We start from the raw sequence: 71,188 nt of genomic DNA, 5'->3' as shown, positions 1-71,188 counted from the left end.
GTGCAGAAACTCATAAGCTAATCCATCATCATACATAAGTCACAAAGGCACCGTGGACCTTGGAATTTTGTGAAGTGTGGCAAAACCTAAAACAGTCAACGTTTTCTGCTCAAAGGAAAACACATGTAAAAGAGATAAATACAAAGTGCAGAGGATTAGAAAAGCTAGCATTTTATTATATATTTATAGAAACTTACATTTAGTTAAGAAAATATAGATGCAGAGTGCCCAAAATTCCCACAAAAGTGGGTTAAAAGAAGGAAATATTGCAAACTGAAATTTAATAGTAGTGCTAATTTTTAAGCCGTACTTAAGCAAAGTTTAACCAAGTAGGTCAAAACATAAAAACTAACTCAGAAATGCCAGCAGCTTCTTCAACCCAAGGAAGATTGAGCTTCAGTTTGCCCTTATCAGACCACTCAAAAGCCACCTCTCCACCATTCAGACAACATTTCTTTGGACACCCACTTGAGTAGGCCAAGAAACTGCTTCCACCTTTGACCTTCACCTTTGCACTAACTTCCCCCTCAATTGTGTACTCCAATTCCTGGATGCTTCCTCCACTGTTGAACATGTTTGTAAGTCCCACCGGAGCGAATTTGTTGCCCGGGCTGAGGGTTTGGACTGGCACAATGGTGAAAATCTCAAAGGAAGACGGCTGGATAGTGATTCGAATAGCAGCAGATTTTGGAGTCAAAACGCGGAGTTCATCATCCTGGTTGAGATGGACAATGTACTCTTCAGCCTTTCCCATATGAGCTAGTTCTAAGTTTTGATCCCATTCAATATCAGAAACATGCACTGAACAAAGGATTGGCTTGTAGCAATCTGGAAAGCCTTTGATCCTTTGCTCCTTGGGGTCCCAACCTGCTCCTTGGCAGTTGAATCCTCCAATCACACCACCAAACTGCGAATAAGTAGAAAAGCGAGCGCGCTTTAAAGATTGAATCGAGACAAACTAGAAAGCAAAGATTAACCCACTTAACTAACATTGAGTTGCACATTATATATTAGTACACCTAAAGAACCGTCTGTTGATATGCCATTGATATTGTGTCATAGCATTGTAGCCAACAAAACATACTGACATAATATTCATACATTATCGACAAATCTAGAGAAATTATGCATTTTATACCTTGTTGAAGTTCCAAATTTTGAGAGCAGTTTTGCCGTCAAACAAAGGATTTTTGAAGAGGCAGTCTCTGGTTGGAAGGGCACAATGCAGGCAATTGGGAACGGTTCCATCTGGATGAACAAGCTTCTTGATGAGATCGAAATCATGACTACCAACAAAGTCGCTTAAATACACCGGACCTCCACAGATAGCCCTAGACCCGGCATGATATTTGGCACAAAGATGGTCTGATTGGAACATATCCCAATCCGGCACGATCATCTGCCCCATCCACATACTGTTGTAGGAGCAGTGGATCATATGAACACCTTGTAGCCAGTAAACTCCCATTGGATCTCCACTCGGGTCCTGGAACCAAAAATCATCACCTGCAACACAAGAATACAGTATGACAGGGTTGATATATGTCCGCAATCTCATTAAGAATAGATCGATTTGTTTAGACTTCCTAACCAGCTCTTCCCATGGAAATTTGCCTTGTCCCGAGGAAGAAGAAGTCGTTGCATTGCTGCATGCTAGAAATAAGTCCACTCCCATTGAAGTTCTTCGCAAGAGAATCACTCAGCCCCTTGTAATAAGCCTTCGCAAGCTCCACGCGACCTCCATGTTCCTCAGACACATATTCAAGAATCTACAAAAATTCATTGTAAATAAAATTAAGCACGCGCGCGTTGCACAATTCATACTACTATCAAAATGAGCAAATGTAGAGTAGCAATATTATCAAAAATTTCAGGGTACTAAACTTACATGAATAACATCCACTTTGACTCCTGTGACGCCAACTTCAGACAGGTACGAATGCATCGAGTCATATAAAAGAGAAGCATGATCGGGATGAACAAGCCCCATTCCCCCTTCAAGCACTTTATCCACCGCGAGATCATTCATAGTTCCGTCAAGTCCGGGAGGGAGAATGCAGGGAGTGATCTTAGCATTGAGATGGGTTGCACCAGGCTTAACACCACACCAGGCCCCACAAAGAGCATGCCACACATATATATCATCCAAACCCTTAAACTTGCTTCTCAAGTCACTTGTGAAAGCCTTCAGTCCATAGCTTCCAACCCTGCAAGTACATCCCCGGCAGCTTCCATTACTAGCACCAGTTTCTTGTCCACCAAGTAACTCACTCAACTCTTGCTGCAACTTTTGAATTTTTGTTTCGAAGACAGATAGGTCAGTGACCCCAGACCGAACGGCCTTGTCGCGGGTCTTCTCAGCTTGCTCAATTTCTATTGCTTTGGCTATCAACATCTTTGGCCTTTTGTGATCGAACGAAGGCGCATTAGGACTTAACATGGAACCACCTTTGTAGTTCTTGAATTTCTTGCACTCGTCAAACCTGTGAAGCCTAGCAAGCATCTGACTTCCACAAAGGACTAGATTTTTCGCATCCTCATTCAGGTCTTCATTTTCATCAAAACTGATGCTTTGCCAGCCATCATCAACGATGAGAAAGCGAGGAGACACACCGGCTTCAGTGAACTCATTTATACCGTGCCAAATTCCAGCAGGTTCAACCGTTAAGTAGAAGGCATCCCAAGTGCACCAACCGAATTTGTCAACCAGATTCGGAACTGTTTTCTCTTCCAACAGCCTGAAGGTATTAAGATGAACTCTAATAGCACTAAAGGCCTCTTTCATCAAGTTGTAAGGATTGTCAGAAGCATGAACATATGCAATAGCATCGAAATTCGATGCTTTCACTTGCGTAGACCCGCTCTCGGCACAGATCACGACATGTCCATCATTCCCGGGTTGAAGAGCAGACCTAAAAGATCCATCAATAATCGGTATGATGATCACATAGGATTTTATTTCAGGGACGTCAAAAAGCACCCATTGTGTTTCCTTCTGCAAATTCGAACCGGAGTTTCCAACCCACATGGTAGACCACCATGTCTTGAACCGAAAAATGCTGAGAAAATCCCTGTCACTGGATCTTCCCAAGGAATTCTTCAACCTATCCGAAGGCACATCCGCTTTGAACCCCAGGAACCCTCCCTTGTGTGACAAGGCACCAACACGGTTGAGCAGGGGAAGTGGAACATCGTCACAAGGCTGGCAGATTGAATTAAAGGGACTGAAAGTGACATTGTTTGGAACTTCATCAAGCAGTGGAACACCTCTAACACTAAGCTTTCCATTCGACAAGTCGAAATATTCTTCTATGATTTCAGGCAGAGAAACATCGTTGATCGGATTAACAGGAAGATTAGGAGGCGCCATTAGCAGAGGAAAATAGAGCAAAAACAGAGCGAAAAGAAACAGAGGAAAACAGAGGATTACAAGTTGTAAACTCAAAGCTAATAGAAAGAAAAGCTTGGTTTGAAGGTGGAGGATAAGAAAACTGGACAGTATTATATAGGGCGTAACCAGAATTTCTAATAAGAGGGTCAACCAAAAAATAAAAAGGGTTTAATAAGTAGATCTTACAAATTAATTTAGAAATATCATAAATTCGATATTTATAGCCTAATTGGATTATCATTCCATAATCATATAATATAGTACTAAAGCTAAGTATAACTATTTTCTAATATAGTAATGAAAAGATGAACAAAAAAATAAGAGTATCAAATGCTGATTTTTAAATTTACTAAAAAATCAAACAAATTCAAGACACACGTGTGAATAAATTAAAAAACTTGAGGCAAGGAATGAAGTGACATGCGCCTTTAAGCTCAAGTGTCTTAGTCTCTTGACTCTTTACGTACATATGATATTAGATTATGTTTTATGCAACCAATATTATTGTACAAATACAAAAAAAATTTGATATAACATGTGAAAAGACATATTCTCAAAATGACAAGAAGGATGAAGTGACCCTTGGAGGGTCGCTGGATTTGAAGCCATTTCTTGGGTATCAAGCTAAATCGAAACCGAAAAATTGAAAACGAGAACATAATTAAGTTTTGATTACAATCTCCATACTATGATTGGAAGGTATAATCTTTGGTATGGAAATTTAGAAGTCGTAATCTTTGATATAAAAGAGAAGATTAAAAGGTTTTAAGAGTTGGATTCGAGATTGGAAGAACCAAGAAGGCAAGAAAATGAATTGTTTGATTTGATCGAAAGAAGATTGTTTGCAATTTTTTATGCACCGAATGAAATGGGAGGCAAAATTAAACTGGAAAATTTAATAAAGGGTGTAGACATCGAAATTTCAGTAAAAACAAATGTTCACCAATGCATTAAAGTTTTGACGTGTCAAGGCATACATGGCATACGCCACGTGTTGTACAAATTGTACACATGGCGTGTGACTCAACAAAATAGGAAGAAATACCCTTGAAGGATTAAACAAGTTTTTCTTCTCATTTTGGGCAATGACAAGGCAAGTACATTTCAATCCATTGAGGATCAAAACAAGTTTTTCTTCTCATGTTGGGCAATGACAAGGCAAGCACACTTCAATCCATTACGGATCAAAACAAGTTCTTCTCATTTTGGGCAATGACAAAGCATACACATTTCAAGTTTAAAATGGTGTTAAGTGGGAAATTAGGCCATAAGTTAGACCACTTCAAGTTTAAAATGGTATTAAGTGGGAAATTAGGCCATAAGTTACACCACTTCAATTTCAATATTGCATTAAGTGGGAAAATTAGGCAATGGTGCTTGGAAAGGAAAAAAATATTTTGTGGTGGTGATTCATTCTCAAAGCTTATAAATAGGCTTCTCCATCAAGGTATCAATCATCAAGGAATTCACAAATACATTTCTCTACTCCAAAATTAGAAGAGAATTCCCCAAATCCTTGAAGCTTTGAAACTCTAAAGCTTTCAAGCAAATTCCGAAGGATCAAGAAAGCTCTCTTCGTTCTTCGTTAAATCCTCTTTCAAGATCAAGCCACGACGGCCCTTGAAGAAAGTGTTCATCCGTTCATCCTAAGCATAAGCCCCCAACGGCCCTTTGGATCAACAACCTCAACAAATCCACACATCCAATCGTTCTTCAAGATTAAGCCCAAAAGCCCTTGAAGATCCGCTCATCCATCAACCTTCAAGATCAAGCCCAAAAGCCCTTGAAGAAATCCACACAACCATTATTCAAGATCAAGCCCCGACGGCCCTTGAAGAAAGTGTTCATCATTCATCCTAAGATCAAGCCCCAACGGCCCCTTGGATCAACAGCACAAACAAATCCACACATCCAATCGTTCTTCAAGACTAAGTCCAAAAGCCCTTGAAGATCCGCTCATCCATCCTCCTTCAAGATCAAGCCCAAAAGCCCTTGAAGAAATCCACACAACCATTATTCAAGATCAAGCCCCGACGGCCCTTGAAGAAAGTGTTCATCCGTTCATCAACTGTTCATCCTTAGATCAAGCCCCGACGGCCCTTTGGATCAACAACTCATCCACAAATCTACATCTTACGGAGATCGAATCAGAGGACCAAATTAGAGAGATCGTAACCCCAAAATCATAAACACAAAAATATTATTTTGTACACGTTATTCTGGTTTCTTGTTTCAAGGAATCTTTCGTGTTCACAAATTTGGCACGCCCGGTGGGATAATCTCTACCTCTCATCTCTGTCTCCGTTCAAGATATTCAAGCACAGTCCATGGCTTCAAACAAAGAACAAGTCGTGACTATCGGCACTACCTCCATTGAAAAACAGCTGGTTCAGATGAAGGAAACAGTTGCAAGGCTGATAAAGACTGTAGAGGAGAAAAACTTGCAAACCGCCGGACTCATCAACCGTCTAGAGGCACAGCATGGTGTCAAAGTGAAACCAAGCTCTCTTCCAACTAAGAAGACCGAAGAAGGCTTTGACCCAAATGCCTACGAACTCATGTCAAAGGCTAGGCATGACTTTGCTTCTTCTTCAAATCTTGGAAAGAAGGTTTCAAACACCGTCAACGACAAAGATCGTGACCTCACCGAGACTCAAAAGAAGTTGAAGGAGCATGATTACGGAGTTGACAACAACAAAGCTGGACTTGGCTTCACACCAAATGCACTCGTGAAGATTTCAAGCAAAGCGAAAAACGCTAGCGCTCAACACATCAGCGTGAGCATTGAACAAAATCAAGAGGAGCCTAAACCTCCTATTCGAGTGTCAGTCTTCGATAGGCTGAATCATTCAAAACCCAGAATTTCGGCACTTGATCGTATTGGTGGGCAAGACCGAACTTCCGTCTTCAAGAGGCTTAACGTGCCAACATCCCAAAGCTCTGTTTTTGAAAGGTTGTTAAAGCCTAAGAAACAAAGCAACACAGCTATCTCTCCTCTACGACGATCAGCTTCGGAAAGATTTGAAGATAATGAGAAGCCTTTTGGAAAGAGGAAGACAACACCAAAGGAAGAAAAGCTCGATGGGTTAGCAGAAAAAGGCGACGTTCGAAGCTTGATTCCTTCAAGGATGAAGCGCCAAGCAATCCTAGAGGTCGACACAAAAGGACCACTGAAGGTAAAGAGGCGCATCATCGTCCACACTGGCAAATCTTCATGCCAACAAACCCAAGAGAACGGCACTGAAGATGAAATCCCTAAGAAAGATGTCATTTCTGGCTCTTTCGACTCAAAGTCTTCACCTCGACTGTTGGGGGCATGTTCCAAGTCAAGTGAAATTGAAGGATGGACTCATGTCACTCCGAAGAAACTGCACGAGAAACATATGTCTTCTCCACAAGTGCACCAATCAGAAAGGAGGGAAAGCAGCTTTCGCCAACCTCCAAAGCAATGTGAAAATGTTGAAGATAAGAAAATTTCAACACAAAGATCGTTTATGCGGGATCTTTTCTTCCTCGAAGACTTATTCAAATTCTCGATCAAGGCTCCTTGCTATGAAGATTGTGAGGAATGCCTTTCGAAGATCGCTTCGAAGAAATTGGAGAGGCAGCAACCATCTTGTCCACAAGTTTATCAGTCGAAAATGGGGCAAAACAGCTCTTGTCAACCTCCAGAACAATGTGAAAGTGTTGGAGACAATGAAATTTCGACACAAAGATCGTCCATCCCCATCACAATGTGCGACCTCTTCCCAGAAGACTTCTTCAATTACTCGGTCAAGGCTCCTTCCTATGAAGATTGCGAGGAACGCCTCTCCCAGATCACTTGACAAATCAACAACAACAACCAAAAGCTCCTCGTTCGTACGAGCCTAAAAGGCGATAACCAAAAGCTCCTTGTCTGCACGAGTTGAAACTGCAAACGACACCATAAGCTCCTCGTTCGCACGAGCCTAAAAGGTGACAACAAACGCTCCTTGCCTGCACGAGCTGAAACTGCAAACGGCACCAAAACGCTCCTTGCCTGCACGAGCTGAAACTGCAAACGGCATCAAACGCTCCTTGCCTGCACGAGCTGAAACTGCAAACGGCACCAAACGCTCCTTGCCTGCACGAGCTGAAACTGCAAACGGCACCAAAACGCTCCTTGCCTGCACGAGCTGAAACTGCAAACGGCACCAAAACGCTCCTTGCCTGCACGAGCTGAAACTGCAAACGGCACCAAACGCTCCTTGCCTGCACGAGCTGAAACTGCAAACGGCACCAAACGCTCCTTGCCTGCACGAGCTGAAACTGCGAACAGCACCAAACACTACTTGCCTGACGAGGAGGTGTTCTACATCGACATCTTCCCAACATGGACGATGTTCTTCGACGGATCCACACGAGCAAACGGAGCGGGGGGCAGGAGTAGTATTCATGTCGCCACAAAGGCAAATACTACCTTACTCCTTCCAACTGAATGAGCTATGCTCCAACAATGTTGCTGAGTACCAAGCATTGATCATCGGGCTCCAAATGGCGATCAACATGGAAATCACAGCTCTTGAGGTATATGGCGATTCCAAGCTCATAATCAATCAACTCTTAACTGAATATGAGGTGAGGAAAGATGATCTCGTCCCATACTTCCGGCTAGCGACCCAACTGCTACAAAAGTTCGAAGCTGTGACACTAGAACATGTGCCAAGAAAGGAAAATCAAATGGCAGACGCTCTCGCCAATCTAGCCTCGAGTATGACACTAGGAAAAGATGAAGTTGCAGACGTGCCAGTTTGCCAAAGATGGGTGATTCCGCTCGTTAATGAAATGTCACTAGATGATACAAATGTCATCTCAGTACTTCCAGTCGATGCTGAAGAGTGGAGACAGCCGCTGATCGACTACTTAGAGCACGGAAAGCTTCTAGATGATCTCAGACACCGTTCCGAAATACGTCGACGAGCACCTCGCTTCCTTTACTACAAAGGAACACTCTATCGACGCTCTTTTGAAGGAGTGCTCCTGAGATGCCTAGGTGAGGAAGAAGTTAATCTAGCCATGGAAGAAACACATTCAGGTGTGTGTGGGGCACATCAGTCTGGACCAAAGCTACATTTCCAGCTTAAAAGAATGGGTTACTACTGGCCGAGCATGGTGAAGGATTGCCTGGAACACGCCAAAAGGTGCCAAGCCTGCCAATTCCACGCCAACTTCATACATCAACCGCCTGAACCATTACACCCTACAGTTGCTTCATGGCCGTTCGACGCATGGGGATTGGACGTTGTAGGACCAATTACGCCAAAGTCATCTGCAGGGGAAGCTTACATCCTAACTGTAACAGATTACTTCTCCAAGTGGGCTGAAGCCATCCCTTTAAGGGAAGTAAAAAAGGAAACTGTTGTTCGTTTCATCAAGGAGCATATCATCCACCGATATGGGGTGCCTCGCTACATTATCACTGACAACGAAAAGCAGTTCTCCAACCGACTCGTGGACGAGCTTTGCGACAAATACAAGTTCAAGCAGCACAAGTCTTCCATGTATCATGCTCCGGCCAACGGCCTCGCGGAAGCATTCAACAAGACGATGTGCAACCTCCTGAAAAAGGTAATCGGCCGAACAAAGAGAGATTGGCATGAAAGAATAAGTGAAGCACTTTGGGCATATAGGACTACACATAGGACTCTTACCCAAGCTACACCTTATTCTCTCGTATATGGCGTAGAAGCTGTTCTACCGCTCGAAAGTCAAATTCCCTCACTAAGGATGGCTATACAAGAAGGCTTGACTGATGAAGAAAATGCAAAGTTGCGCCTTCAGGAGTTGGAAGCACTGGATGAGAAAATGCTCGAAGCTCAACAACACTTGGAATGCTACCAAGCACGGTTATCCAAGGCATTCAACAAGAAAGTCCGCCCAAGGTCTTTCCAAGCCGGAGATCTCGTGCTAGCATCGCGTATGCCTATCATTACAACTCATAAGACAAAAAGCAAGTTCACATCAAAGTGGGATGGACCCTACGTAATACAAGAGATCTACACCAATGGCGCTTACTTAATCATGGCAGAAGACGGGTTGAAGATCAGCCCCATCAACGGCAGATTTTTGAAACGCTACTACCCCTAAAGCAAACGCACCAAGCTCCTGGCCCGCAAGAGCATAAACTGTGTACGGCAAAATCATCAAAAAAAAAAAAAAAAAAAAAGAGAAAAAAAAAACCATCACTCATTTGAACTACGTCATGACTTGATCCCTCCTCAACCAAGGGTACGTAGGCAACTTGAAACTTCAAAACTTCAAGTACAGTCACATCATCAAAATAAAATAAAAAAATAAAAAAATAAAAAAAAAAATAAAAAAAGGGAAATAACACATCTTGGTGATGTATATGTTTTATCTGTATTTAGCACAATACACTAAATAAAATAAAGCATGTTCATTGATCTCCGAGAAATTACAAGTGCGTACAAAACAAAACAAAAAAAAAAAAAAAAAAAAAAAAAAAAAAAAAAAAAAAAAAAAAAAGAGATGGAGCTTTCATAAAGGTTGTTCACGTGAAGCCCCACTACTTGGGAAAACTACAGAAGCGGGAGGCATCAAAGAAGAGGCCTCAATACTTGGTGGAACGCTAGATGAGCCAGGAAAAAGGTGCCTCTGGAAGAAAGCAGCAAGTCTTTGACGGTCACTTTGAATTCGACCACTGGATTCTTGCAGCTCATCAAGCTTCCTCTTCATGCCCGTCGAATAGTTATTTGCAAGCACATGCAAACTTCTATTCTCGTGCTTAAGCTGTTTGATCTCTTGCTTAAGAGTTTCCACCTCCGCCATCAATGATTCCACTTGGCGGGATCGAGCAAGTAGGCGTTGGCCCATGTTGGACACAGAGCCTGCGCACTGAACACTGAGAGTTAGGGACTCTTGAACGGCCAACTCATCGGACCGTTCTGAAAGCAGCCTACTATCTTTTGGAGTGAGGAAGTTCCTAGCTACTATCGTAGCTGTTGTTGCGTCCTTCATCACAGAATCTTCACCTGTCAAAGGGCCATTAGAAGATAAGAAAGAAGGGCACCATACATTTACCTGACGCGGCGCACTCGGATCACTGCTGAGACTCAAATCTAAGCAAATGTTAGACGGGTTAGCCATTGTCAAAAGGTTAAAAGAGAAAGGTGGATGGAGTAAAATCAGAAAGGGCCGAAGACGATTTTCACAAACGGGCGATCTTCAAAGTGTGCATGTTGGAGGTAATCGATACCTCTATAAAAAGCCAAGGCGACACGACCACCGATTCAAAAAATCGGATTTTCCTGCGTGAAGTTCGGCGACGCTTTCGCGGCTTTTCAGATAACGCGTTCAACTTTGTCAAAAGATCTCTGACAAAGTTGAAAACACGTGAAGGTTATCATCCCAACTACGCGCCTTTGCCAACAAGCGTGGTGACAGAGCCGCACCCGTGACTACTTTTTCGAAGAGGCGCTCGCTCAGAAATCGAAGAAACGCTTGTTAAAAAATCGAAGAGACGTTTGTCGACAAGGGTAAAAGAACATAACCACCACTTGCTATTGGGAAATCCCTATATATGTCGACCTTCATCTTTTATGGCAAGGCAGACCTGAAAAAAAAAAATGCCCAACTCTTCCTCACCTCTGAGGGCGCACTCCCAGCAAAGCCTTTCGAAATACTCAATTTTTTCTTCTTCCCCAAAGAAGATACCAGATGCCTGGAGTACAGATGACCCAGGAGGAAACGGTAGATTGAAGTATGTGGAGACAAGCACAACAAATACATGTGCTGATCCATTCGCCGCTTCTTCAAAAGCAAAGGTATCTCATATCATCAAGGTCGAAAGCAAAGGTATCTCATATCATGCTTTTTCCTTGTCTTTTCCTTTGTCCTTGTTCTTACTCGCATGGCAAAGTGAAAGAAGCAATCAGCCGGCACTTGGAGTCAGTCTTCCGATCTGGAACCGACTGCCTGGAATCTATTCCCTGGTTGCTTACCTAGCGTTGCTCTCGAGTAGTCATCTTCAACGGTTGATACACTTCCAGATAAGGGACCACTTCTGCAAAGGGGAGCAAGTAAGGCAAGTGAAAATGATACATTAAAGCATGTGGAGACAAGCAACAACTGCATATGCTGAGCTATCCTCTAACCCTCTTCAATACGAATTGGAGAGATTGAACAAAGAAACAGAAAAAAAGAGTAAAGCTCAGACCTTCGGGGGAGACCAAAATTTCCTGCTGCCCAGTTCAAGAGTAGCACAAAGGAAAATCAACGAGCGGAGGAGACCAGAAGAATCCTCCAGCCCAGTTCAAGATCAAGCCTCAATGGCCCTTGAAGAAATCACAAGTCCGATTCAAAATCAAGTGTTCACCACCCTTGAATCAAATTCAACTCCAGATAAAAGGAGTAAGTTCAGACCTTCGGGGGAGACCAAAAGAATCCTCCAGCCTAGTTCAAGACTAAGCCTGTGGAAAATCAACGATTGGAGGAAACCAGAAAATCTTCTAGTCGAACTCAAGATCAAGCCTCAATGGCCCTTGAAGAAATTTCCAGCCCAGTTCAAGACTAAGCCTGTGGAAAATCAATGATTGAAGGAAACCAGAAAATCTTCCAGTCGAACTCAAGATCAAGCCTCAATGGCTCTTGAAGAAATTTCCAGCCCAATTCAAGATCAAGCCTCGACGGCCCTTGGGTTGACATCTACAGTAAGGGACTTCAAAACGCATCTTCTACACGTGACAAACACATGTCTACGACGCGCCTTGAAGTGGGGGCATTTGTAGACATCGAAATTTCAGTAAAAACAAATGTTCACCAATGCATTAAAGTTTTGACGTGTCAAGGCATACATGGCATACGCCACGTGTTGTACAAATTGTACACATGGCGTGTGACTCAACAAAATAGGAAGAAATACCCTTGAAGGATTAAACAAGTTTTTCTTCTCATTTTGGGCAATGACAAGGCAAGTACATTTCAATCCATTGAGGATCAAAACAAGTTTTTCTTCTCATGTTGGGCAATGACAAGGCAAGCACACTTCAATCCATTACGGATCAAAACAAGTTCTTCTCATTTTGGGCAATGACAAAGCATACACATTTCAAGTTTAAAATGGTGTTAAGTGGGAAATTAGGCCATAAGTTAGACCACTTCAAGTTTAAAATGGTATTAAGTGGGAAATTAGGCCATAAGTTACACCACTTCAATTTCAATATTGCATTAAGTGGGAAAATTAGGCAATGGTGCTTGGAAAGGAAAAAAATATTTTGTGGTGGTGATTCATTCTCAAAGCCTATAAATAGGCTTCTCCATCAAGGTATCAATCATCAAGGAATTCACAAATACATTTCTCTACTCCAAAATTAGAAGAGAATTCCCCAAATCCTTGAAGCTTTGAAACTCTAAAGCTTTCAAGCAAATTTCGAAGGATCAAGAAAGCTCTCTTCGTTCTTCGTTAAATCCTCTTTCAAGATCAAGCCACGACGGCCCTTGAAGAAAGTGTTCATCCGTTCATCCTAAGCATAAGCCCCCAACGGCCCTTTGGATCAACAACCTCAACAAATCCACACATCCAATCGTTCTTCAAGATTAAGCCCAAAAGCCCTTGAAGATCCGCTCATCCATCAACCTTCAAGATCAAGCCCAAAAGCCCTTGAAGAAATCCACACAACCATTATTCAAGATCAAGCCCCGACGGCCCTTGAAGAAAGTGTTCATCATTCATCCTAAGATCAAGCCCCAACGGCCCCTTGGATCAACAGCACAAACAAATCCACACATCCAATCGTTCTTCAAGACTAAGTCCAAAAGCCCTTGAAGATCCGCTCATCCATCCTCCTTCAAGATCAAGCCCAAAAGCCCTTGAAGAAATCCACACAACCATTATTCAAGATCAAGCCCCGACGGCCCTTGAAGAAAGTGTTCATCCGTTCATCAACTGTTCATCCTTAGATCAAGCCCCGACGGCCCTTTGGATCAACAACTCATCCACAAATCTACATCTTACGGAGATCGAATCAGAGGACCAAATTAGAGAGATCGTAACCCCAAAATCATAAACACAAAAATATTATTTTGTACACGTTATTCTGGTTTCTTGTTTCAAGGAATCTTTCGTGTTCACAAAGGGTTTTATGAAAAATTAGAATCAAGGACATTGACAATTTGATCGGTTATGATTGTATTTTTTTGTTCCTCTGTTTTGGTGCATGAGGAACTTAATCACTTAGGTGTCAAACGAACAAACCGGCTAGCTCTTTGCTGCCGGTTGATGCGGTTGTGATTGCCACCAGGTTTAAGATCGTCTTTAGTAGTTTGTGTTTTTAAACCATTTTCACGTCTCAATTTTTACAGTTAATTTTTACTTTTATTTTTCAGACTACTCATTAATCTCGGACTACTAAAAAAAATTATTGTTTTTGGGAACATCTTTTTTACGGTTTTTCTTTCTCTCAATTTAGCAATTCGATTAAACAAATCAAAAGATAAAAAATGAGAGCGTGTAGAGTGACAATGCGAGTTCAAATATCAAATTACGTTTAGATGATTCTTCTTATGACCTGTTAGTTTAGCGTCATTTACTCTTTTTTTTACATTTGACTCACACAAATGTAAAGACACTATATATTTGTAGTGTGCTTGATACTAAATTGTGATGACGACAATATTTAATTGAGGCCCATCATAGAGAAATAGCTTTGTAAATTACAATATCCTATCGTTAAACATATATGAAGTTTCATATTTGATTCAAGCAAGCATAGGGATAGAAACTCCAAAAAATAAAATATGCAATTCCCAGTATTTCTGAAATATTTTTATTCCCTCGTGTGAAGTCAGTTTTATGTACATGAACAAAACGCATTACAATTCAGCGGTATACATCTTCTGATGTCTTTATTTCCAACAATGCTCTCCAACAAACATGAAATATTGCAAAGAATTTAATTTAAAAAAATAATAATCTATATGTATATATATTTATATATCTTCAGCTGCTCGTCCAGCTTCCATCCAAATTTTTACCCCGCTTCTGTTCTCAGCTGAGTCCCCATGCCTGCAAACCAGCAGAGAGGTTTTTACTGTTAGTTTTCACCGTAGAACCTTGCAAAATTTGAATTCTCTCACAGTAATTATAAACTTACTGTGTACGTATACAAGTGTTCAAGGTTCGATCACGCAAAAAACGATATACGTATGTACATGCATGCACGTGAACAAGTTTGTAGACATGCATACGTGTGTATACGTGCAATAGGATTTCTGTTTGAAGACTAAATAAGGAGGAAAGGATTATTTACCCGAATTCGGCCATCAGAAGTTCCAGTGACCAAAACGTCCTCATTGGCATCAAGAGCCAAGCAAAGGACCTTGCAATTGGTACCAGTTTGTAGGGTGTCTATTCTGTTCTGCTTATTCCTATCCCATATTTCCACGCTTCCTCCTTTACCTCCCAAATAAATCAGTTCCGAGCTTATGGCCATCGCCCGCACTTCCAATGTGGTCGGAAGTGATCCAACCAGGTTGGAGTTTGCAGCATTCCATATCTTCACATGGAAATATAAATCGAACAGTTCAGTCAAATGGAAACAAATGGGTTTTATGGAAATTCCATTTTTTTTATTATTTTGTTATTTTCTTGAGAGTTTCTTCAAGAAACCAGGCGTGGTAATTATGTTCTGAGGGTACCTTAACAGCTGCCCCATCCGCGGAAGAACTGGCTGTATAGATAAGTCCACTGTGAACTTGAATGGCGTGGATAGGGTTTGATTTCGTGAGTAGTTTCCGAGTGCCATTTTGAATGGTACTGAGTGTTCCCGTGGCCAAATCAATCTCCTGGAAGTTTCACAAGTTTGGTTATCAGTACGGTGGGAGAAATAATTATAGCTAGATTTAAACTACTATAACTTCAGAAAGATCGTACCTGAATACCATTGTCATTGCATCCACAATATAATTTTCCATGTACTAGAGCGAAGCACCTCACATGTTTACTTGAATTTAACAATTTGGTTCCTCCATTCCACGAATGAACCTGGTACCGAGTAGCACACGTTAGTTACAAGGGCATGCTACTTTTGCCTTGTTGGTTAAATTAATTTCGTCGGCAACCTAAAAGCAAAAGGAACTAAAATGATGGATCAATTATGACCATCTCTTTAAGTACCTTGACACCGGTACTTTGTGGAATGAAGCAAGCGAGGCTATTCGTGACGGCTAAACTATGAATTTGATCCTTCATGTCGTGTACTTGTACACAGTACATTGCTTCATTGCTAATAGACCATACCCTTGTAGTTCTATCGAGCGAGCCACTGTATAAAACTTCCCCCGATTGCAAAATTGCCAAGCTAGTAACTGCCTTTGTGTGTTCTCGAGTTTCTTGGATTAGATGAAGAACGCTACCTTTACCCGTCCATACCTTCAAAATTTGAAAGTAGATTGCCATCAAAAGAAATTCACATGGGATAAACATTGTTCTGAAAAATATGAAACCATATATAAGAATGTGTGAGACCAAGAATTTAGTTACCTTTATAGTTCCATCCGAGTGGCCCGAAAATATTTTGTCCTTGAAGCAAATGACTGAAAGAACCTCTCCATTCTCGCTGCAATCTACTTGAACTAATTCTTTATGATCCCACAGTTCCTGTTGTCAAACATGAACATAAAATTCTGTCATGGCCCTTCTTCTTCCTGGAACAAGGTACAGTATACAAGATTGCAATGAACTTACGGCGCTAGAGTCTTGCCCCTCAGAAAATAGTTTTAGCAATTGAAATGCCAAGGGAGTCGATCTCTTAAGCTCTCTCAGGCCTTTTACGATATCCTTTATGGAAGAAGTTACCTCTTGCATCCCCTCTGAAATTCACAACGTCAAGAATACATAATTTGTCCAAGATTTAAAGTTATTATAGTAAAAAATGCCTATGAACTGAAATCCAAGGGTGACCCGTTCTTACCAGGATCTTGGCTGAAGCTGGTCAACGCAAGCATAGAGAGGGCTTTGTCATCGGTGTCCTTGGCAGACTTGAATATCGACATGTAACGTTTGAGCAAGCAGACGCGGGCTGCTCCACGTATTCCTGTGTCTGGAAGAACATTGAGCATGTGTACGAGCCATGTGGCTATCACAAAGCACGCTGAACATAATTCCGCATATCTGCTCTTCAAGCCTTCGGCTAAAGCCTCAAAAAGTAGACCAAACTCATGGCTTGCTAAAACAAATGCCATTTTTCTTTCCCAATTATTAGCCGCCTTCTCTTCCTCCTTTTGTTGTCAACCAGAAAAGGAAATTGATAAGGAAATCGATTGCGGAAAGAAGATCAAGTAGCCTAAACGAAGCAAAAGAAAATAAGGAAATGTTAAAGCCAAGTAATGCAGTGCAAATCTCACAAGAGTTTCGTCATCTCCAGAAAAATTGCTAAGTTGATCCATTCGCACATGATTTTTGTAACTTTTGTCAAGGCCAGCACGCTTGAGAAGGAAAGCCCTGGTGAGAGGCTTTCCGGATGTGGTGAACCTCCCTTGCAGCGACATAATTGTCTCAGCAGCAGCAATTTGGGCAGTAGGGAAGTCCGCATTTCTGAGACATGAGATGAGCGTGTCTATTGCCTCTTCGCGGTATATGCTCATCTTTCTCGGCTCTGCCTACAAGACAAACCCAGTAATCATTAACTGACTATCTAGTACAACTGATTCACCAATGTTTGTAGTTAAATGCAACATGACTACTTCATGCAATTAACAATCGTACAATTTGATTGAATCGATTAAATATTTCGCGAAGATCTATAATAGATGAACGATTAGAGAGAGTTTCAAACCAGAAGATCGAGTTGAAGTAGTAGACCGGCCACAATAGGACACTGATCTGGAGGGGTAGTCTGCAGATAAATAAGAAGGGTGTGCATTGTGCTGAGAGAGCCTTCATCCTTTATGATATGCAGGATTTGTTCATTAAATGTCCTTCTGTCTAACACAAAGATTTAAATTTGTCACACTAGCTCAAGTTGTACAATCATCGAAAAATTGGATACAACACAAGCGAACTTGAGAATTGAGATGTATATACCTGTTTAATTTAACTAACTCGGAGAAAAAGTGAACTATCTCAAACTTTTCTCCATCACTTACGCTGACAAAGCTATCCAAAACAGGAGCCAGCTCAGCTTTATCGGCTATTGTGTTCCTGCACTTTCCATCCTGCTGCATACATCTCAACATGATCCTAACTGCTGCAATCCTCTCTTCGGTCGATTCAGATTCCAAACTTCTAATAATTGTTTCAAGCGCTTTTTCAGAAACCACTGTGTTAACAATCGAAGAGGCAATACCCTCTTCACTGCCACCAAGAATCAGCCCAAGTAAAACCACTGCAGCTGTTCTCGGCTTTAGACACATGTTAAGCAAATCATCGTCTTTCCTTTTGATAACCAGTAAGAGAGACTCCACCATTCCCATCTCAATTAGGTTCAGGATCGAATGCCTCAACAGATATATCAACACCACAGCCTCCATCAACCCCTTTTTAAAAAGCGCCACAATACATTCAACATCAGAATCAACGCGCGTTAGCGTCTGGATCACAGCATTGTCTCTTGACCCCAGCTCAGACAGGAGAAAAACTGCAGCTAACAGAACCCTGGGATCAACAGAATTGAAAAGAACCTCCACAAAACCGTTGATCACTGGAGGTCTCGTGAGCAAATTCTGAATATCCCATTCCACATTTGCCTCCTGCCAGAACCGCTCAATTTGAAGAACAGCCATTTCAGACTCCTTGAGAATTTCTGACATACAAAGGTTGGTAATTGCGAGTCTTAACTCGCCAACTGCGCCATCAAACCCACCTTGGGTTATAACACTGTCGGGAGAAGTTGAAGGCATTATGGCCTTCACAACAGGCTCAATCAATGGGCTTGTACTCTCCGATTGGCTCAACACTGCACTAGGATTCTGTTCTTGCCAGCTTGCAATAAGCCTTTTGAGCACATAGTTGGTCTTAGGCAGTTGAGTGCTCTGCAATTTCTGGCGCGTAATTGGGCACGTAGAGTTCCCTCTTTCGATCCACTCCTGGATCGCTTTTCGCTCATATGTCTGTCCCGTCTCAAGTGTCACAGGATCATCAAACAAAGTGCTAGTAATGGGACACACAAAATCCTTGGGAGGTGTATGTACTTTTCCCCCAACAGAATTGTTATCACAATCTGCCATGATCAGCTGGTCTGGAGAACTAACAAACAACAAGAAATCCCAAATTTTACAAGAAGAAATCGACAATGTGATGCTAATGTCTGATGCTTTTTCAATACTTTCAAGTACCAAATAGATATGCTCGAAATCCAAACAGGTTTGATGGGTACATACCGGCTCGATTCTGCAGAAATGGGTTGCTTTAGCTTCTTTATTTGGCTCTGTGTAGCCTCAAACAATTCCATTTCTCTGTTGTTTTCCTATTAAAACTCAACAAACAGCCCACACATATAAAACAAAAAACATAAAAATTAAACACAAAAACAAACATAGTAATATCAGACCAGAGTTTATGTTCTGTGTTGTTGTAAACATCGGAAAAATTGTTACCTCCTCAATTTCTGCTCCGTAATCCAAGGAAGAAGAGGAGTTTACCGAAATATCCTCCAGGAAAGACTCTGACTCGGAATCTGAAGAATTCACATTGGGCGAAGATTTCAAGTTCCAGGAAGGTTCCTGTTCCTGGGTTTTGAGGATATTGCTGATTGAAACTCTTTGAGGATAAAAAGGTGGAGACTTTGGTTTTCTTCTGCTGCTGAGTACTTCAACTGGTCTTTCTGCTTCAGCCCATATTGGCTGCGGAGGTTTCAAACCAAACAGAGAAATTAGAAGTTGACGCCAAATGTCATGTTTCAGAAGAATCTGCACACTGTTTAGTACGTCCAAAGACATGTTTAGTCCTAATTATGATTATCCCAATTGGTTTGTTTGTTGTTATGTGACTAATAATATTCATGCAATACCTAACATTCTTGTAAAATGTTCTAAATAATCCAATTAATATTAGGGTTTTGTGATGTGTGTGTGTGTGTATATATATATATATATTTCTTTAAGATACTAGCTAGGTAGGAATTACTATAATGAAGGCTTTAGGTGATGATAGTCATTTGCAATTGTATATCGTTTCTTTTGGTTACACTTGCTTAATTTCAACGTTTCGATGAAATCTAAATTATCTAATGCATGTAAGTTTGGTATCATACAATTTTTTTTTTTTTAAACAAACGATATTATTGGAGAGAATGTGACTTTAGTTTCACAATGGGCTAACAATAATGAAGTTCAAATTTACTTTTGGTGAGAATCAAATTTAAGATCTCTCACTTACAGATGAAGGAGAATACCACTAGATCACTTAGAAGTTTACTTAGTGGCCTTAATTATTTGCTATTTTATTTTTATTTTTTTGGTATCATACAATTTAACTAAGCATTTTTTATATACAGCAGCTATGTTCTAAAACTTTATATATATATATATATATATATATATATATATATATATATTATATTATACTTTAAACTAATTCAAACTGCGAAAGAAGAATTTAAACTTAAGTTCATCAGAAGATTACATATGGTATAGCTACGTTCTGCTCAACCGACATAACTTGAATTAACTCAATGCATGATAAAAAACCCGTTGGGGTTTGGGGAATGGAATCTCACAACAAATTAGATACCTAATGATAATCATTAGGGTTTGGATAATGACGTTTTGCAATAAGTCAAATCTTTTGTAATTTTTTTCGTTTTGTATTGGTATCATGTAAGTTTGCCAATTCTCAACTCTATCCAACCATGTGCCAACAGCTGGCAGACCCCAGACTATTATTAGCCTCTTATTTCGTTGGTTTGACAAAGTCAAAATAATCTGCCAAGACAAAAACTTACTTGTTTTAACATTTTAATTAGCAAACGGCAAGACCTAGAAGAAATCATGTTTGAAAATTAGTCAACATAAAATATCAATATTAATAACAAATAAAAATTAGAAAATTCGAGCGTAGTTAAATTAGTTAAAACAGTATGTTACTTTTTTTTTACATTTACTTCAAATCCCCTCTTATGTCATTTATTTCAGATTGAATATCACTCGAATGAATGAAATACAAATGACGTATAATTAAAGTTGGAAAGGAAGAAAATAATTCATTACATTATACCGTCCGTTTTGGAATCCGGGTTCCTCCATTTTGATCCCTTGTTCATCATCATCATCATCTCCATTCTTGACTTCGTCAAGTCCAACAACTCTCTTCAAAATCACTGCGGGCAGATCAATCCGTCTATTCGCATCTTTATTTTCAATAACTTGTTTGAAATAATTACTAAAAACCCTGCAATTTTCATCAAGAACTTTCTCGTAATTAGATTCCAACTCCTTTAGCTCCGAAGTCTGCCCCCCACTCATCTTAGACAACGATTTCGAGCACGAAAACACGACGGACATGTCGGATATAGAACAGTCGTCATTTTCATAGCTAATGTTCGGGGACAATGTTGGTAATATTTGTGATCTTTGTTCGTTGTACCAATGGACGACAGGGAGGAGGTGGACTAGAAAGAGCTCTTCAAAGAGTATGGGGGTGAGTTCCGTTCGGGCGAATGAAGGGTCGGTGTGGAAGATGTCTAGGAGGCTGAGAGCAGCGTCAATGGGGCGTCTGGAGAGACCGTAGATGAGGGAGAGGAGGAGGGAAGAGAAGAGGTTTTTGGGGGTTGACCGGAGGAGCTTTTCGGAAAGGGTGAGGGAGGAGGCACAAATGGCGGGGCTGGTGGTGGAGATTGCGTTTTCCAGGGTTTCCGCGGCCAGGTTTAAGGGTTTGAGGGCGGCTTGGGAGGTGGAGGGAGAGAGTTTACGGCGGAGAGTGGAGAAGAGGTGGCGGCGGAGCTCGGGTTGGGATAAGGTTTTGGAGATGAAGGTGGCAGTGTGGCCGAGGATTTGGGAGGATGAGGCGGAGGTCATGGTGGCGGTGGTCATACGTTATTCACACTCATGGTAGTGTTAGTGTTTTAGATTAGGAGGAGGTTTTGGGGGGGCTTTTGGTTTGGGCTTTAGCTTTTTTGACGGAAAATAACTGTTTTTATTTTACTGGCTGGAAGCGGCTTTGGACGGCTGAGACAGCTACGTGGAAGGAGGAGATTGGTCATTTAACATGGCGTTTTCAACGGTGGTGAAATGCCGTGGCAAATTAGCCGGTTTTTGGATGAAATTTTGGGACAGTCACGGAGGGCCCCATGTATAAATAGAAATATGCCGCCCGAGCCGGCTTGCACTGTTTATAGCACTATTTCCATTTCTTGTGAAAGGGTAAACTGGATGGCCATATATCTAAAGTACTTTATTAATCTTCTTGTTCTTCTTCCATTTGTCAGTGGAATAAACAATTTGTGACATGTGGGATTCAAAGTGCGGCGAAACCTTCTGCAGACTGCAGTTTAATTAAGAACGAACACGGTTTAACTTTTTACATATATCTTATAAGAAGTTATTTATCTTTATCTTTATATTACATTCTAATGCGTAACATACATAACTTAAAATATAAAGAAAATTGTCCGTACACCTATTGAATATTCATTTGTTTGTAAGAAAATAACTTCCTAAACGATGATTTGTTTGTAAGAAATAATGACTTGTTCCATAAGGAGCCAACTGTATTCCTTTAAGCATTCTTATAAACTTCCGTAAATTAAAGACAGACATTCATTGGTTCACGAGCACTATGTTACCATGAAATCCAAAGTTGTCTAGGCTCAAATAACAGACAAAAAAATACCAAAAACTGAGCTTCGTTTTCACACCGCATAAGAAATTCACACACACATGTATATATATATATATATATATATATATAAACCTCAATTATTCCAAATTACAGTCCACCGATCAATGGAAGTGTGTCGTTTTATGGTGAAACTATGAAGACAACAAGGCAACGAATCTGAGAACAACATCAACTGCATTTTGAGCTGCCAATGACGCAAAGGTGTTGGCTTCATTGGAGAGAGAGGATCCTCCGCCAGCCAAATCAGAGAGAGCTCTAATTACGATAAACGGTGTGTTCTGCTGGTGACATACAAGAGCCACTGCAGCACTTTCCATGTCTATTGGGGTGGCATTGAATTTGGATTTCAAGAATTCTCTGTATGCACTATTGTCAACAAACACATTTGCACTAATCCCCCCTTGGACTGCCACCACTTTGGGTGTTCTTGGAAGACAAGTTGTATTGACACAGCTCCCCAACTTCAAACCCTGTGTTGAAAATATAACTGACAAGTTACTAAAACACAAAACGAAAAAGCCCAAATCATGATTTTAGTTCTTGTAGTTTTAGTTAAACTCCAACCTGATAGCTGTAGTTTTAATTTTGTTGACTTAATCTCTGTATTTTAGTGACTGATGTCATTCAACAACAGTAGCTTAATTCTGTCTATTTTCTTCGGACATAATTAGCTCGCGAGTAACGTAAACTGGACTTGTTTGGGGTGCAGAAACACAGCACACATGCCTTTAATAAAATGCTAATTTTGCAGAAAAAATTTGCACAACCAAGCTATTGTTTTTAAATTGCAAAGATTACTAAGCTATGACGATTAAATTGAGACAACTGAAACTAGGGAGAAACTAAAGTGGAATTCGCTAAAACTGCGTGGAACAATATCATAGTTTGGGCCAAAAACCTTAATTTCATATTTTCTGTAATTAGTGTAGGATTCAATATAACAAAAGTATAACAAACAGAAAAGTAAATTGGGAGATGATGCCAATTACCTCTAGTTTCTTGGTAAGTGAAAAATATTTGTGGTTGACTGGAACCCAAAAGGCATGTTGCCTAACTTCCGGAGTGCCATGGACTGGGAAGGTCTCTTCTGGCTGATACCATGCACTGTTCAGGAGATTGGGAACAGAAGTTCCAACTTTGGTTTTGTTACTAAAATCTGAAAATTTTATGTAACCAACTTCTCTTGTGTAGTCTCCAAATGATTCTAAGGACAATTCATCATTAGGCCCATCTCCAAACCTCTGCATGCATTCAAATGACAAAAGAAGATATTAAAGTTGGTCATATTTACTAAAGACCTAGCCACCAATTTTTCCATTAATTGGATATCCAATTAACTGGGATTAAAAAAAAAGATTACCAAACAAAAGCCAATTTCTAAAGAAAATTAGTGTTTTATACCTGCCAATTCCAAAGGCCGGTATGAGCCCAAAATTGAGGGATGGTGACATCTCCAATTTGGAGTTGGGGATCTGCATTTCCTGCAATTCCATAGTGTACAACACCTTTCACCTTGAATAGGGTTTGTAGTAATTGAGTTGAGATGCCTGCATTGAGCTTTTCACAGGTTTCTACATCAATTTTTTTGCAACAGGTTTCCACGGAAAATACTTCAATAATATTGAATGATACAGGAAGTAAACGGTTAAGATTTACACTAAAAGATTTAATAATTTCGAAAGTCGAATCTAACGGATATAATACACTCGTAGTATTGAAGCCGGACCCAGTTTCTACATCATTTATTAAATACAATATCTATGATATGCACTGACCAAAGAATTTAATTAAAGTAAAACAGATGGTCATCTTCATAATTAAACATACCATGCTCAATCCAGTCATAACAATTATAACCTTTTTGTCTTCCAATCGTCCGATTCGAAACCTTCTTCCTGTCAAATTGAGTATGTAGAATTCGGTCCAAAGTTAATTTTCTTTCAATTACAATATTTTATGTATTTATAAATTTCAGAGCAGAACGTGCAAAGACAAGAAAAATAACAACAACAAAACTTATATATACCATGAGCTATAACAATAAACATTTTAGCAAATGATACTGATTTCCGCATACTGATTTTTCTCCATATACACTCTTGTTTATTTTGGTCCCTTGGATTGAATAAATAAATTAATTAATTAAAGGACAAAATTTCAACAAAGGTGCAGAATAAGAAAATAGTGTGAGAAATCAGTTTCTTTTAGGAAATATATGTACAGAGCACTCAAAGAACAGCCATGTACTAATATAAACTTAATGAATATATATATATATATGTGTGTGTGTGTGTGTGTGTAATTTTATGCTTACCAGCAAAATCCAAATACGGTAGCTTCTGATCAGCCACAAAGCTTGTAGATTGAAGAAGTGGGTTCATCTCAAAGAAATTTGGTACTACAATGCCCAAATATGGACCCTCTTTGTTTATTCTATAAATCTTGTTCATGGTACTGTGAGAAACTGCACCATAGGATCTACTGCTAAGCCCCAAGACCAACACAAGAAAAACCATCAACTCCATCCGCAAACGGCTCTCCATCTCCCTCCTTCCCTCCATCTAAACTGGTCTAATAATTAATCCACAAAACTTGATGACCCTTTGCAGACTTGCAGTGGAGAATGGTACATTTATAATCAAGAAATCATGAGAGGTGGTTTGAATCAAGAAATGTGAAAACTATTAACTTAAGAAAAATATCAAGGATGAATATTCTTTGTATTATTTTGTCTACGTATAAAAAGGTCGACACTAGGAATCTTATGGTTCATTGATGGATGTGCGAAGTCAACACACAAACGTATTATAGTTTGATTCAACCTAAATAAAAGTGTATGTATTAGAATTTGATTGGTTTGATTACTATTCAAACAACTCACACCACGCTGTGCACCAAGGTACATGGAGCGATTCTTGGGTGGCACATGACATATGTATACAATCAATTGTTATCTCCCTTTTTCACAGTGATACACTAATATAACATAGTAATAATAGATGTCGTGTCTATCTTATATTGATGAGAAATTATGATACGACAATTTTTTCAACTATAATGTGTTGAGGGAGATTGTTTTGAATATAGAAAGTATTTCACCGTACAACTTCGGTATCATATGAAGCAACAACGTGCCTCATGTCATATGATATGCATGTAAAAGCAGCGCCGGTAGCCTAAAAAAATACATCTATGGGAGTTCAAACTTGAGTTAGAGATTCCAAACCTTTTTTTTTTTTTTCCTTCACTTTTCACTAGACTATCCCCTTGAAATTGACATAATGAAAGAGATAAACACATACAAATAGGATAGAACCAATGTTCTCAATTACATAAAAGGTGCTTAATGCGGCATGTATTATGGCATCACCCATAGATTCGAGCTGATTGGTAGATTAAACTACTTAGCCATACATTCAGCTAGATGGATTAACATAGTTTTAGGATCCGACTTTTCAAATCCCGTTTGAATGGCTAGCTGTTATCTTACTTTCACATTTCAATATGAATTTTTGTTGTTAATAGAAAATTTCATTCTAATCTTTGGCAAAGATGACTTTTAGATTAAAATCATGAGTAAGGGGAAATTATATTCACACACCCCAAATGACTTCTCCCACATCTTTTTAATTTTTTAATATTTTTCTATCAAGTGTTAGTAATGTGTAGAAAATATTAAAAAATTAAAAGAGTATGTGAGAAGTAATTTGGGGTGTGTGAATATAATCTCTCAAGATCAAAATATAATTTTAGTCTCGTCATACATTAATAACCTCATTTATTAATTACATTTGCATTTTTTTAATTATCTCTCTTTTTCTTCCTAATTTTAATATATTAATTTCATTTCATTTATCGTAGTATATTTTGTTGTAAACATTTAGATAAACTAATTTTGGTTATACAATATATCTCGATGTACTGTGTTTTCTTCATTTAGGTACATTAAATTCATTATAATACATTTCAGTGCATACATTTAGGTACGCACATTTCGATACATATATTTTGATACAAATATTTAGATGCATAAATTCAATATAATACATTTCGGTGCATACTGTCACATCCCAGCCCGGGACGGATCACTTCCCGGGCCCGCTCCACCACCATAGCACGATATTGTCCGCTTTGGGCTTACCATTCCCTCACGGTTTTGTTTTTGGGAACTCACGAGCAACTTCCCAGTGGGTCACCCATCATGGGATTGCTCTAGCCCCCTTATCGCTTAACTTCAGAGTTTCTACGGAACCCGAAGCCAGTGAGCTCCCAAAATGCCTCGTGCTAGGTAGGGATGAGAATATACATTTAAGGATCATTCACTTAGGCGATGTGAGATGTTACAATCCACCCCCCTTAGGGGTCCGACGTCCTCATCGGCACACTTCCGGCCAGGGACTAACTCTAATACCAAATTGTCACATCCCCGCCCGGGGCGAATCACTTACCGGGCCCGCTCCACCACCGTAGCACGATATTGTCCGCTTTGGGCTTACCATTCCCTCACAGTTTTGTTTTTGGGAACTCACGAACAACTTCCCAGTGGGTCACCCATCATGGGATTGCTCTAGCCCCCTTCTCGCTTAACTTCAGAGTTCCTACGGAACCCGAAGCCAGTGAGCTCCCAAAAAGCCTCGTGCTAGGTAGGGATGAGAATATATATTTAAGGATCATTCCCCTGTGCGATGTGGGATGTTACACATACATTTCGGTACACATATTTAGGTACATTAATTTAATATAATACATTTTGGTGCATATATTTCAGTACATACATTTCGGTACTAACATTTAAATACATTAGTTCAAAATAATACATTTGGATACATACATTTAGGTACATTAATTGAGTCTTTCAAGTTTGAAGAATGTTAAATAAAATTAATAAATTAAAAAAAAAACTTTTTTTGTTCAGGAAATAAATAAAATTTGTATTTTAATAAATTTAAATATTTAATGGGAGACGTTAAATAAAATGCATGTTAATTATTTTGAATTAAGGACACATCAAAAGACTATAATCACTATGTAATCTAACACCAGGTTTATTTTAAATTTCATTCTTCTTGAAGGATTAAAGTTAAAAAGCCCCTTAATTTAATAACACTTGAAATATAATAGGAGTTATATCATAGTATGAGCACCCTTTCTTTTTTAACAAATGATAGCGTAAGTGGGTTAGATAGTTAAATGTTAGGAATGAGGATAATCAGTAAGAATCAAACTTTTACCAAAGTGCGTATGCATTATTGTTTTCTACTATTGTAGTAAAGCGCTATTTGTATAAATATTTCTATCTAAAATTAAAAATGATCTATTCAGAAAACGAAGAAAAGTTGCTAAGACTAGTTGAGATTAAGATTAGTCACAGTGACATGATTAATTAATTGACCAATTAGAAACAAAATAAATCAAAATGTTGAAGACTATTCAAATTCTTTGATTGAAGAACTCTCTTTCCTTCTATTTTCTTCACCCACTTCCCAATGGTCCAAAAAACACGTGGATGGGAGGACTTTTCGTTACGTTACAGTTCGTAACTAAGGTATAGTCAAATGATGACCATTCTTTCTTTTCTTTTTTTTTATTTTTTATTTTTTTGAACTTGGAGAACTTGTCAATGTCGAAAGTGGGCTTAAACTAAAAGACACCGCAAAATATGGGCATCGATTCAGAAGAGTAGATAAGGTGATTGGCAGCCCAAAGCTAATTTTGAGATGCCAAAGTTTGTGTCAATCTTAACTAATCAGGCTTAAGTTGTCCCACTGGCAATTATTAATGGATCCAAATCCCATCCCAAATAGGTGGATATTAGAGTAACCCGCGTTAGGAAAAATGAGAGAAAGTACAAAAGGCAATGAACCTCTAATTTTTGTTGTTGATTTTACCCTATTTTTGCATTAGAAAATTTAAAATTTCTAAGAAATTTCAAAATAATGGAAATTTATTTTTCAGAATTTTATGAATTCTCTTGTTTGGCTTACTTAAAAGAATGAGGAATTTCAAGTACAAAATTTAATGTGTATATTGAGTCATTAATATAAAGTGTGACATGAATAGTTAGGAAATGTACCACCGGAGGCAGCAGTGATCGCAATGATGATGGTGGGTGGCGGCGGTGACTCAGTGAAGTTGATGACAATGGTGGGTGATAATGACAACAATGACAGTGATGGTGGTGGCGATGGTGATGGATATAGTGGATTGTGGTAGCAGTAACAATGATGATGGTGAGTGTTGGTGATGGTAACGCTAATGATGGTGGGTGGATGTGGCGGTAGTAATGATGATGACAGGTAGTGGTGGTAGTAGCGACGGTGATGATTGTGGTTGGAGGTGGCAAGGCAACAATGCTAATGGTGATAATAGGTGGTGGTGCCAACAATGTTTTGATGGTGGTTGCAAGTCTCAATAAAGTGGGCGATATGTTGCTTAGATTTGCCTTTTCAGTCGAACTGCAAGAATTTGATAGGCTAATATCCCGTCGACGTTCGAATTTATTGAACCTTTTCGTGTATAACTTGGAGTACATGAGTGAATTTTGGGAAGGACTTCGATATTATGCTTTAATGGTGTTAACAAAGATACCACTAAAACAGAACAACGCTTTGATTGCTCCTTCCTAGTCGGAGGTGAATTCTTGACGGGCCTCTTTCCTCAAATGAGGTGAACCGCTGCTTGACTCATCACCATGTCTTTCATTTAGCTTGCATATGAGCGACTTGATCTGCATGTCTTTCTCTTCAATGGTCTTTGTCAGCTTCTCGATCGCTTAGGCCATCAGACTATGTGTTCATCAACGAAAATAACTCCCACCACAATCACTTGCATTACCATGAAACTAAATGAGTAGAAAGACTTCGAGTGCATTGTTGCAGTCTTCTTCTTTTGGTGACTAACCAAGCATAGACCTATAAACATGCAAGGATGAATGTTCTGTTGAATATCTCGATCATGGAGAGCACCTCTCATTGCTTTGAGAGAGCAGCTTCTTTGTCCCAAATGAAGTAACGAAAATGGTTGTCTTATTTCGACCCCATGCGACATGAGCGGATACGTCATGGCAGTAGTATGTTGGCATAAGCCTTCAACTTACTTTGAATGACAGATTTGATGGATGATTGATTCTTATAGCAACCTTGATGGGATTTGACTGGAAACACTGTTTGTGCGGTGTGTCAGGTTGAGATCATATGTTCGTCTTGTTTCGAGAGACGATGCCAGCATAATCGCGCCTTGTGGTGAAAGCAATCACATTCTTGCATACTTTCATGGGTACAACTAAAGCCTTCTTCGACGACATTGCTTAGATTAGAGTTGAATCCCTTGGAGAAAAAGATTAGAAAAGATTATCCCATCGGGCATGTCAATTTTGTAAACACAAAATTTTCTGCAATGAAAGAAATAAGAACACGTGTACAAAAATAATTATTTTGTATTAATGAATTTAGGGTTATAATCTCTGTGTAGCTATTCTTTTACAAGGGTGGTGAACACTTGATCTTGAATTGGGCTTGTGATTTCTTCAAGGGTCATGGAAGTTTGATCTTGAATGAAATGGGACCACGAGAAGTTTCATATGGTGGGTGATCTTCAACTTTGATGGTTGATGAATCAGCACGTGGTTATTGCTCTAGTTGATTCTCCACAAGCATGATGAAGAACACAAAAGTGTTTATGTGTTTGGTGTTTTCTTTGGCCAAAGAGTTTTCCGGTTTCTCCAAAGTCTTATGCTTGCTTCGTTTCTCTCTAAACTCCTCTTTCTTGAGAATGAGCCTCGTATTTATAGGAATTATTGGGTCTTAGTTTAGAGCCCTCAATATAAATGTGAAACCCCATCCTAATTTAAGTGTAATTTTCATATGGTTGGACTTATGAAATTACCTCTTTACCCTTGAGTTGACTTTGTTTGACTGTTTCGTCGAAATGCGTAGATTTAATTTTATTAAATTATTCTTATTGTACTTATTGCCACAAACGTGTAGGCGCGAACGAATTCGAATTCAGATTTATAATGAAGATTCTACGTTTGAACGTCGAACGTTTTCAGATATCTTCTGTTTCGTCATGTACGTTCTTAAACTACAAACCAAAGGGGACCCACATGAAAATATTGTCCCTTTATCCCTCACCCTACCCAGATTCTCCCTTTCCCTTTTGGGATATTTCCTATTCTTTTGCATTATAATTTAACTTTCTCTCTTTCTCCCATCACTTTCTCTCTATCTCTTCTCTCTCTCCCCAAACCCTCTCTCTGCAACTCTCCCTCTCTTCTCTGGAACTCACACACACACACACACAACATGCCCACCACAGCCCAAACCAAGAGCACCATGAGCTTCGTCTCATCCTTGCGAGCCTAGAACACCCAAGCTCACCTTAAACTTCCTTCCGAATCATCGGGATCAAAACCAAGTAGGGCCGCGACCTTTCAGGCCATTTTCTGACCAAACTATGATGATTTAGCCATCGAGAAAGGTACCATTATCTTTGTCTCAATGAGAAGTATGATTTTCGTTTTTGAATCACTCGATTTCGTAGAGTATTGAAGAAGTTATAAACATTTAAAGTTTACCTAGTTTCTGGCGAGCACCGTCACTTTCGAGGCTTTTTTCGGTCAATCCACGATGAGTTAGCAGTCATGCAAGGTACCATTCCCTGATATCATTGAGTGCTACAACTTTAGTTTTTGAATCACTCGATTTGGTTGAGTATTGAATAAGTTATGAGCGTTTGAAGTTGTGCTTAGAAACCGGCCAAACCTTGGCCTGAAACCGAGTTGACCCGACTCGATTACCCTGAAACCCAAATCCAAGATCCAATCTTGCAGCCGACCCAACCTAGACCCTTTAGACCAAGCTACCAAGCCCAAGCTTATAATTGTGACCCAACTACCCAGACCAATTGCCCAAGCCTAAACCTAAACCCAAGTCCAAATCTAAACCCAAGCCCAAACCCAGGACCTAAAAGGCTAAACCCATTGACTTTGACTCGACATGTTGAATCTGACCCGACCCGTTGACTTTGACCTTATTGTTAACTTTGATCGTTGACCGGTCAACATTGACTTTGGGTTGCCTTTTTTAGGTTTCGACCGGGAACCCTTATAGATTAGTTTTGACGTCCTGATTTCAAATACGTGCTCTGTTTTTCCAAATTCAATTGTTTTAGTGTAGTTTTATTAATTTGATTCTTTATGTGCTTAGGTGCGTTTATTAGCGGCGTTTCTGTCCTTCTTATTCTGCACGGCTTTTCGACAACAGAGTATCTGTGAGTGGACCCTTTCCAAAATGCATAATTTTGCTATTAGAAATGCATACATGAAAAGCATGATTTAATGGTTATGTTTTATGAAACATTTTATGAGTAAATTAGATTTTACTTTTTATGAAATATCATGTTTTACTGATAATATTTTGAAATACCATGCTTTATCGATTTCATGTTCTTTGTAGTATATATGATGGATGACTATATACTATGAAGATGTTTTGAGATATGATGTTTGAGCTATTGAGCTCCATTGAGATATATATACTTATGTTGAAAATATTATATTCAATGTTTTTGTGCTTATCTAGTGGTCACTGTTCTGTCTATGGGCGTATGTTCTACCTACGGGCGTATGTTCTGCCTTCAGGCGAGTATAATATCACTATTTAGCACATTATATACAATATATGTTTTATTGAAAGGTTTTATGTTTGTTTTATGTCCCCTCAGGACATAGGAACGAGGCATACGATCCGAGCTATGAGGCATTCCCCTATTAGTGATATCGCGTCATCCTTTCTGCTTTTGACATCACTTGTAATAGCGTTTTCTGTTACACCTTCCGCTTGTATTCTGAATTAGATGTATACTCTGAACATGTCATGCATTATCACTATCATTTTATTATTATTATATTATTTTGGGTAAGGTTTGTATATAAAAATTTCTTTGTGTAGTTAGCGCGAAATTTATATGTATGTTTCACATGTTCTCGGTATATGCATTCATAAATGGCATGCGTCATTCTTGGTGTTGGCCAACACATGGCCATCCCACTATCCCTGAACATCGGGATCGGGGTGTGTCACTAAATCTCGTGAGTTGTGGGATTGATTTTGTGATTAGATTTAACTTGAGCTAATTATTTAATTTAACTCTTAATTAAATTAAAATCTTGAATTTGGAAAATTAAACCCTAAATGATATAATTTGATCAAATTGGAGTTAATTTGTCCCCTTTTGTACTTGATTTGATTTGTTTGACGAATGTTTCAGATGCTAACACATGTCCCTCTTGATAACTCATCCAATTAGATGAGCATGCATGCCATGTGTCCAATTTAGTAGGACCCATGGTGTGCGCCACTTAAGAACTGGCGAGTTGAAATTTAATTTATTGGTGAAAATTAATTTCACCAAATTTACATGTCTACAATATGAGCGTAGAAGTATAGCAATTTTTGTGATTATGCATGTAGTAGTACCAATTCACTTATGTTATAACACGTGTATATTTCTTATAATCTTATGTCAGTGACAAGACAATTAGTATATATAATTAAAAGTATGATCAATAAGATTCAATCAAAATGCTGCTTTCTAAGCAACTTTAAAATGGCTAGTACTACTAATCAGTACTGGACATACAAGAATAGATATATACAGCGGTATAGCAGCAAGCGGTAGAATTCAGCAAAAGAAAAGATAGATAGATTAAACTTAAAATTAGGGAGTTTAAGGACATCGTAGTCCCGCCAAATTAAAGCACACAAGCATGCGTATGTATATAAACGCAAAGATTAAATAAATATTGTATAGCATCATGAGCAATCAGCCTTTTGAATTTAGCAGAGTGACTGCTCATGATGTTATATCATTAATTTCCATGAAGCTTGATCGGTCTCTAGCTTAATTAGAGTTGTAGTAGTAGTACTGTGTGCCACCAAAATGTCATTTTACTGAAAACCGCCACAGCCGAGCGCCGGAGCCCAATAGTCAGCTCCGTTATCGCTCCCAACTTGGAGGGTACATGAAACTGGAACCAAACACAAGCCCCTACTCCTCAGGTCCTTTTTTGGCTCTTCATGAGGATTCTAACAATGTGTAACCAGAAAACCAATTTAATCGAGCAGCTTAATTTTATAGAAATTAAGTATTAAACATTACTTTGAAAGATATATTTGAAGAAATTAAAGGATTAACTATCTTGTTATCAAAGCATGCATGGAATATTGGAATATATACCTGTTCAGAAGCTCCTTTCCGTTTCATGCAATTGTCATTGAGCAGCTGTGATCAGAACAAAGCATTAGCAACTTAATTAGCATGGACTAATTAATTAGTCTGACCTGAACATATGATTAAAAGATAATGTCACATGATAATGTATTCCTCTCTCTTTTTTATCTTAATCTATAAAGATTGAAAGCTTTAAAGATGAGCATGGCTTTGTATATGCTTTTTAAAAAGTACTTATCTTTAGTTGCTTAAAAGATACCACACACTAAGGAAGAAATTTTCTTGCAACCAATGCACCATTTTAATACATTACTTGTTCAATAATCATTTGTCATGAGTTTAAAAAGTGAATCACTCTTCCAATAAACTCTTACATGAACTGGTGACAAGATATAATCTCTCCAACAATACATACATACATACATACATTTAAAGTTGTCTAGCTCTGTAGGTTTTCCAAAACTAAGTTCAAGATGTAAATATGAGTCCACTAAAAAAGCTAGCATGTGTATATACCTGACCAGGATCGTCAGGGAACATACAATTCCTCTCCCCATGAACCTAATTAACAAGAAACTTTTAGTTAATTCACCATTATCAATCAATTACGGGGCTAAGATATACCTAATGAATTATTAATATGTATACAGTCTTGCGCGTGCAAGAAGATAGAGGAAGGGGATGGAGATGTTGCTTTGCGAAGAGTGAAAAAAAATTAGGTTAATGTAAGTTTTGTTTCCTGTTTTTAAAATTACTTACAGCAAACTGTGGCTGCTGCCTCATGTTTCCTGATCCACTGCCCAAGTAAGGTAAACTGAGGGCCTGCATCCGCGGGGGGGGGGGGGGGGGGGGGGGGGAGGAAGGAAAAGCATGAAACAAATCGTATTTTTAGCACTTCAAAAACTATGGGGAGAGAGAGAGAGAGAGAGAGAGAGAGAGAGAGAGAGATTAATTGAAAGGAACAACTGAAGAGAATAGAACTTTAGTGGTGTGATTGTGTGCCATCACGGCCAATTGCAAGTACCAACTCAAGACATGTGTCTTGCTTTGATGAAAAGAAGAGAGAGAGATATATATTACCTCAATTTGACTCTGAAGGAATCTGATGTACCCAATAGCTTCTAACAAAACAGAGGCTGTGTCAGTCTGCAAAAGAGATACAAAGCCACACCACAACCCTCCAAAGTCATACTCATACTTACTTGCATGTCTTTTTTAATGCTTAAAGGTAAAAAAAGAAAGCCCTCCATTGTATAGTAGTAATATATTAGCTAGGGTTTTCAACCAAAAACAAATACAAAAGTAGTGTATATAAATAAGGGAGTTGTTGTGGACATTTTAAAAAGATTATCACGCAACATAAATTTATAAAAAGAGCAAAAACAAATTTGTGTATAACAGTAGTGCACTATTTTTAAAATGTCAATAACTATCAATCTGCAAATATTAATGAAGCTTTTAGTACGAAAATTGATGAAAAAATGTTCACACTTTATAAGTTTCTTGATTAAGAATTCCATGAGTGATGTGCTATATATTATTTCATTTTCAACCACCAACTTAAACAATTTTTTTGGCTTGTTGGCTTCATAAGATAGAGGCTAGACGCTTGAGGGGGAAGAGCCATGGCGTACCTTCCCAAATGGGGAAACTAGCTGATGAAGGGCTGTAATTCTGTCACCCAATTTCTCCTTCCTCACCTGAATGTAGACGTAAGTTATCATAAATAAGAGGTGGAGGTCTCTTGTAGTTAAAACACGAGATAAAGAATCGTCATGATTGATCAGAAATGGACATTCGAGAAAGACAACGATATACTTCGACCTACAGATGTGTATGTGTATGTGTGTGTGTGTTTGTGCCTGTCTTTTTTGTGTTTTTGCGCGCGTGTGTGTGAGAGAGGGGGAGAGAGAGAGAGAGAGAGAGAGAGAGAGAGATTAATTAATTAGTTCAGTTGTAAGCGTTACCTTGAAGGTAGTTGGGGTTGAAGAAGGCTGAACCCTTGCTCTCTTAAGTGCCCCACCATTTCCAGTGCTGTTACACTTCACAAAAGAAACAAAGAACAAAGAAGAGAAAGAAATGAAAACGGAGTATAATTTTCTGTCAAAGAAAAGGAGTACAATTAATTAATATTACTTAAACTCTTTAGTAATTTTTACTGATCACCCGGTATTAAGCTCTTAACCAATTAACGCTTTAATTAATACTAAATAAACCAGTTTATGACTATTTGATGAAAAAAAGGGAAGCTGATTCATTTCATTTCCAAATTAAGGACTTAACAAACAACTTACAAGAGAAATGTAAAAAATAAAAGAAATAAAAACTGGAAAAGAGAAAAGCACCACATAATAAATAAATTATAAGTCATTTGATGGCTGCATATTAATCTTCATATATTGAGATTAAAAGTAAGCTCATCGCATTCAAAGCATGTATTAAAAATAACTAGTTAAATTTTTTACCAAAAAAAAAAAAATAACTAGTTAAATTTATCTGAAAGCAAAAAGGAATGAATAATTTTGGAAACTCTAGAAAACAATAATATATAATTTTCGTATTGAAAATGAATTTATCATGGACTTTCTCTTTCTTAAGGGTTAATCACCTTGTATATAAAAAGTGTTAATTATTACCTGATCAGAGGACCGATGTGGTGGTGGATGCCTCACGTCCGACTTGCTAGAAAAATCCAACATATTGTTGTTGCTGAAACTCGTCACACACGATGACTTAGGAGATGAGGCTGCAGAGGCAGCAGTTGACTGCATAATCTGAGACAAAGAAGACAAAGCTGCAGCTGATGGATTAAAATCTCGGATGTGATCATTCCCCTGATGATGTCCGTACACAAAGCCGTTGCTATTTCCTGAGTTTTCTTGCTTCACGTCCACAGCAGGAGCATTTGGAGCTTGAGCGCTATTTAATATTTGCTCCTCCCAATTTTCCAATTTCTTAGCAGCTTGATGAAATTGTCTCATGATTGCCTCCTTCTCATCTTCACCTACAATTCCACCCCTGATAATTCACAACCACGCACCCATTAGTCAGTCATCGATCTATAACAAAATATCAAAATTAGTAAGTAATTGATGATCTATATATAATAAGCAAGCCGTTATTCACTCTTCAAAAATGTCATTTTATATTCCAAATTTAATAAAAAATAAGAGAAATTTTTTTACAGAAGAGTACTGCAGAATGACTTTTTTAACAGCACCCACAACAAAATATCAAATTTGAGTCCATGCATGCAAAGCAGGCTAAGCAGCTATGTTTTTTGTTTTAGAGAAAAAAGAGTACTAGTTAAGAAAATATAATTACAAGAGGAGGTGGCTCCAAGACTCTGGAAGCTCCTGGATGTTATTCTCAATATGCCAAGAAGGAATGGCAAGTCCTGAAGAAGAAGTTGTTGAAGAAGGGGAAGTGTTGTTGTTGCTGGGTGCAAATTGTGGGATTAAAAAATTAGAAGGAAGAGGAGGAGGAGGCTGAAAAAAAGGAGAAATATTCATAGATGGTTGGGTACTTGGTGGCCTCATGCTGTTGATACTCCACCAGTTAGGGTTTCCGGCAATCATTTGTTGCACCGGTGAGCTCTGGCAACCACCTCTATTCATGCCTCTTGTTATCTTCTGATTCTGAATGAGAGCTAATCAACTGAGCTAGCTTCCAATCAACCAGTTAGGGTTTACAGCTCCCTTAGCTTTATGGGTCTTTTTCTGAAGCTCCCAAAATAAGTCTTTGTAGAAACTTTGAGAGGTCTGCCTCCACTGGATTAAGTAGTAGTGGTATTGTGGTATTGTATACTAGCAAGAGGGATAGGAAAACCCAGGTCCTGCTTTTAAAAGAATTTGAATAATCATGGAGTTTTGAGAGCCTTTGTCTTTGTTGTTTCCTCTCTCTTTTCTCTTGCAAGCTAGCTCCTTTTCTTTATTACAATGATCTGCTTTTTTCTTTCTTCCCCTCTTTTTTATGTTTTTCTTTTCTTTCTTTACTTTTTCCCTCCTTTTGCTTTATCTTAAAGTGGGACAGAAAAGGTAGTAGCAATTCCTATTAATTAAGTAAACAAAAAATTGGATCTCACTAGCGTGAGTCTGAGTACACAATGTATTTCTCTCCGTCCCATCAACCCATCTGCCAAGGTTATTGTCTGCTCTTTCATTTCGGATGTTCTCCCGTGCTCTCTTGTTTTGTGTGATTACGGTTAAACCACGTCAACATTTTATATATATTTTTTATAGAGATAATAATACAAAAATGAATACTAATATAAAATATTGACGTGGCTTAACCGTGACCACATAAACAAAAGGGCATAGAAGAGCATCAAAAGTGGGAGGGCAGACAATCTTTGTCTTTATATAATACATGTATATTTACTACTCTGGGTGATTGTGATCCATGTGTATTGTAAAGTGTAATACGGTGTGTTTTTTTTCTTTAAGATAATAAGAATTTATTAAGAAATTATATAAAATAAAAATAAAAATAAACATACATAAAATTTGCATATTAATTAATTAAATGAACGATGAAACAAGCATTCTCTTATATTAAATTTAGACTGAGTGGGTTATTTTGATAAAAAAAATAACAATAAAAATCAATTAAGTCACACGAACTTTCAAGGCTTCAAACAACAATTCATTCATATATAATGGCTAAGATTATTAATTTAACAACATAACATCGTAAATAATTTAAGCTTGAGCACGATGACAACTCATACAAAGTGTATGTGCGTGGCATGCATTCATTGGTTGAACTATGATTTGCCCATTAATTCATTAGCCGTTTGATTTGTAGAGACATGGTAATTAATATAATTATGATCCATTGAGTCTCGGATCTCTGAATACTTGTGAGTTATGACCTATGATCGAGTCATATTAACGAAATTTGTTTCTGTCAATTGATTATGAGGCTCTTGGCCATATATATATATATATATATATATATATATATATATATATTTGGTTTGAGCGTGTTTGGTATGAAAGTCGAACACAGGTGAATCCCATTTTTGGATTGTGGTTCGGGGCATTACCCGCTTCATTGAATGCTGGCGAAATCCTGCGTTTCTTATTTTTTATTTTTATTTTTTTTGCGGGATTCGAGAGGCAAATTTGTCTAAGAGGCCTCTCCTTTCACATGTAATTATCTCATTGGACGATGAAATGAGTTTCACAAGTAAGACGGGAATTCCCCTTTCATCCCCATAAATATATCCTTGTATTTCTCTTCAATGAAAAATTTTAGATCTAAATCTTTTACCAAAAAAAAAAATTTAGATCTAAATCTCATAAATTTTAAAATTTAATACCAATTTATTCTCTCATCATATATCATTGTATAAAAATTTTAAAACGAAAGGACTTTAATAATTGTACGGGAGGGTTCAAGTAATTAAATAATATCCCTGATCTGCTAATTAAATGATAAGAAACAATGCTGAGTATTAATTCATTGCACGATGAGTCAGTTGTCAGTGTAGGAATTATTGAGAGATATATAGAGGCGGATTGTCTGTTCTCCTGCTTGGATATCATTCTCATTCCTTTCTATTTGTGTGGTTACGGTTAAGTCATGTCAACATTTTATATTCCTATTGTTTTTTATATTTTTATCTCTATAAAAAAATCAATATAAAATGTTGACATAGCTTAACTGTGACCGCACAAAATAGGACGGAATGGGAAGGGCATCCAAACAAGAAGGCAGACAATCTGCCTGCCAAATATATAGCCTACCTTAACCTGAGTCGTTGCAAGAAGAAATTTTTAGTTGTGACAAGAACACATATGATATATCACGTGTTTTTATGTAAGTGATGAGAAATTTTATTTTTTAAGTTATTAATTTTTTAACACACATATCCCACCATTTATATAACGATACGTGATGTACCATTCCGCGTGCCGATCATACTGAAAAATCTCTTTGCTACAAGAAGTTTCGTGATTGGCATGCATGGTTTGAATTCCCTTCTTGTTCATTTTGTGTTTATACATAGCGATGAATTGTGTGTCCTGCAAACACTTTTTAGGTTAATGATGGATACGGTATTTATGAATCACTGCAAATTCCATTTCAGTCCACGGCATTATTGTTACAGATTTTTTTATTTTGACAAACGATAAGAGAATCTACACTAAATTCATTTAAACTATGAAGATGAAGAATCGAACACAAAACTTTGAATGCAAGGCAATTGCTCTTGACCAACTGAGTTACAAGTTACTTATAGTTTTTTAACCAACTTAAGAGAGGCTACATATTTAAGACAAGCATGAAGAAGTAATCAAGGAATATGTATATATTACAACTTCGTCCCTATGTTCGAACTTTTATCTAGATGTCAATTTCAATTGCCAACTCTACTGGTCAGTAAATCGGCAATGTGAATTCATAGGGTTAATCTAATGAAATATGAAAATCTTAAAAGTGAAAGAAAGTTGATGAACATAGATGAAACATGTTGTGATTGACACTCTAAAGTATACAGGCCACCTAACTCCATAGATTAATATCCGGATATAGTTTTTTATTTTTTGGTAATATATATGGTATATGTTTTAGTAGAATCTAGCAAATAAAATTGAAATCTAGGGTTTAACAATGTTATAAGTCATCTCCTCAAAATGAATCTCGCTCCCACCAAGACTTTTCAAAACGAATTTGTCTCTGATTTGCAATTATAATAATAACAAAGAATGAGGATTACGAAATTGATGGTGGGGATGATCAAATTTTTAACACTGGCATTACTAGAATTATTGTCACCCACAGAGCCTATAGCGGATGATGTATGCGTCGACGCAACCCTATCATATCTGTTTGTAGGATTGCTGTAATCCAAACGGTCTAATTAACAGTAATTAAACAGGCAATAAAAAATGTAGTAAATGTGAGGATGGTGACCCGTGAGAGTATAGAGACGACCGGCATTCGCACAGTTGTATACTTTTCGAGAGGTCAATGTCTAGGGTTTGGAGATCCCTACTCTCAGGTCTTCCAAGAGAATAATTGCAATTTCCTAGAATTATCATTATTGCAATTTCCTAGAATAATTGCATGTATATGTGGCTGCACAAGAGTACTTAGTATACATTTATCCAATAAAAAAGACTTACCATGTACAAATGGATTCAATTAAGTAAAAGACATAAATATAATAATTGGCAATATGGTGGTCCATAAACATAAGGTACATTTTTTTGAACTTGTGGTGTCTAACAATAATAAAATATGGGTAATGTTAGGAAGATCAATTTTTTAAACTAAAATTGCAAACCAAATGATGTGCTTGTAGATGATTGGATTATTAACTAAGTGTCGATTAACCCGTTTGTTTTTTTATTGTTGACACATCATTTAGTTTACAAATTTGGTTTTAAATTTGATCTCCTAACATTACCCATAAAATATCAAATACCATGGACTATATTCCCTAATAAAAAGGTAAATAACTAGTTCTTACTTCTTACAACATTGAAATACAATCTCTATGGGTTTTCTTTCCTTAAGAATGTGACAAGATGGTGGCTTCATCACGGCAGTCTACTCTTTCGAAGGCCAGCAAGAAGTGGAGTCACATGATTGCAAACTCTCGTAACAATTGTGGCAGATCATCTATCTTCATCAATCATTTGGGGAAGACTCACATATATAGACATTTTAGTCTCTCTCGAGCTATCATCATGTGATCACCAGTGTCAGGAATTAAACTTAAGACATATCGTATAAAATATGAGTATGAAATTTGTCCCTATCTAGTGGACCATTATGTGATGGTTGAATACCTCTATTGTTTGGAAATTGGAAGCGCCCAACCCAACATCAAAAACCCCATGCCAACGAGTACCACTTGTTTGCAAAATCCATGAACCCTCCAATAACTAAATCAAATTAGAACCAGCATCACATTAAAATTCTCCTCGTATAATTAATGAGTTTATTCCACGACATACATTCCCTTAAACCGCATTTTAATGCAACAAACAAACAAATGAACAAACCACCCTTAAATCTCGAGCTTGCCTGAGGAAGAACATATTTTGGGCACATTAGAGCATATAAGAATGTGCATGTCTGGTCCGTACTGCCAAAATATTTATCGGGGGCGCCATGTCTTTTCCAGCACACCCACTTTTCACTGTTTATTTTTAGTCTTTGGCTCTCTCCAGTGTCGTCAAACGATAAAACAAACAACGAACAAACACTTCTCCTTTGTCCTCACCTTCCCTCCTTCATATTCTTCTCTCTCTAATACTAAATATTATTACTACAGTTTGATTATTCTTCAAACCAAAAGGTTGAAGGTCTTGGCACATTGAGGGCTGGCTAAGATATTTGAACTTGTGGCTCAAATTTGTTGTGATATCATACTTTATCTACAAGTTTGATAGTTTTCGTTAGTTGCACATCATATTGAATATCGTCAATCGTTAATGTGTATATGTGAATTGCTTATTCTTCAATAACATGGCTACACATGGACAAGAACGAATCTCACTAAGGGTCAAAGGGGGCACGTACCCTTTCAAGTTGTTGGCCTGAAAAAATGGTGGTCTTAGCAAGAAAAAGGGTTGTGCTTAAGTCGCAGCCACATTCTGTTGCTCGATACGACGTCAAATCAGACTACAACGATTACTAATCAACTCACCACCACCAAAAACTCTATAATCTCCTCCTCCGTCAAAACCACCAAGAGCGGATACATAACATAAAAATGTTTAGTTGTAGAGTTAATTCTAGCAACTCATGAAGAAGAATTCCCTCATCTCGTATGTGTAATAAATTCAACCCCTCAACCCTATGCCTATATAATTATCCTTTTGTTCATTATAACAATATAGACTCTAAAGATATCATTTTTAATGACACAAAGGGTGGAGATATATGCTAAGCATACAATGAGTGATGCAGGGTGTAGCAGATAGAAACGAAATAAAATGATATATAGGATTGATAGGTAGAGTCCACTATCTCCTAGTGCGAGATGAGACCTGAAAACCCTATAAACTTTGGTTCTAGTGTCTACGTTGTAGGCTGGTACTAGAACCAAAGTTTATAGGGTTTTCAGGCCTCTCCTTGCACTAGGAGATAGTGGACCCTACCTATTAATCCTATCTAACATTTTATTTCGTTTCTATCCACTGCACCCTGCATCAGTTGGTATCAGAGCTTGAGACGTTCATCGGATTGGCACATCATCTCTGTTGGTCGTCAATTCTGGTTCAGTTTCCTTTACTTTTATTTTGAGAACTATGCATCATCGAAAGGCTCAGGGAGTCTAAATTCCAATGCAACAAAATGTGCATCAAATGGAATTTTGTGTGAACTGATATTGGCAAAACACCACAGAGCGTTGGTGCTGTGCGAAACCAACATATCCTCCGTGTTGCAGGCAAGGTTTCGAGTTCATTAAAAATTACTTGACCATCAAGCCATATGTCATTGGAAAGCCCTTCCAGTCTAGTTTTCAAATCTTCAAGCGGTTTTCCAATCCGTTATTTGTGCAAAAAAATATTCTCATTTTACTAAAGCATGTCACTACTACCAATAACTGAGACTGGGTATGTTTTACAAATGGAAGTCGAATAAATGGTTGCTTCGGAATTTTCAGGTGACAACTTCATAAATCTTGATCTTCCTCCAAAGTTCAATAGTTGTCCTGATGTTTCTTGTGACATTTGTTGTGGTTTATGTTTTGAGGTTGACAAAATTCTCGACACTGTATTTGAAACAAAAGTTGAACATATGGAATGTACCGACAAAGTTGATTATAATTTTGTCTGTGATGAAGATTTAGAAGTCTATGAGAAGTTTGTTGATTGGTACTCTCCACCAATTTATGATGAGTACCATAGTTACATTTTGACTACAATGGATGAAGACTTCCATGTCCAGTTTCATCAAGAGGTAAAAGTTTCGCATTTGTATCATGATTATGTTTGGGAAGATTTTGTTGCTCGTGACATCATGAGAAAACCTTGGAAAAAAAATAGTTGCTGAGTTTGATTCTGAGCTTGGATTACTCTTCCAAGCCTATTCATCACTAGAAACTATTTGGAAAACTTACTTGCATACTTTGAAATCAAAATTACATTATGAATAGATTAAACAACACATGGTTTGGAAGGCTGCAATGGAACTTGCATGAATTTGTGGGCAGGAACACTTGGAAAATTCTGAACCTTCATTTGCTAATATGTATGAAGTGGAAAATATTGATTGGCCATCCTAAAGATCGAGGAAGAACAAAACTTGAGGACGAGTTTTCTTCGAGAATGGGAGAATGATGCAGGATAAGAAAATAGCAGATGCATTTGGAATGGAGCACATAAATTATCGAAAGATGAATTAATGTGCTGAAATAAAGAGGGTTTTAATACAAATGGCTAATTAGGTTAATTACAAGGCCTTTCTTTGGCTAATCATAACAGTTATGACGTTTTTATGGCTGATAATAACGTTTGTTTATGTAATTTTCAATTTTATGAGTTTTTATGTTTATTGCCTTTTTAATTTCTAAATGTAAGTTACAAAATGGTTATAAAAACCATTTCTTGCTGTAAGATGAAGGAGTTGGACATTTTTGTTGGTTTCAGAGAGATTTCTATCTCATATTTGTGCCTTTCTCTTGTTTAAGAGTATATTGCTTTGTTCTTTCTAGTGCCTACGTTGTAGGCTGGTACTAGAACCAAAGTTTATAGGGTTTTCAGGACTCTCCTCGCACTAGGAGATAGTTGACCCTACCTATCAATCATATCTATCATTTTATTTTTGTTTCTATCCGCTGCACCCTGCATCAATGAGTTTGGGTTGGCCAAGTGCTCGACAAAATGCCTCACTTAAATTGAAAAAATAAATAAATAAATTAGCATTGCTCGCGCTCATTTTGGAATTCCACAATGACTTGCATTCGTCATTGCTTAGTTGTGCCCCCCATAAACGTTATTTTTAGCTCCACCCCTTCACATGTCATACAAAAAAGTGTGATTGTTAACGAAACATAACATTAGTATATTTATCATATTATTTAGTTAATCTTTTCGCATAACATTAGGACTTCAAATTTCACTTACCTTTAACACTGGGTGGGGATCCTTTTGTAACTTCAAATGTTCAGCCTTCACATTAGTAATAGGACAATATTTTTTCCCATTGCGGCAACACATGCCTCAGCATTCATGCATGATCATCACGACCTCTATGTTTTTTGTCTTGTTTTTTCTGTCCTAGTAGGCAATATATAGCTGAATGAATAGTGTGAGACTGTGAGTAGCTGCATGTTTTTCTATATCATAATACAAATTAATTAATTTCATAACTCAAATTAACAACCGCTTAATGAAGTAGACAATTTTGATACTTGGCATGTCGTTTCCTCGAAGTCGAATATTAACCCCATAAAAGGATGTGTTCTTTTCTTTCATCTTGATCATGCTTCATCATTGGATTCCTCATCACATGCTTTATATTCCCTTAATTTATTCCTAGTTAGGATCCCTAGATGTATAGTTTATCTTACATAATAAGCGCTCTTAAGGGTTAATTATAATGAAAACTAATGAAAAATGTTTGAAAACTTTGAATTTTAATGATAATGATAAAATAAATGATAAAGTGAATAGTACCATGGTTGATTTTTTAGTATAAAAATATGGTTTTTCGTTAAAGTAAACAATACCGAAAACTTTTCGTTAAAGTTCCTTAAATTATAACCCAAATAATCCTGGTTTAATTAATTTCATTTTATTTTAAATACCAACTTTAACCAAAAGGTATGCTACGCAAATCCCCCATCTATGACAACGAAGACAAACACATAGAAACAATAAAACTTTTATGTTTTAAAAAGAAATATCTCTTCTGTTGTGGTGTTCTATATGAATTCAGAACTCCACTAGCCTTCCACCATAGATATAGAAAATAGAGTAAAGTACAAAAAACTACTTTAATTATTGGTGTCATGACATTTTCATACCTCATATTTTAACATTGACAATGTCATACCTCATCTTTAGAATTTGATCCAATGTTATACTTTCTGTTACTTGGCCGTTTACTTTTCAATTAAATACTGACGTGGCTTGATTCGGGACCCACTTTCTATTAAAATATCATTAAAATATTATTAAAAACTAAAAAAATTGATTAAATATTTTTAAAATAATAAAGAAAAGTATTAAAAAATAAAATTTGAAAACCCATTAACCCCCCTCTAGCGCCGGAAGAAGAAGAAGAAGAAGAAGAGAAAAAAAAAAAAAAAAAAAAAACAACCCAAACCAACCTCCTTGCAACCCAGAAAGAAGATGAGGAGGAAGAAGAAGAAAGATAAAAAGTTAAAAGAAAAACCCCAAATCAACCCCCTGCAACCCAAAAAAAAAAAAATCCAAAGCGAACCTAGTTCGTCCCCCCTCCTACCCTCCTATCCCCCCCCCCCAACAAAAAAAACAAACCCCCTGCCAACCCCAAATCAACCACTCTCATCCATTCTCCACATTTTTTTCCGCACCCATCATCCACCTTCTCCACACACCCATCTTCCCGTCGACGGGATCTGGGGTTTTTTTTTTTTTTTTTTTTTTTTTTTTTTCTGGGTTGCAAGAGGGAGAATAAGGGGTTGGGGGTGGGAAGACAAACTGAGGGTGGGTGCGGGGGGAAGACAAATTGGAATTTTTTTTTTTTTTTTTGGGGGTTGCAGTTGGGGGGAAGAAGATGAAGATGGGGGAGAAGAGAGAGGAAGTGGGAGGGGGTGGGACAAATTAAGGCCCTGTTTGGCAGATCATATAGGATTAGTTATACGGACCCGGGTGTTTGGGGTTAACTCGTACTAAATAAGTGCCAGATTAATTTAACCGGTCTGCTTATTTAACACGGTATACGCCTGCTTAATAAAACCAACCAAAACGCTCGGATTATTTAGTCGGTTTCACTCTCCTCTCTCGCGAACTCGACCCTCTCTCTCTCACCTTCTCTCGGCATCGTCGTCCTCCCCGTCACCTTCTCTCGCCATCGCTGTCCTCCCTGTTTCCTTCTGTCGCGCCGCTTTCTCTCGCCATCTCTGCTCTCCTAGTCCTCGTTGTCCTTTTCTTGTGGCCTTCCTCATCACCTACTCGCCGTCCTCCCCTGCAACTGGGTCTTGCAAGAAACATGGTGCAGCGGAGAGATGATTTCAATTTGGAATTTTTCTGCAACTGGCTATTTGAATTTATTTGGGATTCTTCTACAGTCGGGGAAGAAGAATATGGGAGAGAAAGGGAGGGAGTTTGGGGGGTGCGGCGGAGAGAGATGGGGAACAATTATTTGGGATTCTTCTGCAGTCGGGGAAGAAGAAGAAGGGAGAGAAATGGAGGGTGTTTAGGGGGTGCGAAGAGATCTGGGAACAAAAAAATGATTTCACTTTTTTTTTAAATTTTACTTTAAGTTTGATTCCTCCTATCCAGTATAATACCAAACACAGTATAAATAATACAATCATTAGTCCGATACTGCACCAAACGTCCTACTAATTTAGTCAGTACTATCCGGTGGCTATTTATCCTATCCGACAGAAATAGTCAGTACAGTCCGAGTTACCAAACGAGGCCTAAGGGTTGTTGTTTTTTTATTTTATTTTTATTTACTTTTCTTTATTATTTTAATATTTAAAAAATATTAAATAATTTTTTTAGTTTTTAATAATATTTTAATAGAAAGTGGACCCCAAATCAAGCTACGTCAGCATTTAACTGAAAAGTAAACGGCCAAGTAACGGAAGGTATAACATTGAACCAAATTCTAAAGATGAGGTATGACATTGTCAATTTTAAAAGATGATGTATAAAAGTATCGTGACATCAATAGTTGAAGTAGTTTTTTGTACTTTATCCTAGAAAATAACTTTCACTTTTGCTTGGTATGCATGGTTTTTTTTTTTTTTTTTTTTTTTTTTGAAAAGTGGAAGGTATACAAGGCTAACTACTCCCCCGTACTTTTACTGTGGTACTGATAGCTAGGTAGAAAAGTTCACTTTCATGGTTAATAAAAAGACGTTCAAAATTCAAAACTAAGATGTTACACTTGGCTTAGACTCAGGTGGCAAACTGGCAATTAAGAGGAAAATGGGATGCCGGTTTTCTTTTCGTTCTTTTTATATGGGCTACTTCTTATTAAGGGTAAGACGCCCAGCATCAAATACGAATACAGTTCCAAAATTTTAAATTTTTATTAGTACACATATACGAAAACACAAAAACGTAAATATTTAATATGAGGTTATACAAAAGTAAGTTTTTAAATCTTAATATTGATTTTTATTTTATCTAATTAAGGATCCAATGCAAATACGGTGTAAATGCACAAACGAACTATATATTAATAGGATAATTTTAAAATAATGGTTAATCATAACTTTGCGCCTATTTCTTTTTCAAACCTAGAGTGCAAACAACATTCTCAATTTTTCGTTCCTTTTTCATTCTCTCCTTCTCAATCTCCCTTCAAGTGTCTTTTTAAGTTCTTTACCCTAGTTTTAGTTCTTGCCATTGGTAAGAAGCTACAAAAGAGATATCGATTTAAGTTGTTGACAAACTACTTTCAAGCACAAGAAAGATTAAATAGATTGATTGACAATCTTGTGCATTGAGAGTGATATGTGATTGATGATTTTACCTCTAGAAATGCTAGAAAACAAAATTTTCAATGAATGTAGTCTTATATATTTATTTTAGTCAAACTATTATGTTTTAAGCCTAGAAAAGGAACATATATTTATTTTTCTTGTGAAAATAACGTGTTATAAAGAAAAGGGAGATATGTTTATTTTTCTTTCAAAAATAGTGTGTCGAAAGAAATGAGGGAAATGAGGCATATGTTTATTTTCTTGTAAAAATAATGTGTAAACAAAAAAACATCATTTTAATTTCTCACCTGCCACCCAGAATTCAAAACGGCCCTGTATACTAGCGATATTGGTTGTAGAGAAGTCAAGTATACCGGACTTTTGATGCACTCGCTCTTATAGTTTATACAAGTGATATGGCAGAAAACGAGAGTCAAATATACAGGACTATTGGTTGCAAATGCTCCTAATCGCGTCAACTGTAAGACCCTATTTTTTCAGATTAAATGAAACTTCATTAAGAACAATAAAAAACTTACATACGCATGCCAACATGACCCTCATAACAAACCTCACTTTTGAAAAACCACATGGGAAATTAATCACCTGGAGTACATATAAACAAGAAACCACACATGCCAAAAGAAACCTCACAACTCTTCAATTCCTAACTCATCAAAAATATAAATATAATTCTTTAGCAACGGAACTCACATCCAACCAGCACATGAGATATAAAAACTCATGATGGCTAAACATTGCAAACTAAAAACTACCGCAAAGACACTACAAGAAAAATATCGCATCATCTTATAATGGTCTTGTAATAATCGGCAATGGACATTTGTTCAAAGTATAAATCTCACATTATTAAACGAGATGACACTAAATGTGCTGGGGTCATTCTCCATCATTGCTATTTGCTAATTAATTTTATTGTAAAACCTCAACTTTATTCAATACTACTATATATGGGTCACCCCCAATTTCAGCCATAAGACCCTTGTTTATTCATTTTTTTTCATAACCCTTATAGTGTAAAAATATTGATGTATTTATAAATTATTTCCGATGTCTTTCCTTTTTTATCGATTGATGTTGCTCTCTCTTATCAAGTACCCTAACATAATTTGTTTTTCTTTATGTCTGTATATTCAATTTTTCTAATTATGTAGACACTGATCATTTCAACCTTAACCTCAGGAGCGGGCATTGTGTTATAAGTTTATTATTTATCTAACCTCTACATGGCTACATCGAGTGGGAGAAAATGATGTTTCCGGGCTCAATTGCATTTTTCTGGTTTTGCGTGCACGTATGTCGAAGCATTGCCCATTTGTTCTTGTCCAAACATATGTATATACTAGCAGAGAGCACATATTTTGTATGTGTGAACAACTGTCTACTTCCTTTCACGTTCTCCTCAAACGCAACCGCTTAAGTTCATTCAAACTATCTAAAAAAACATCATGATTTTAGTTACCTATATGAAAAAATGTTGGTGAGACAATTTCTCTTAATAAGTGTATATTTTTATCTTATATAAATATTTTGATACAAAATTACTATTTTACCCTCCTCATGTTAACATTGTATATCAAAAGTGAAGGCAAAATTAGAAAGAAAAAAAAAAGTTCAAAAGATACAAAATTATCATTTTGCCCTCCTCATGTCAATATTGTGTATTCAAAAGTGAGGGGCAAAATTGGAAAAAAAAGGGCAAAAAGTTGAAAAGCTCTCATCTCTTAATAATATAGAAGATAGATAATATGGTTTTTTGTTTTATATATTATGTAGATCAATCAATCAAAAGAAAACTAATGAAAATGGTTTGAAAACTTTGAGTTTTAATGATAAAGACAAAATAAAGGGTAAAGTGAATAGTACTATGATTGACTTTTTAGTGTAAAAATGTGGTTTTTCGTTAAAGTGAACAGTACCGTGAACTTTTCGTTAAAACTCCCATCAATCAATCCTTCATAAATATTCACCACTCTCTTGATCTATCCATTCTACTCTACTCAATTTGTCAGAAATTCTACCTACTCGGTTTGCAAAATGAATGATAGACGTTATAGCGACTCTCACAAAGTAGAAAATTTTATTAGATTGGATTCGCCAATTTTACTCTCTTTTTACCAAAACACCCAAACATTCTTCATTTATTTTTTGGTAGAGACACCAAAAATATTCTGCAGTAGCATAAAGTACGACTGATGCAACTTTAATAGTAGCTAAATGTATTATTTAAGTAAAGTGATAAATTTTCCAACAAACAACAAGGTAAAGTAACAAATTAATTCACGTAAAATATTAGAAAGGAATAATCTTGGAAGACAAGTAAAAGACCGTATCTCAGTAGACATAAACAAATCTTTCAATCATTCTCAGCTAGGAAATAAAAAATCAGATTCCCACTTAAACACAGCTATATATAATACTGATCCCAATAATCTTCATATGCTTTATAGATTTTATTATTATATAAAATAATTTGTCTTCTTACATATCTAAGTATTGAATAATTCCTACTTTCCAGTTTTTTGCCCCACTCCTGCCTATAAAATACTTTGTATGTGTACCACAGTTTATCAATTATTTTAGAGGTAATTATTTGAAGGCTAGCTTTTGCTTTTTTCCTGGCATATGTGTCAAAACGAATGTGCTTAAAGAGAAGAAAAGTCAAATGAGAGATTTTAAAATGTGTTAAGTTACCCTAATCCTAATCACTACTGTATAAACCTGTAGTCATCTTCAAATAAAGTTAAGCAAAGAGATTACACATAATGTTTAGGTGTCGTTACTGTCATAATCTAACCCGCTTTGACAATTAAAAGAAGATGAAAAAGCAATTTGATACTCTATCACAGATAAAGTCATAGGTAATAATGTAATTTTCCACAAATCAAAATTTTCTTTATTTTTCAAACATCACCCACATTTCATCATAACATATCTAATTTAAAAAAAAAGCAATGCTAGAGAGATCAAATTTCTAAACCAAATTTTGTAAACGAAATAATGTGATTGTTAATGATTGAATTATTACTCAAGTGTTGGTTAACGTGTTTATTTTCTACTGGTGACAAATAATTTAGTTTGCAAATTTGGTTTAAATGAGTACTGTTTTAGCCACTCCAAATATATAATTCAGATATTATATTTCCATGCACCAAAATGTCCTAACAATTATAGAAACAAATAAAGATCAAAATTAATACACGGTTTTCTTTGGCATATATGCCCAAAATTTAACCACGACAAAATTATAAAATAAGAAAAGAAAATAAATTAGGTGAATGGAAATAGTTCACATGCTAGATCACGTGCCTGACAGCCAGAAACCAAAGCTTTTATGCTCATAGTTCCGATCCACACCAGAAGAAAACGAACCTCTATTGAGATGGGGAGGCCGCCCACATGGTGCCACACGTGTAAATTATGAGAGATTGTTTAGTGTGTCTGGAATATGGAGTAGTAGATTATATTTTACTCTATAAGTGGGGTGCCACTTGAAAACAAAATTTTCATCCACTTATATAATAACGTGTGATTGGCAAAAAAAATTCTTGTAAATTACGAGTGTGCAAAAATGTAGTAAACAGTAGAAACAATGGGATTAAACAAAATTGAATTCTTATTATCTTCTAAAAGGTGTTAGACGCTAGTTAGGCATCAAGTTGGAGCCTAACACCTTGGAGGCTAAACAAAACATAGACGAGAGCCTAAATGGACTGAGCTGATTTAAGTAAATTTAATATAATATAGTATAAATAAGAACTCATTTATACTTAAAAAGATATGGCCACGAGAATTCAACTGCTCAACATTAGATCAGATCATTCGCATCTTAAACGTGAAAAATCAAAAAACAATACGCAATCTTAATTAGAAAAATTGTTTGATGATGAGATGGTAAATACCTAAATGCAAAATTTAATTGTTGCTTTTTAAACTAAGGATTATACATATTATTGTAGAGAAATTTTTTTAAAAATTAATGCTTCAGTTGGATATGTGGACATTCGAGAAATGACAAGATTAAAAATGAGGATATCCAAGGTAAAGTAGGAGTAGTTACAATTAAAGATAAGATGAGAAAAAATCGGTTAATGTAGTTTGGACACATGAACGGAAGACTTTCAGATGCTCGAAGTAAAATATGCGAATACGAGACAGAGACTCAAAGCGAAATGGTAGAGGAAGATCTAGAAAAACTTAAAAATAGATCCTAAGAAAAAACATAGTGCACTTGGAGCTACGGAAAAATTGACACAGAACTAGCGTGGTGGAGTTTTAGTAGTCAACAGCGACTCCATCTAATGGAATAAAACTTTATTGTTGTTGGATGAGCTAAAAAGAGTTGGTAAGGCGGTTGTGGGCCCAACCGTCCGCGCGAGGGTGAAGAAGTTCTGTTCGAACGGAATTCTTTCCCATTGGGCTTTTTATACATGAAAGGGACTTAAAGTTATTGGACCATATTGTCCCCAGTGAGGTGGTCCCAGGAAAAGGGCCACTACCAGCCGTTTGCTCCCCTTCTTCTCACATAAAGCTAAAACTGCCTCTGCCACTGGATGCCGACTTCTCCCCTTGTTTTTCCAGTGTTTGTTTTACTGTCCCATCATCATCCTGGGTCCCACAAGCTCCCCAATTTTTAAATATTTTTTACAATTTTTAATATGACGTCACGAACACGTCAACTATGACATCTTATGCACTATTTTTGTACTGAGGACGAGAACAAATAAGTAGCATGCTCGCTTGACTTGCGTTGACACTGGTCAACTTGCCATGGGTTTACTATTTTGGATAAGTGATGGGGTCAGCACGTAATTATAGATTTTTGGTGGTAAATGTACGATAAGGATTCTCTCCAGATCTTCTTTGTAGGAATTCGGAAATTAATTAATCGTGTATGTTCATCATATATCGTACGGTCAGTTTTCGTTAGGTGCTATTTATATTTAATTTTAAATTAAAAATTTTAAATGATTTTTAACCGCACGATATATGATGAACTGGTACGATTGATTGATCATCGGATCCCACAAAGATGATCCGAAGAAGATCCTATTCCGTAAATGTATTGCATAAATCATTAGTACTTGAAGCACTAATAACTGTGAAAATTTTAATATTGATGGAAAAGACATCTTAATTATTTGTTTGTTAACGAGATCATTCAACTAGAACGTCGGTTAAGTCTAATACAGTAGTTGTCTCCTTCATTGTTGTTGAATTCAAATTCTTTCTCCGTAAATGGTGCTGGATTAGTGCATTGCTTGAATGAAAGAAAAAAAAAAATAACGTAAGTCACACAACATGCTCATTCAGAAAGAAAATCTTTGTTACTTGCGTAATCAAAAGGAAAACATTCAACACTTTTAAAACTTTTTCCTTAAGAATCTTCTATATGGACTTTTATTGTGAGAAAGATTTTCTGCCTAATCTTAGCTTGACCTTGAAGAATCGATAGTTCTGAAGTTGACTCATGAGTTTGTGGTTGAGAGTTGGCAATAATTTTAAAAAAAATTATGATCATTTGTAATTTTAAAATTCAAATATTTTAACGCGTACAAAATCAAAATTAGATATTTGTATTGAAATCTATTAACCCACGCCTATGATCATTTGGTTTGATAGCATTAAGTTTCTCTTTTGTTGAAAGATATTTTTAGTTCAAGTTTTATAGACTACTATATTGGAGTTGTGGAAAATAACGCACATGATCACTTGATTCAGCGGCTCCTCCTCTCTCATTAATCTCATCTTCCATTCTTTGTGCATGTACATCCCTAGTATGGAAGGAGAAATACTTTAATAGAGTTTAACTTATCACTAGACCATGTTGAATGACGTTCCTCGTGTTGAGGGACTGTCCTTCGAAAGTTGGCCTCGTCATTGGGTTCAAACATGTCAATTATAGAATTAACAATGCTTAGTCTTTACATTGCTGAAGAGGTCATGAATTCGAATTTCTTGAAGGACTATATTGGAGCAATAGAAAATCAACCAGATTAGATTGAAGTCAGCAAAGAACAAAGATTGGACTGGATTTGAACACGCTACTCTTAATTCACACATCATTCATGAAAATGAATAAGGCCAGTTAACTATGGGCTTTCAAAGCCCAAAGTCTAAATATCAAATCCAGAGATCCGACTCGGTCCAAAACCATCCGATCCATGGGCCGGAGCTCCAACTCCGACCCTGAAGATTCACCCGCAAACCCGAAAAAGAAGAAAAAGAAGAAGAACCCGTAGGTCGAAAGTCGAAGATCCCGACTTCCTCCGCCACACTCACACCGTCACTGCCTCGATCAAATTCTTATGCCAACCAAAAAATGGCGAATTTTCAAGCTCGGACATGGCTTTACAGAACCTTCTCGACCGTCGCTTCTCAGCCTCTTCGCGTCTGCGTAGTCGGAAGCGGACCTGCTGGCTTCTACACTGCTGAAAAGGTAATCACTTTTTGTATTTGTGCTTTTGCTTGCGTTGAACTGTTTGGTAACTGATTGAACTGAAAGAAGTCAAGATTTTGTTTTCGATTAAGTTTAATAAAGTTTTGGAATTTAATTTGGTTTGGTTTGGTTTGAATTGAGCTGAATTAGATGCTGAAGGCGCACCAGGAAGCAGAGGTGGATATCATTGATCGGTTGCCAACGCCTTTCGGATTAGTCCGCTCCGGCGTCGCGCCTGATCATCCCGAAACAAAGGTGACAACTTTACTGTTAATCTCAGTTTCTTTATATTTTGAGAAATTTTAATTGAAATAGTTCGGGAGAATTTGAAGTTTTTGAACTGATGCATTGTTGATAATCGATATAAATTTTCGCGAATAAGGAGTATTGTATGGATTTTGTTTGTTTATTTTGTTAAAGTCTTGGTGTGGCGGGAAATAAATCTCTTATTTGAGCTTAGTTTATCAGAAAACTTGCAACAGATTGTGGTGAACCAGTTTACGCGAGTTGCACAACATGAACGCTGCTCGTTCTTTGGAAACATCACCCTTGGATCCTCTGTAACTCTCCCGGAGCTACGTGAGTTGTACGATGTGGTGAGTTCCTATTCAATAATAATACTAAATGTAGTTACTGTTATGGCTATTTGTTTGTCATGAACACTACGCAATACGCAGGTTGTGCTTGCCTATGGAGCTGAGAGTGATAGAGGTCTTGGTATCCCAGGAGAAGTATGTTTTTGTTGTTTTGGTTTTGTATCTTTAGTATTATGGTGCTCTGTGATCAGCAGGATGACAATGTTTATACAAAATAAAAATTTTTGGTCCAGTGCTTTTGATTCTTTAAGGATTAATTATGAGGGTTCCAATTGGTGAAGCCTCTTGTCACACCAGAGGCCCGAGATCAAATCTGCCTTCCTATGGGACGTGTATAGTATGTGAAATATATTTATTTGGCAACTTTGCTAATATATTTTGAAAAGTTTGGCCATTTTTTTAAATTTTAATATTTTATTTCAAATATTTATTTATTTCTATTTCTTCAACAATATGTTAAAAAGACGTATAAAATATGTGAATTTTATATTTATTATTAAAAAATGTGTGAAAATAACATGTATTAAATGCATAAAGTACGTTTGTGCTTGTATAATATGTGTATCGTGTGTTGGACTTTTAGAAAACCTGCAATTTAATGAACAATTGAAATGTGTACAGAAAACGGAAGTACTTTTGAAATGTACTTACGTACATGTATTATATGCCAATTTATTAACTATGATTGCAACCAATGTTGTTTATTTATCTTTTTAAAGTTGTTGGTTTATATCTCTTTCTAGGATTTGAGTGGTGTATATGCAGCCAGAGAATTTGTTTGGTGGTATAATGGGCACCCAAATTGCAGATACCTAAATCCCGACTTGAAGAGTTCTGATACTGCTATAATTCTTGGTCAGGTATCCACCGTATCTTCAGACTTTAGGAAACAAGTTCATAAATATAATTATCCTTCTCTTGAGTTACTGACATGAGGTTGGTTAATATATGTACTTTGCTATCCTTGTCACTACACATAAATTGCTGCAGCTTAATCCAGATTACTTATTGCTGCATTCAATACAGGTGGGAACTATATGACTAGTTGTCAGGCAATAGGGGTGGTGCTAAATAACATTGGTTTGTCACGTCATGTTACCATCCTTGAAAGTTCGGGCCAATAATTTGTTTATTTGAAGTTAGGATAATGAATTAAGTGAACAGTGACTTGGAGGGTATTGAGTATAGTTTGGGTAATAAGAATAAACCATAGGTGAGTTTAGTAGTATATGCTGGTTCAGATATTCAGAAAGTGTAAACATTTTTACTCTTGAGGGACAAACATATAGCCTTTTATTACATAACAGTTTTTATACCTTGCAAACCCAGCTCCTTTTGATTTCAGGGCAATGTAGCTCTTGATGCTGCACGTATTCTTTTACGCCCAACAACAGAATTGGCCACAACTGATATTGCAAGCCATGCTTTGGCAGCTCTTGAAGATAGCTCTATAAGGTTTGATATCTCATATCCTGAGAGTAACCAGTTACATAAAATTGTTGATTTATCTCGATTTCATGTTCATTGATATTAGTGTCATGTCAGGAAAGTGTATTTGGTTGGAAGGCGGGGACCGGTCCAAGCAGCTTGCACTGCTAAGGAGCTTCGTGAAATTCTTGGTGAGTCTTAACATGAGAGTGAGACTCATTTTAGTTCAAGTGAAGCGTGTTGGCCTTTTGAAATAATATCTGCAAACAGATTTCGTTTGTATATTTTGTCAAAATCATTGGTGTAATTGTTTCATCATCCCCTCACGTAACAAATATTACTGGTGTTCATGTCTGCAAAACTTATTATATGCAGAATTAAAAAAAAATTGATGTCTTTGTTCTTCAGGTATCAAGGATCTACATGTTCACATAAAGGAAACTGATCTTCTCACAACTCCAGCAGATGAGGTATCTCTCTCCCAGAGCTACAGTTATAGTTATTAATTTGAAGTATTCTAAGCTGCTATTGGCGGTATATTAATTCCCTTAATTTTGTTTCCATTGGTGTTTCTATGACTTGTTGCTATGATTTGGTAAGGAAGAGATGAAGAATAATCGAATTCGGAAAAGGGTTTATGAGTTGCTCTCTAAGGCAGCCATGACTAGACCTTCACACCCCAGCTCAGATGCACGTGAACTGCACTTTGTTTTCTTTCGGAAACCAAATAAATTTCTAGAGTCTTATGAGAGAAGTGGCCATGTTTCTGGTGTCAGACTTGAGAAGACAAAACTCATAGGTAATTTGCTCCGCATAAACATTTGTAGTTAAAATTTTCATGCATTTTGCTATGAGGTCAGGCCATATCACATGTAAACACATCACCAAGTCACTGTACCATGGGTTCATTGTCAGGAAGGACTGATGATGGTATTATGAAAGCTGTAATAACGCTAGTGATGACAACTAAATCACTAAATTTCAATTTCTAGGTATTAGCCCAGGAGAACAAACGGCTGCAGGCACTGGACAGTTTGAAGAGCTTGGATGCGGGTATTTTTTCTGAAATTCAACCTTGATTAATTTTATTACTAGAGGCATATTCCTGCAATGTGCATGCAGTTGAATGTGAAATAAAATAAATAAATAAATAAATAAAAAGTTAAAAAAGGGTGGGTGTGGAGAGAGAAAAAATGAGGCACTAACAACGTTGGCAATATACTTTCTTGTTCCAGGATTGTGCTAAAGAGCATTGGTTACAAATCAGTGCCAGTTGATGGCTTACCCTTCGATCATCGGAAAGGTACGTAGATGTTGTTATAGGAAGTAAGCATATTATTCTATCTGAATTTTAGATTTCCTTCAAAATTCTATGTTTTTGCAAAGTTGATATTGTACAAATATGGGGAAGATTATTCTATCTGATGTGCTAATACAAACTTCATATGGAATTGGAATTTTGGTTTGTTGATTCTTTAGAGGGCCTCATTCACCTGTTCCATTAAGGTATTGAATTTTAGCTAAAATTTTCCAATTTCTCGGATCTACTAAATAAGCTTCGTAGCAGAAATGGTTCTAAACCGACACATGAGAATAGCTCACAGGATCACCCCTATATGTATGAAAAGGATCAAGGATGATAATGATGGTCTGATCTGATGGCCTTCTTTGCAGGTGTGGTTCCAAATGTTAGAGGGTGTGTTCTAAGTGATACATCTGGAGATCCAACCCTGCTTGAGAAGGGTTTATATGTATGTGGATGGTTGAAGAGAGGACCAACCGGGATCATTGCTACAAACCTGTACTGTGCAGAAGAAACTGTAAGTGGTCTTTTGTATTGCTTAGATGAAAGGCACTAAGGTTTGTTCATGCCCATCATTAGCAACTCATGAAGCATCTCGAAGCCGATAATTGTCATAGATAATAGTTAATTACGTTGGTCACGTCACTGTTCTGAACGGCACTATTGCAGGTTGCAAGCATATCTGACGACATTAAGCTAGGAAGATTGACATCCTCATCTAACTCAGGCAGGGAGGGTCTCCTCCAACTGCTGGACAATCGGAATGTCAGAGTTATACCATTTCGTGATTGGGAAAAGATAGACTCGGAAGAAAGACGGCTTGGGAACTTAAGAAACAAGCCGAGGGAAAAACTAGCCACGTTGGAGGAGCTTCAGAAAGTAGCAACAGATTAAATACTCTTTTCAGGGTTTCTGTTTTTTCTTTTTTCCCTTTGTTTTTTAGATTTATAGCGAGGTCATTTATTCTTTCACTGAAATACATTATGGTATTCCTGTACTTTAGCCATTAAACTCTTGCTGGCTGGAAATGAATGTAGCTTCTTTGTAGACCAATGGAAATGAATCTCGATATTTCAATAGTTCCTGTAATGTTTACTTATCTGAAATGGGTATGAGAAGAAAAAGAATCATTTTAGTCCTCGATTTTTTCACGTTTACTGACACAAAAGTAATTTGAATTTGTGGGTCCCATCTTAAATATCAGTAATCCATTACCCTAAAAACAACAAATGATATCAATTAGGGGGTAGTTGATTTGATTATTTTCCATCGTATCATTCATTCTTGGTAATAAGTAAACATGCCCTAAAATTTTTCATTTTGTCGAACAGGTTATGACCCTCGTGAATTTCTTACTTGTAAGCACTGTAGTCAGTCCTATCGGAGCATTTTGGTAGTATCAGTTTTTGTTGACCACATATCTAGTTGACATTTGCTTTTAGGTATGTAGGCTCAAAGTCAAAACCCACCATTTTTTTTCTCATGCCAAGCACGTGCAAAAGCTGCCATCTTGAGGTGAACTAGCTGCTCAAAGGTCACATAGTACACATACACACTTATGCTGAAACCTCGCAAAAAATGATTCAACTGTGGAATTTTGGTGGCTCTCAATGTCACACCCACATGCACTTGTTTCACTCAAAAGATTTTGCCAAATTCTGCTGGGCAAACGCTACTAGGGCTCCCAATTTTAGGAAAAGTTATTGTACATGTCCTCTCATAGTTTTGTTCTGAAAGACAACGGTGACTTCATAGACAGACATGCCACATGCAATCTTTAGTCATCAAGCCACACATCCTCGCTCGATTGATGAATATTTAACCATACCATCGTACGTCACATACTTTACAAATATTACGTGAATATCTTCTTAACTTGCTCCGAGACCTTTGAGACGAACCCTTAAGGGCAAGGGTTCTGAACCTAGCTATGAAGCAAAAACAAAAATGTTGTGTGTGATTTAGATTACCACCCACTTCCTTTTTACCTTGTTGAGTTGCCAAGTGATTTTGATGTAGGATGGCAATTCTGACATTGACAAACCACCGATTATAACTTTGAATTATTTAGCTGGTAGAGATTCAGGGCCTCTGCCCCTCCTGGACTCCAATAATTTTGTGATATATTTATTGGGACCCATTAATTGCTGTGGATTCAAGTAGTGCTAGTACAACACTACCTGCAAGCCTTTTGAAGGATGCAACATGTAAGTCACTACCCATGAACTGTTCTAGAATATCAAAGCTGGAATCGTAGTCTTCATTAAAGCTTCCAAGACTTGCAGTAAAAAGGTAAAAATCGAGCATAGGACTGAACAGCCTATATAACTTTAGGTCTCGTCTAGGCAGGAGAAATTTAAATGTCACAGGTGTGTCATTTTCTCTTTTTTTCTGCTTACATGATAATTACGTAAAGAGATTGAGAGAAAAACATATATCCTGTGACATGTAAGTTATTCTTCCCATGCATAAACCCTACCTTGCTTCAGTTACGTAGTATGATTATATGAGAGAACCAGTTCAAACAAATGATGCAGGATTTGGGTACTAACAGAAACGTTTCTTTCGTTTTGGCTTAGCTGGTTTTTGCTGCAGGTAAGTCATGTGGCTTGTGTCCAGTGTGCTTTTACCGTTCAGTCAACCACATTGCTAGGAAATTCTGGTGTAATCTGGGAGGCTTTCGTTTCACCGAGTGTTAACTAAACGATTTCTGACGGTTAGGAACTTATAATGGTTTGTAATCTACTTGTAACTCTTTCTCTACAAAATGATGAATTCTTCTGTGGGTCTGGAGATCTTCGGTTGCATACAAGAGTCTTCATGCACATACGGTGTTTACACTTGAATCTCTCTTACAAATTAGGGTTCTTTCACAAATCTCATAAACATACGATTGATAGTGTTATATATGCAACCAAAAATAAAACTTGGGAGTTGGGAGTGACACAAAAAAGATTAAGACCAGTGTTAGGATCTACACTCGTACCTGAATTAATTGTAATAATCAAAATTAATTGACACGTCCATTTCTCATAAAGTAAAACGAATTAGTGTGACTTGAGATTGAGTTGAAAGACATAAAACATTATAATTCACATTCGAGACTTAATTCTAAGGTAATGCCAAAGGTGATATGTTGTTACTTTTCTAGTGCTCATCCAGAACAATACAAGATTACATTTAGCTTTTTCTGGTTATGGATCTGCAATGATGCCTCATTAGTACTAGGGTTTTCTATCTAATTCCTCTCCATGTGGTGGGCTCCATTGGCCTCTCTTATCCAGTGTGTCTGATGTGCAATATGTGCTATAATTCATAGATGGCTATGATGGATTTGCCATTTGGGACTAAAAGAAAAAGGATATTTATTCCTTTTCATGTTTATTCAAATACAGAATGGGGTCAGGTGGGTGCTATTTTGAAGATTCATGCTGTCTCCTAACCCTTACCAGAAAGTCTTTGCTCTGACTATGACAACCATTTGGGATGTTCGAGAGCCATCTGTTTAAGGCCTTGTTTGCTTCAAGCAACTAATCGATCTAAACTTTGAGATTTTACGGTGGCGGTGTTCTAATCTATTTACACTGTTATATGTTTTAGCGTTCACGCATGACAATGTATCATTGAAACTCAAGTTATCCATCATAGCCTCCAAGTGCATGGAAGTTCTTCTTGTGTATGGGTTTATTGTTGTTGCTTTAATCTTCATGCATGATAATATGTTGTTGATTTAAGGTACTGTCATTGTAGCGTCTTAAGTGCATGCATATCGAGTAATTGTTGCTGCACAAGATTTAGATTGACTGACCATGGCACTAAGAGGATTCAAAAATGTGATGATCATGACACGCAGAAAGATTAGAATCCCTCATATTGGTGGAGGACCTAGCTTTATCTTATCACGTTGTTAACTCGTGAGATTACTGTAACAAAAGTGAAGGGCATTGGGGACCCACCACAAAAAATATGGAGTAGAATCAGTAGATCACCAGTTGAGCTTGGCCAAACACCATAAGAAAAGCACTGTATCACATCTCAGCAGGGATGTGAGGTAAGTTTTTGACACAAGCGATTTTAAAAGAAGAGAGGATTCTAACACGAATCGTTCGGTGGACGAATAAACGCACTTAATCACGTAAGTTGCAAGCCGTATACAGATGTGAAGCAAAGTTTCAAGGCATTGTGATTGAAACTAAGTGTAGGTTTGCTTTGGCTGCTTGGAAACCACTCTCTTTGTTCCAACACTGCCCTATAACACCACACGACTGCTGCCTCCTTGAAGGCCCACCAACAAGAGGCAACAAGTTTGGTACTTGAGGCCCACGCACCATTTGTGGGCCCTCTTTGGAGATTTCATTTCAATATGTTCATTATTTGAAAAAGAATTGAAAGTACACTTTTGTTAATTTTAGCTATTGACATTTTCCAATTAATTCAATTCAGCAACCGAAAATTAGAGGGATGGGATGAGAAATAAAAATTGAAGTGTGAATGACACTACCTGTAACATCCCATATCGTCCAGGGGAGTGATCCTTAAATGTATATTCTCATCCCTACTTAGCATGAGGCCTTTTGGGAGCTCACTGGCTTCGGGTTTCGTAGGAACTCCGAAGTTAAGCGAGAAGGAGGCTTAAGCAATCCCATGATGGGTGACCCACTGGGAAGTTGCTCGTGAGTTCCCAAAAACAAAACCGTGAGGGAATGGTAAGCCCAAAGCGGACAATATCGTGCTACGGTGGTGGAGCGGGCCCGGGAAGTGGTCCGCCCCGGGCCGGGATGTGACACTACCCTTTTGAAAAGAAAAAAAAAATGTTAAAAATAGGTGAAGAATAAAGCTGAAATTTTGAAAAGGCGAAGAAAATGTAAATAACACCATCCTTTAGAATAAAACAAAAATTTTGAAAAGATTTTATCTCGAGGAATAGGCGAAGAAGAAATTCGAGTTTGCATTATGGTGCTTAATTCTTCATTAGTAAGTGGTTTAGAATGATATATCGTTATCAAGCATGTTGTTTAATATCTTAATGGATGTGATGTTAGATTGTTGGGTATGTGTTTCGTGTTCGAAAATTTTTACTTCTCTAAATTAATTTAAAAGTTTCAAACTCTCCTCCTTCTCTTTTGTAATAATAAATTTAAAAACTAATAATAATACATCATCATCAAGACCATCTACAGTATAAAAATGTAGAATTATCCTAATTGTTGACAAAATTCCAAAGCTTGGGATGAGGTTGAAGAAAATCTGCTTTTGAACTTTGGGATAAGTTTGGATTAGAACACAATTAAATTACAGTTATGCTCCATTATTTGGTGACCCCACAACACAAAACCTCATTTCTCAAAGTGTTGCTAAAAGAGATTTTATCATGAACAATATTGGTCATATTGGTCATGACATGACATGCCAATTAACTTTACAATGTATTGATATTTTTATTTATTTGTAAGTGAAATATTTTAGGTTAAATTTTCTGAATAATGAGTTTAATATTAAATTATTATAACTTTGTGCAATGTGTTGGCCAACCCAAATTTTTAATCTTCTAGTTAAATATATTGTTATATCAAAACAAAATATGAATAAGGAGATTTTTTAATATAACATTTATCATATCATGCCAGTTAGTTTTACGGTATATTGATATTTCTATCTACTTATAAGTGAAATATTTTAAATTCGAATTTTCTGAATAATGAGTTGATTACTAAATTATTATAGTTTTGTCCAACGTGTTGCCAAACCCAAATTTTTAACCTTCTAGTATAAATATATTGTTATATCAAAACAAAATATTAATCATGGAATTCAATGTTAAAAATATTGCGTTGATCCTAGCCGTTGACAAGTTTTTACTGTTTTGATCAGTGAAATTCCATGCATCCAAAGGGTAGATATAAAGGAAAAAAACAAAATTACCTTGACCCAAAATTAATTTTTATATTTACCAGAAAAATAATGAAGAAATGTAAATTTTCTATTTTCTATTTTGGTAAGTATTAAAAAAATAATGATAAAAAGTTGAGCGGGACTTGTTGCGAATGGGTCGCCGGTTGCTTTTTAGTGTGTTGTGGCAATGTGGCATCCACACCACCACCACAAGCGTAACGCCGTTTGTCCCCCACCAACCGGTCTTCTTTGTAACCGTGCAAACTTCAATACCGTCCACTCCTTTAGCCTCTATTTATGAATTTGATTGACGAGATAGGTCATATTTGGAATTTTAAAATATTCATTTTCTAGAAGAAAAAAAAAAGGTCGAAATATATGAGAACAAAATAGCAAGTTTTCGGTACGAGAAATACTAAGAAAACCTTCTCAAAGACTCTTCATAGATTCTTTACCATTTTAGAGTTTATTGTTAATTATCATGACAACAACATTATAGAACATTATGCAAAAAACATGAGGTGATAGAAAATTCATGGAGAGTCTTCACTTTGAGAAAGTCTCCTTAGCATTTCTTATACCGAGTACTGCTGTATTTTGTACTCATATGTTTTCAAATTTTTTTTAAGAAAATGAATATATTTCAACATTATAATCAAGTTAGCAATGAACGCATCATTGCACCTAAATTCTAATAATAATCAACTCGAGTCTCATTGAATATCTTGAAACTCATATTTTGTAATTTAACATTCAAAAAGTCAATTCATGTCACACTTTGCCCCTACCGTCAAAATCTAGTAATAATTCCTTTGGAACTATAATCATGGTACAAATTGAAACAACTCGTCCCGATTAAATTTACGGAGTTTGGAACAGGGGCATTTTGAACATTTCACGGGTGAAATATATTTTGGGGATTATTTTTGGGCCTTAATTGGTGAGCCGGGCGAGGCCCACCTTCCTTTTTGGCCCTGCGACCCTCCCTTCCTCTTGGCCGCCACGTGGACCTATCTCATATTTTCCCCTCACTTTCTCTTCTTCTCTCTTCTCTCCCCCGAGTTCACTCTCTCAACTCTCTTTCTCTCGCACCAACCTCATCTCCCTCTCCCCTAGCTACACACCCACCCACACGGTGACAACGACAGCAGCACCACCACCATCACCCATCACCAGTGTCGACCTTCTCCCTCCCTCATTCTCTGGGAAGCACATATGCTACCCAACCCCCTTCGACGGGTCTAACGCTTTTGTGACACACCCCGATCGAGATCAGGGCATGCTGGCCGTCACGTGGAAGTGATGTAGCCATGTGCACAGTGCGGAAGCTAATAAAATAATAATAATAATAATACGAATAAATAAAAACTAGCTTTACACAAAGTGACAATAACAAGTGCAAGCGTAAGTGCGACACTACGTTCAGAGCATAAAAGCCTAATGCAGTCCAGGAGAAAACGACGCAACAAAAGCACACCCGAAGGTGATCCTACACTGGTGATCGTCTGTCAGATATGCCGGGGAAATCCTCAGGGAAACCACTAAACGTGCTAGCCAACTAGAACCTGGAGGGGCGCAAAAAAAAAAGCGTGAGTGGGCAAAAACAAAACTTTTCGAAAACCATTTAATAAATAAGTTCTAACCCCTCGCCGTAAAACCTGTATACTTCCTAGAAAATAGAATATATATATATATATATATATGTATATAAGTCATGCTCAGGAATATACTATGCCAAACCTCAAAGTAAAATGCAAGTGCTCAGGTAATATCACATCAATATCATATAATCTGTCAGCTGGAGTCACCTAACGTGACCTGTACGGCTGAATCTAGAGCTCGAATCTCCATCTCACTAACTAGACCTGCACACGAGTCGGAACCACCTAAAGTGGTCTATACGACAAGCCTGGGTGTAACATATATATACGCTCAAGTGCTACGATCACATGAAGGTTGGGCGAATAATCGCGGGTCACCTACGAGTCGGAACCACCTAAAGTGGTCTGTACGACAGGATTGTGCACCTAACTTGGATCCAAGCTGAGCGTGTGGTGCGGGAGGTGAACATCACGTGAAGGACTGTGCCCAACTCTGGGCGGGAGCACTAACACCGGGGGTGCAGGTTATGAGCTCTCTATGTATCTCAAATCACTACTGAATGTAAACGTAAATCACAACTCACCTGGCACTTACCTGTGCGTCTGCAGCACCAACATACATATATATATAAACAATTTACAATGCATAAACAACGGCAAACTATAGGCATGGCATATAAACAATTAAACTTTCTAATTCAATTTTTGGGAAAAATATAAGTATATAGGTATATATGGAAAACCAAAAGCCCACTCACAAGTAAGTGGAAGGGTCGTAACCCCCCTGCCTCGAGTGACCACGCTCGTCCTCGGGATAGGATTCATTTATATGCGAAACAACTATAAAAACGATAATTTTTAAAGCACATAAACAACTTAAGAAATAACTTCTCATACAATGCTCAAATGGGGTGTATGAATACACCAACGTGATCTACTCAACCTCAGGAACATCCCCATATTTTTAAAATAATTTTTCACCGTCGCACGCGCCCCCACGTGCCGGCCACGCGCAGGCACGTGCCTGGCACGCTGACGGCGTCAGTTAACGCCGTCAGGAATATTCCGTTAACTTTAACGGATTCCATCAACAGCGTTAGGAATATTCCGTCCAAACTGACGGAATATTCCGTCGTCTTCTCCGGCGAGGCTTCGGCGTCGTCGCCATCGCCGGAAAATCGGGAAAATTTCAAATCGTGATATCTTCTTCGTTTTTCAACCAAATTTCACAAAATTGGTACCAAAATGAAGCTTACAACGAGAGGAACAAAATCATATCACTTTCAAGTGCTAAAATCCACGAAATCTCACCGGGAAAATAACCCCAACTCTGGCCAACCTCGAAACTCGTGATCCCGACGTCCAAAACCTTCAAACGAACTACCCCGAGCCTCCTAAGGACCTCACCAAGCTTCCTACAAGCTTGAAATTCCCAAAAATATAAGAATTTACTTGTGCATGAACAGTACCAAAAATCGGGTATCCCGAGTTCGATGTGAAAACGTATCCTTACCTGAAATGGGTATGGTTGGACTCCAATGAACCTCACGAGCATGGATATGTACTTTGTTTCTTCGATCTGTGAAGATTTGGGTGGTTTTGGAGTGTGTCCGTACGAAATGGATGGAAATGAGAGGGAAAGGGAGCTCGGGACAGGGTGCAGGGCAGGGGAAAAAAGTGTGGGGTGCAGGAGAGTGTGTGTGTGGCCCAAAACATGCCAACAAAAATCCAAAAACAACCACACAACGAAAATCACACTAGGGGCAAAATCGTCTTTTCACGCGTACGTTTTAAAATTTTCGGAACGGGCTGTCACACTTTGAGCCATTTCCTGCCCATGACTGGACCTGAAAATGGTAAAATCCTAATCTACTCTTGGTGGTCTTCATTTTGGTGGGTAAATCACATGCTAGGATGGAGAATTAGAGTTGAACGGAGCTCGGGAAGCTCCGGCTTCCTCATTCGCCAATCTGGCTTGAAAACTGGGTCGTTTTGACCCAAACCCGGAAACCCAGTTATAACACAGGCCTTTGGGCCGTGCAAACCCGGGCCTTCGGCCCACTAAACCTAGCCCAAGTCTAATAGCCCTAAAGCTTAAACCCAAGGCATTCGTGTCACATCCCGGCCCGGGCGGGACCACTTCCCGGGCTCGACTCCACTACCGTAGCACGATATTGTCCGCTTTGGGCTTACCATTCGCTCACGGTTTTGTTTTTGGGAACTCACGAGCAACTTCCCAGTGGGTCACCCATCATGGGATTGCTCTAGCCCCCTTCTCCTTAACTTCGGAGTTCCTACGGAACCTGAAGTCAGTGAGCTCCCAAAAGGCCTCGTGCTAGGTAAGGATGAGAATATACATATAAGGATCACTCCCTTGGGTGATGCGGGATCTTATAATTCGGCTCTATCTAAACTCAAACCCAAACCTAGGCCTAAGCTCAACCTTGCAGCCCAAACCCATTAAACCTTTGGCCCAAAACTCTTGGCCCAACCCATGTGGAACCAACCTAGAATGACCTAAAATGGCGCATAGCGGTGTGTGCAGCGGAGCGTGGACGCCACCCCGTGGCGTCATGTGAGGGCGCATGCAACAATGCATGGAGGTATCAGAGGTCTCCCCTTATGTTTTTTGACATCCTGAATTCGTTTATGACATCTGTTTCCCAAAATTCAACCGTTTTAGTATAGTTTTATTAATTGGTATCTTTTTGTGCTTAGGTGCAATTGTGTATGGCGTTTCCATCCTCTCTTGTTTGCATGGCTCTTCGACGGCAAAGTATCTGATAGTGGACCTCTTCTAAAATGCATATTTTACTATTAGAACTGCATACACGAAAAACATGATTTAATGGTTACGTTTTATGAAACGTTTATGAGTAAATTAGATTTACACTTTATGAGATATCATGCTTTACTGAGAATATTTTGGGATACCATACTTTATCGATTTTTAACGTTCTTTGTAGTATATATGATTGATGACTATATACTATGAAGATATTTTAAGATATAATGTTCGAGCTACTGAGCTCCGTTGAGATATATGTACTTATGTTTGGAAATATTATGTTCAATGATTTTTGTGCTTATCTAGTGGTCACTATTCTACCTACGGATGATGATACTTATATTGGCTTCGGCTGGGGGTTGTAGTGCCTATGGGCGGAAGATACTTATATTGGCTTCGACTGGGGGTTGTAGTGCCTACGGGCGGAAGATATTTATATGGCTTCAGTCGGAAGAGTTCTATATGGCTTCGGGTGGGAGATGATAACACTACTAAGCACACTATATATGATATATGTTTTATGAAGTTTTATGGCATGCTAGGGTTTTCGGAAAACCTATTACTTATTATGCTATATGAGTTTTCATAAAATTTTGGGGTTAGTACATTGATGAATAACTATTTCAGTATTACTTATATATCAACTTGGTCCACTCATGTTTGTTTTGCGCCCCCTCAAAACTTAGAATTGAAGCATACAATTTCAGCATCAAGGCACTCCCGCATCGACATCTTCGAGTCCTCTCGGTGTAGGATCCATTCCTTTGTTCATTCAATTTTATATTATTTATTTTTAGTGTTTTAGATTAGTTGTATATTCTGAACACGTTCCTCATTTGTATATTAATTATATTTAAATTTATAAGTCCTTTGTATATTCATCGGTTCTCATGCATATTAGTTGGCTTCATCACGTTCAAGTGTCGGCTAGCATGTGTCTACCTTGGTGTTTGGAGGATATCAGGGTCGGGCATGTCACAAATAGAATAATTGTTGTTGAAAAGTGTGCCATATAAGTGCTATACGCTACAAATTTAAGAGAGATTTTTCAATGTGACCGGCACACGAGGTGGTACACCACATGTCATTATATAAATGATAGGATATGTATGTTAAAAAGTTAATAACCTAAAAAATAAAATTTCCCACCACTTACATAAAAACACATGGTGCATCACTCATGTTCCCGTCACAATAAAAAATTTCTCCAAATTTAACAATCGTGTTTCACTTTTCACTTTTATTTATGCCAACAAACCATTTTAATGATTTGCTAACTAGTTTAGCGGTAAGAGAAAAGTGAAACACGAGTTAAGGTTTATAATGTCAAGTGATGAAGTTTAAATTTCAGAGTGTTAAGTGAAATTCAAATTAAATCTCAAGATTATTTCCGTAAATAAGCTAATCTAAACTATATATTGGTAGAACCCTGATTATCAACCAAAACTTCATAAAAGTACCAACCTTCTAATCAAAATGGAACAGCAATAAAAATTATGGGCAATTTAGTAATTACATGAATACAAATTTTATTGTTTTTTACATGAGCGTCACAGCCATGTAATAATAACAGCCCTGTTTAAAAATTCAAAATTAAATTTTAAAAAATTAGCAACTGCAATTGAAGTGGTTGGGGCGGGGAATTTGGTGGGTATAGTTGGGGGCGATGAGAAGTGGGGATCAACGGATGAGGAAGGGAGGAGAGGGGAGGGGAAGGGAAGGGAGGGGAGGTGGCTTTTGGCTTGGATTTCCATTGTTTTCCTTTAAATTTTACATTTAAATGACTTTTAAATCCAGACATCCATTGGAACCATGGTGCCACAGGTAGCGATTCAGCGGTTCATGGTTGTTTGGTACAGTGCGAAAAAGCACAGATTAGTTTGTACATTGCTCTCTTCTTTTGTTCTCTTTTTTCATTTTTCTTTTTCTTTTTTCAATCGTCATCCCTGCTCATGATAAGTCGTAATAAATACGAAATAAATTTAGTTGCACATGCGAACTATTGAAATTCTACACCTGTTGTAAGATGACATTAGTTTAAAAAAAAAAAAAAAAGAGTTGAAAAATCCCGTCACTTTAGAAGAAATCAAATTAGCTTTATTTACTTTTTTTTCTAATATTTCTCTTGATTATAAATTAGTAGTTCGTTTAAAATGGCTAAAATCATTTTATAATGTAATTTTGGGTTTCAAAAATTTTAAGTGCTTCTTACGAAACAAAAATATTTTTAATCATTTAAAAAAAAATAACTTGCGACAGAAGAAACATCTATTGTTTTTTCTTTTATTTCAGTGCTGTTTTGCGGGTAAATGATTGTGCTTTCTTTTCAGTCAAATTTGTTTCAGTCGTCAAAATTTTCCGGGAAAGTTCTCAAAATTTCCGAGCATCCAAACGACAGCTAGCTGCCGGCACATACAAACACAAATCACAGAGAGTCACTTCCCCATCAACCCACACTCTCTTCCCAATTCCTCAAACTGCCGTTTTTATCATTTTTTTCTAACTGGGCGTTTAGGGGCATCTCCATCCATGTCAGCTTTCCCACAAAGTCTCTCACTTTCCCACCCGACTTTTCCCTTTCTTTCCCGCAATCCAAACACCGAATCCGCCAAAACAATCCCCACCCCCACCCCCGCCTGGGATTTCCCTATCCGCCTTGAAAATTCCGACTGTGTTTTCCAGTCCCGTCCCTTTCCGTAATTTCCTATTGCCAGCCACACGTTCGCGGCGCGAATTCCAATTTTTCTAGCTTTTTTGACCTTTTTTTGCTAAGTTTTTTTTATTTTTAAATAAATATTGAGGGAATAATATAAAATTAGGTTAAATAATCGAAAATTAGGTAAAAGGTTCATAAACTTTTTGTTATTTGAGTTCTTATAAATTTGTCCGTGCAAAATTTAGGGCTCGTGTCACTTTGGTCCTCATTTTTTATTTTTTATTTTTTATCAAACGATAAATTTTGTTAGATTAAATGTTAGATTAGTCATCGATAGTATTCGAACCCACACCGTCATGCAAAGTTCAACTCCTTTCTATCATTGTAGTAAAAGAGCACTTGTGGTTGGTAGTTGT

General features: G+C 37.5%; 5 protein-coding genes across 9 annotated transcripts; 1 reads left to right on the top strand and 4 right to left on the bottom strand.

Annotated features, from left to right (window-relative positions):
- Positions 1-334: 334 nt before the first annotated feature.
- LOC137731443 (stachyose synthase-like) lies at positions 335-3,370 on the bottom strand. Its single transcript, XM_068470552.1, has 4 exons — positions 1,889-3,370; positions 1,592-1,769; positions 1,139-1,506; positions 335-907 (listed from the first exon to the last, which is right to left on the bottom strand). The coding sequence occupies exons 1-4, from the start codon at positions 3,368-3,370 to the stop codon at positions 335-337; spliced, it is 2,601 nt and encodes an 866-aa protein (XP_068326653.1).
- Positions 3,371-14,180: 10,810 nt separating this feature from the next.
- LOC137737853 (putative E3 ubiquitin-protein ligase LIN-1) lies at positions 14,181-21,465 on the bottom strand. The gene is made up of 14 exons (XM_068477424.2): positions 20,576-21,465; positions 18,965-19,210; positions 18,749-18,834; positions 17,454-18,614; positions 17,206-17,350; positions 16,775-17,029; positions 16,342-16,648; positions 16,116-16,240; positions 15,912-16,028; positions 15,546-15,800; positions 15,303-15,413; positions 15,068-15,214; positions 14,680-14,925; positions 14,181-14,435 (listed from the first exon to the last, which is right to left on the bottom strand). Exons 1-14 carry the CDS (start codon positions 21,395-21,397, stop codon positions 14,418-14,420), a joined length of 4,041 nt encoding a protein of 1,346 aa, XP_068333525.1. The 5' UTR covers positions 21,398-21,465; the 3' UTR covers positions 14,181-14,417.
- A 553-nt stretch (positions 21,466-22,018) lies between these two features.
- LOC137707576 (Phosphorylase superfamily protein) lies at positions 22,019-24,898 on the bottom strand. 2 transcript variants are annotated; one of them, XM_068446478.2, is made up of 5 exons: positions 24,520-24,836; positions 24,033-24,100; positions 23,607-23,762; positions 23,195-23,446; positions 22,059-22,675 (listed from the first exon to the last, which is right to left on the bottom strand). In XM_068446478.2, the coding sequence occupies exons 1-5, from the start codon at positions 24,764-24,766 to the stop codon at positions 22,337-22,339; spliced, it is 1,062 nt and encodes a 353-aa protein (XP_068302579.1). In that variant the 5' UTR covers positions 24,767-24,836; the 3' UTR covers positions 22,059-22,336. The 2 variants fall into 2 exon arrangements, with proteins under 2 accessions (XP_088542283.1, XP_068302579.1); XM_088686157.1 differs by lacking the exon at positions 24,033-24,100 and having other exon boundaries at positions 22,019-22,675; positions 23,607-23,752; positions 24,520-24,898.
- A 7,989-nt stretch (positions 24,899-32,887) lies between these two features.
- Positions 32,888-37,556, bottom strand: LOC137707566 (transcription factor bHLH68). 2 transcript variants are annotated; one of them, XM_068446466.2, is made up of 9 exons: positions 36,762-37,556; positions 36,074-36,455; positions 35,405-35,479; positions 35,072-35,137; positions 34,518-34,583; positions 34,197-34,259; positions 33,954-33,998; positions 33,444-33,488; positions 32,888-33,292 (listed from the first exon to the last, which is right to left on the bottom strand). In XM_068446466.2, the coding sequence occupies exons 1-9, from the start codon at positions 37,052-37,054 to the stop codon at positions 33,155-33,157; spliced, it is 1,173 nt and encodes a 390-aa protein (XP_068302567.1). In that variant the 5' UTR covers positions 37,055-37,556; the 3' UTR covers positions 32,888-33,154. The 2 variants fall into 2 exon arrangements, with proteins under 2 accessions (XP_068302567.1, XP_088542282.1); XM_088686156.1 differs by lacking the exon at positions 34,197-34,259 and having other exon boundaries at positions 36,762-37,428.
- Positions 37,557-54,284: 16,728 nt separating this feature from the next.
- On the top strand, positions 54,285-58,914 carry LOC137744113 (NADPH:adrenodoxin oxidoreductase, mitochondrial). Of its 3 annotated transcripts, none has more exons than XM_068483982.2 (13): positions 54,285-54,508; positions 54,659-54,763; positions 54,991-55,104; positions 55,186-55,239; positions 55,848-55,964; positions 56,450-56,559; positions 56,650-56,723; positions 56,941-57,002; positions 57,133-57,331; positions 57,525-57,585; positions 57,768-57,835; positions 58,207-58,352; positions 58,505-58,914. In XM_068483982.2, exons 1-13 carry the CDS (start codon positions 54,392-54,394, stop codon positions 58,727-58,729), a joined length of 1,452 nt encoding a protein of 483 aa, XP_068340083.1. In that variant the 5' UTR covers positions 54,285-54,391; the 3' UTR covers positions 58,730-58,914. The 3 variants fall into 3 exon arrangements, with proteins under 3 accessions (XP_068340083.1, XP_088542887.1, XP_088542888.1); XM_088686762.1 differs by having other exon boundaries at positions 54,372-54,508; positions 54,650-54,763; XM_088686761.1 differs by lacking the exon at positions 55,186-55,239.
- Positions 58,915-71,188: the final 12,274 nt, after the last annotated feature.

This window comes from Pyrus communis, chromosome 15 (genome assembly GCF_041283825.1).
Source record: "Pyrus communis isolate YQ-2024b chromosome 15, ASM4128382v1, whole genome shotgun sequence".
In the NCBI taxonomy this organism is placed as follows: Eukaryota; Viridiplantae; Streptophyta; class Magnoliopsida; order Rosales; family Rosaceae; genus Pyrus; species Pyrus communis.
Note: the sequence above shows the minus strand (reverse complement) of the source record. Positions and strands in the feature narration are given on the sequence as shown.

Bases quoted from the DNA above. Each gene is read 5' to 3' on its own strand.
- LOC137731443 (XM_068470552.1), bottom strand. From the start codon at position 3,370: ATGGCGCCTCCTAATCTTCCTGTTAATCCGATCAACGATGTTTCTCTG. The intron at 1,770-1,888 runs GTAAGTTTAGTA...GAATTTTTGTAG, and splicing joins TCAAAGTGGATGTTATTCAT to ATTCTTGAATATGTGTCTGA. The intron at 1,507-1,591 runs GTTAGGAAGTCT...CTTGTGTTGCAG, and splicing joins AATTTCCATGGGAAGAGCTG to GTGATGATTTTTGGTTCCAG.
- LOC137737853 (XM_068477424.2), bottom strand. From the start codon at position 21,397: ATGACCACCGCCACCATGACCTCCGCCTCATCCTCCCAAATCCTCGGC. The intron at 18,615-18,748 runs GTATGTACCCAT...GTTGTTTGTTAG, and splicing joins ATTTCTGCAGAATCGAGCCG to TTCTCCAGACCAGCTGATCA. The intron at 15,414-15,545 runs GTACTTAAAGAG...ACTCGGTACCAG, and splicing joins CACAAAGTACCGGTGTCAAG to GTTCATTCGTGGAATGGAGG.
- LOC137707576 (XM_068446478.2), bottom strand. From the start codon at position 24,766: ATGGAGGGAAGGAGGGAGATGGAGAGCCGTTTGCGGATGGAGTTGATG. The intron at 24,101-24,519 runs GTAAGCATAAAA...TCAATTTGACAG, and splicing joins ACCGTATTTGGATTTTGCTG to GAAGAAGGTTTCGAATCGGA. The intron at 23,763-24,032 runs GTATGTTTAATT...ACCTGTGAAAAG, and splicing joins TTATGACTGGATTGAGCATG to CTCAATGCAGGCATCTCAAC.
- LOC137707566 (XM_068446466.2), bottom strand. From the start codon at position 37,054: ATGAATAGAGGTGGTTGCCAGAGCTCACCGGTGCAACAAATGATTGCC. The intron at 34,260-34,517 runs GTAATATATATC...CCGCGGATGCAG, and splicing joins TCCTTCAGAGTCAAATTGAG to GCCCTCAGTTTACCTTACTT. The intron at 33,489-33,953 runs GTATATACACAT...TTCTGATCACAG, and splicing joins TCCCTGACGATCCTGGTCAG to CTGCTCAATGACAATTGCAT.
- LOC137744113 (XM_068483982.2), top strand. From the start codon at position 54,392: ATGGCGAATTTTCAAGCTCGGACATGGCTTTACAGAACCTTCTCGACC. The intron at 54,509-54,658 runs GTAATCACTTTT...GAGCTGAATTAG, and splicing joins GCTTCTACACTGCTGAAAAG to ATGCTGAAGGCGCACCAGGA. The intron at 56,724-56,940 runs GTGAGTCTTAAC...TTTGTTCTTCAG, and splicing joins GGAGCTTCGTGAAATTCTTG to GTATCAAGGATCTACATGTT.